The sequence below is a fragment of the Vicia villosa genome, unplaced genomic scaffold, assembly GCF_029867415.1.
Source record: "Vicia villosa cultivar HV-30 ecotype Madison, WI unplaced genomic scaffold, Vvil1.0 ctg.000809F_1_1_3, whole genome shotgun sequence".
In the NCBI taxonomy this organism is placed as follows: Eukaryota; Viridiplantae; Streptophyta; class Magnoliopsida; order Fabales; family Fabaceae; genus Vicia; species Vicia villosa.
In genome coordinates, this window is record NW_026705357.1 from 117,013 (window position 1) to 189,101 (window position 72,089).

Sequence of the window (72,089 nt, forward strand, 5' to 3'; positions counted from 1 at the left end):
TTAATATAATTTAGTTGAGCTTCAAAGTAAATGCAACTTCCAACAAACTTTCTGCCTTTGCTTTCTCCGAGCTTCTTTAAGGATAAACGACGACGACAAGGCATTATTTTGGAAAGAACAAGAAAATCTGAAACAACCCATTAAGGAAAATTCAGTCAATAAATAGAGCAATCTTCAATTTTAAAAGAGTTTATTTTGTTAGTTAAGTGATTTCTTTTGGACGTAAAGGTGTGTATTCAAGGGGATGAACATGAATGAAAATAGATTAATATTAGAATAAAAAAAAATATTTATTCTAATTTTTTTAAATCATGATAATTTAATTTAATTTTTTTAAAAATAAATATAATAATTACTATTATTATTAAAATAAAAAATAATCACAAATGAGGTGGAATATCAATTATGTCACATAACATATGTCACCTCATCAATTTAATTTTCATGTCATACAAAATGACACTTAATTAGGGTGGGGGACTCGAATTAAAGAAAAACACTTAAAAAAAAATTAAAATTCTAGATTTTAAAATATGGAAATCAAAACAAAAAAAGAAAAAAAGAAACCAAAGTTGTAATTAAGCCTATAAAAAAAGAAAATTTTATTGTAAATTTAGAGTGCAATAGAAGCAAACTCCAAAAACATGGAACAAAAGAATAGACCAACTTTTCTTTCAATAAGACTTGAAAAGGTGCACTGTTGAGTATGACAGGCTGAGTATGATATGTATGTGAAGGACAACGAAGACATTCATATGTTGATCATATGTCTATATGTAGATGATGTAACTGAAACATTGAAATTGAAATTTTGAAGGGAAAAATGAAAGTTGAGTTTAAAATGATAATGGTGTAACTCAAACATTGAAATTGAAATTTTGAAGGGATAAATGAAGGTTGAGTTTAAAATGAAAAAACCTAAAAAAATTCACCTATTTTATTGGAATCTAATTTCTTAAAATATTAAGAGGTTTAATCTTCTATCAAGTTGTAACACCCCATAAATTTCTTTATTTAATTTAATTAATTTTTTTAATTAAATATTAGAATTTATTGAATTATTTGAGAAATATGGATTGATGAGGCTAATGAGCCAGTGTCGCAAGTAGCACTTGGGGGGGGGGGAGTGTGTCAGTTGCAAAGCCTTTTACTAAACTAAGGTTATATTTTTCATAAAATAGAAAAGAGGAAATTTTGTGAAAAGAGAACCAAAAAGGAGAAGAGAAGATTGAACGTGAAATTGGGAGAACAGCAAGTGCGAAGAGCAAGAGCATCCAAGAATTCGACATCGAGGTAAGGGGGGATTCTTCTCATTAACCTCTATTATGGGTATTATGAATAATTCGATTGAATTCGTATGTTAGGATTCTGAATAGGATTATATGTCGGTGTTTGGGGTTTTGGGGTTTGTAGAACTTTGGGTTCAATTTATGATGTGTGATGCAATTGAGTTGTTGTGAATGATGTTTGATGTTGGTTACTGATGTTAATACCTGTTAGAAGTATGTATAAATGTGCATTTTCGTGCTGTGATGAGATTTTGGACGTTTTGGAATGATTGGGTTCGCACTTGGGATGAAAACAGTGCTGCAGAAAAGTGATTTTTCTGCTATATCAGTAACGTAACCGGTTACATGAGGGAGGTAATCGATTACATGGTCTCAAATAGGCGAAGAACTGCATTTCGCGATGATGTAACCGGTTACATCATTTAGGTAACCGGTTACCACTGGGCGAAATTGAAAAATAAAAGTTACTGTCAGTGATGTAACCGGTTACATCATTTAGGTAACCGGTTACCACTGAAGCTTTTTGGAAAAATATTTATTTTAAAAATCCGTAACTTCTAAACCGTTAATCCTTTTTGTACGCTGTTTCGAGGACCTGGTAGATGAATTAATTCCCTATTTTATGGTGTATATTAGGGGATTATAATTTAAAAAATCATTTTGTTGGTTTTGTGAATTGGTATTTGATAGTAGATTGAGTAATGGTACGAACATGCTATGCAGTGTTTAGCTAGTATGATTGCTGAGATGATAATATATTGTTGTGATTAAATGTATTATGTTGTGGTGAATATCTAATGGTTGTGATATTATTATGCTTGTATGTTGTGAAATAATGATTATGAATTGTTGGTGGATGTTGATGATGAGCATGTCGTGGTTGATGCATGCATTTCATAATCATGTTGTGGGCTGTATCCTTTATGGTGGTGGGACAGTGGTAGTTAATTCCCATTGTGTGGAATTAGTGAGAGAAGTAACCGAACTTTATGGTGGTGGATCGGTGATATGGGTTATCCCATGTTTGGTACCACATGCATTTAGTCGCATTGCATTAGGTTGTTGTGTATAATTGTAACATGAATGGAAGTTGTCCAATGTTACAATTTGTGTGTATTTTGGTATGAATGACTGTATTTGATAAATGTTGCTATGCTATCTGAATATAATTGATTTGGGCGAATAATGTATGGATGAAGTTGTATTTTTTATATTCCTATAACATTTGTTAATGCGAATGAAACTCACCCTTACTGTTGTTATTTTTCAGATTGAGGAGTAGCTTGTGTACTTGGTGAGGATTAGCTCGTCAAGTAATTCGTTAGAGTCAGTTGGGTCTGTATCATGCTCTTGTCGTGTAACACCGGGAACATTATTTTAGGATTGGCTGATAAACTTCTGTTTTGTTTATGGTTTATGGTTGAATTATGAGTCTCCGACTCCGAATGTTTGATTATTCAGTTGTTAAGAATTTTCCGCTGTGTTAACATGCTACCTGAATAATTTTTGGCTTATCGTTCCTTTTATGGCATGACATGAATATTTATTTATTTTATTGGAGTTGTAATACCCTTTTTCATGTTTTACTCTGATTAATGTTAATTTTCCGCGGGGTTTAGAAGGGTGTTACAATAGTGGTATCAGAGCATAGTCGGTCGTTTGAGTCAGAGTCTTAGTGTCGGTTAATCCTTCGTATACGATTAGTGTAAGGTTGACATTGTCGATACTTCTTGTTCTAATGAATATTGTTTGATATTTAGCAGAACAATGGTCAGAAGAGGAGGAAGAAATGACGACGCGATCGCTGAGGCTCTGGGCATGATTGCTGGTGTGTTGAGAGGGAATACCAATGGAGCTGGTATTGGCGCTGACAGGCAGCTGAACAGTTTTCAGAGGAACAATCCTCCGTTGTTCAAAGGCACGCACGATCCCGAAGGCGCTCAGAGGTGGCTGAAGGAAATTGAAAAGATCTTCAGAGTGATCGATTGTGCTGAAAACCTGAAAGTGAGGTATGGGACTCACATGTTGTCTGAAGAAGCTGATGATTGGTGGATGGCTAGTAGGGATGAGCTTGAATCTGTAGGTGTAGCGATTACTTGGGCTGTATTCAGGCGAGAATTCCTGAGGAGGTATTTTCCTGAGGATATTTGGGGCAAGAAAGAAGTTGAGTTTTTGGAGCTGACACAAGGTAACATGACGGTACCGGAATATGCTTCAAAGTTTGTTGAGCTGGCCAAGTACTATGTCCACTATAACAATGATGAAGCGAGCGAATTTTCGAAATGTGTCAAGTTCGAGAATGGTCTCCGTGATGAAATTAAGCAGGGAATCAGGTATCAAAGGATTCGTCGGTTTACTGATTTGGTAGATTGTAGTAGAATCTATGAAGAGGATAACCTCAAGCTGAAGTCATCTCACTCCCGCGAGTTAGTTGACAAGAAAGGGAAGAAGCCTATGGACCGTGGTAAACCATATGGTAGAGGTAATTATAAAGCTGGAAGTTGGAAGAATCCTAGTGGGGGAGACTCTAGTGCTCCTGTTAAGTGCTTTAAGTGTGGGGAACCGGGACATCGTGTTCACAAGTGCAAGAGTGAAGAGAAGAAGTGCTACAGGTGTGGTAAAGCAGGCCACATTGCTGTTGACTGCAAAGGAAGGACTGTGACTTGTTATAACTGTGGTGAAGAGCGCCATATTAGTCCATAGTGTCCTAAGCCAAAGAAGAATCAAGCTAGGGGTAAAGTTTTCGCTTTATCAGGTTCAGAGACTACTCTAGAGGATCGATTGATTAAAGGTACGTGTTTTATCCATGGCACTCCTTTAATTGCAATAATAGATACTGGAGCAACTCACTCGTTTATTTCGTTGGATTGTGCTAAACGTCTGAACTTGGAAATATCTGATATTCATGGAAGTATGATCATTGACACTCCTGCGTCGGGTTCAGTGACTACTTCGTTTGTCTGTTTGAACTGTCCAATTGATATTTTTGGTAGAGATTTCGGAATGGACTTAGTGTGCCTTCCTTTGGAACAACTTGATATTATTCTGGGCATGAATTGGTTGCAATTTAATCGGGTTCACATCAACTGTTTCTTGAAGACAGTTATTTTTCCTTAAGATGTCAGTGTCGAGAATTTAGCAATGATTGCTAGACAAGTGGATGAAGCAATGAAGGACGGGGCTGCCGTGTTTATGTTGATTGCATCCATGGAAGTGAAAAATAAAGCGGTAAGTAGTGACTTACCGGTAGTATGTGAATTCCCAGAAGTTTTCCCAGAGGATGTAAGAGAGTTACCGCCAGAGAGGGAGATAGAATTTGCTATTGTGTTAGTTCCTGGAACTAGTCCTGTGTCGATGGCGCCGTATCGTATGTCGACATCTGAATTAGCAAAGTTGAAGAGTCAGCTAGAAGAATTTCTAGAAAAAGAATTCATTCGTCCTAGTGTGTCGCCGTGGGGTGCGCCGGTGTTGTTGGTAAAGAAGAAAGAAGGCTCTATGAGATTGTGTGTGGATTATAGACAGCTGAATGAAGTTACTATCAAGAATCGGTATCCATTACCGAGGATTGATGATTTGATGGATCAACTGGTTGGTGCGAGTGTGTTCAGCAAAATTGACTTGAGGTCGGGATATCATCAGATTCGGGTGAAGACGGACGATATTCAGAAAACGGCATTTAGAACAAGGTATGGTCATTACGAGTATACAGTGATGCCATTTGGAGTGACTAATGCGCCGGGGGTTTTCATGGAGTATATGAATAGGATCTTCCATCCTTACCTGGATCAGTTCGTGGTGGTATTTATCGATGATATTCTAATATATTCGAAGAGTGAAAAAGAACATGTAGAGCATCTAAGGGTGGTATTAAAACTATTGAAAGAAAAGAAACTTTATGCAAAACTGTCAAAGTATGAGTTCTGGCTAAGTGAAGTAAGCTTTCTTGGGCATCTAATTTCTAAAGATGGTATTGTCGTTGACCCAACAAAAGTGGAAGCAGTGTCTCAATGGGAAGCTCCGAGGTCAGTTTCCGAAATTCGTAGTTTCCTTGGTCTTGCGGGTTACTATAGAAAGTTCATCGAAGGTTTTTCAAAGTTAGCGTTGCCATTAACTAAGTTGACTAGGAAGGGTCAAGCATTTATCTGGGATTCGAAGTGTGAAGAAGGATTCCAAGAATTGAAGAGGAGGTTGACTAGTGCGCCGATCTTGATTTTGCCGAATCCAGCGGAATCTTTTGTTGTATATTGTGATGCTTCATTGTTGGGATTAGGAGGTGTACTAATGCAGAATCAACAGGTAGACGCTTATGCGTCGAGACAACTCAAAGTGCACGAGAGAAACTATCCGACTCATGACTTAGAGTTGGCAGCAGTGGTATTTGTGTTGAAATTGTGGAGACATTATCTGTATGGTTCGAGGTTTGAAGTGTTTAGTGATCACAAGAGCCTGAAGTATCTCTTTGATCAAAAAGAGCTGAATATGTGGCAAAGGAGGTGGTTAGAGTTCCTCAAGGATTATGATTTTGGGCTGAATTACCATCCGGGTAAAGCAAACGTGGTTGCCGATGCTTTGAGTAGGAAGTCCTTGCATATGTCTATGCTTATGGCGAGAGAATTGGATTTAATTGAACAATTCAGAGATTTGAGTTTAGTATGCGAAGGCACTCCTGTCAGTGTTAAGTTGGGCATGCTGAAGCTGACTAGCGGTATTTTGGAAGAGATTCGAGAGGGTCAGAAAGCTGATGTAGAGTTGGTGGATAAGTTGACTCGGATTAACCAAGGCAAGGGAGGTGAATTCAGAATCGACGAGAATGGTATTATGAGGTTTGGTAATTGTGTTTGTGTTCCTAATGTTTCCGAATTGAGGAAGAGTATTCTCGAAGAAGGACATCGTAGTGGATTGAGTATACATCCTGGTGCTACCAAGATGTATCGTGATTTAAAGAAGCTGTTTTAGTGGCCAGGAATGAAAAAGGAAATAGCTGAATTTGTCTATGCTTATTTGACTTGTCAGAAGTCGAAGATTGAGCATCAGAAACCATATGGAGCTATGCAACCGTTATTTATTCCAGAATGGAAGTGGGATAGTATATCTATGGATTTTGTTTCTGGTTTACCGAAGACGGTGAAGAACTATGAAGCCATTTGGGTTATTGTAGATAGGTTGACAAAGTCTGCTCATTTCATACCAATGAGAATGGATTACCCAATGGAGAAACTAGCTCAATTGTACATTGAGAAGATAGTGAGTTTACATGGTATTCCTTCGAGTATCGTGTCAGATAGAGATCCAAGGTTTACATCCAAATTTTGGGAAGGTTTGCAGAAGGCTTTGGGTACTAAGCTGAGATTGAGTTCTGCTTATCATCCGCAGACGGATGGACAGACAGAAAGAACTATTCAATCGCTAGAAGATTTGTTGCGTGCTTGTGTGTTGGAAAAAGACGGTACTTGGGATAGTTACCTACCCTTGATCGAATTTACCTACAATAATAGTTTTCACTCGAGCATTGGTATGGCTCCGTTTGAAGCTTTGTATGGTCGGAGGTGTAGGGCGCCTTTATGATGGTATGAATCTGGCGAAGGTACGGTGATTGGACCAGAGATTGTTCAAGAAACGACGGAAAAGATTAAGATGATTCAGGAGAAGATGAAGGCCTCTCAAAGTCGTCAGAAGAGTTATCATGACAAGAGACGGAGAACACTTGAGTTTCAAGAAGGGGATCACGTGTTTATGAGAGTTACTCCTATGAATGGTATCAGACGAGCTCTAAAGTCAAGGAAGTTGACTCCGCGTTTTATTGGTCCGTTTCAGATTTCAGAAAGAGTAGGAGAGGTGGCGTATCGCATTGCATTGCCACCGACGCTTGCGAATCTGCATGATGTATTCCATGTGTCGCAGTTGAGGAAATACATTGCGGATCCGTCTCATGTGATCCAAGTGGATGATGTACAGGTAAAGGATAATCTGACAGTTGAAGCTTTGCCTATGAGGATTGAGGATCGGAAGGTGAAACAATTGCGTGGCAAGGAGATAGCGTTGGTCAGAGTAGCTTGGGGAGGACCAGCCGGTGGAAATGTTACATGGGAATTGGAGAGCCAGATGAAGGACTCCTACCCGGAACTCTTTGCCTAAGGTATGTTTTCGAGGACGAAAACATTTCTAGTGGGGGAGGGTTGTAACACCCCATAAATTTCTTTATTTAATTTAATTATTATTTTTAATTAAATATTAGAATTTATTGAATTATTTGAGAAATATGGATTGATGAGGCTAATGAGCCAGTGTCGCAAGTAGAAATTGGGGGGGGGGGGTGTCAGTTGCAAAGCCTTTTACTAAACTAAGGTTATATTTTTCATAAAATAGAAAAGAGGATATTTTGTGAAAAGAGAACCAAAAAGGAGAAGAGAAGATTGAACGTGAAATTGAGAGAAGAGCAAGTGCGAAGAGCAAGAGCATCCAAGAATTCGACATCGAGGTAAGGGGGGATTCTTCTCATTAACCTCTATTATGGGTATTATGAATAATTCGATTGAATTCGTATGTTAGGATTCTGAATTGGATTATATGTCGGTGTTTGGGGTTTTGGGGTTTGTAGAACTTTAGGTTCAATTTATGATGTGTGATGCAATTGAGTTGTTGTGAATGATGTTTGATGTTGGTTACTGATGTTAATACCTGTTAGAAGTATGTATAAATGTGCATTTTCGTGCTGTGATGAGATTTTGGACGTTTTTGAATGATTGGGTTCGCACTTGGGATGAAAACAGTGTTGCAGAAAAGTGATTTTTCTGCTATATCAGTAATGTAACCGGTTACATGAGGGAGGTAACCGATTACATGGTCTCAAATAGGCGAAGAACTGCATTTTGCAATGATGTAACCGGTTACATCATTTAGGTAACCGGTTACCACTGGGCGAAATTGAAAAATAAAAGTTACTGTCAGTGATGTAACCGGTTACATCATTTAGGTAACCGGTTACCACTGAAGCTTTTTGGAAAAATATTTATTTTAAAAATCCGTAACTTCTAAACCGTTAATCCTTTTTTTACGCCGTTCCGAGGACCTGGTAGATGAATTAATTCCCTATTTTATGGTGTATATTAGGGGATTATAATTTAAAAAATCATTTTGTTGGTTTTGTGAATTGGTATTTGATAGTAGATTGAGTAATGGTACGAACATGCTATGCGGTGTTTAGCTAGTATGATTGCTGAGATGATAATATATTGTTGTGATTAAATGTATTATGTTGTGGTGAATATCTAATGGTTGTGATATTATTATGCTTGTATGTTGTGAAATAATGATTATGAATTGTTGGTGGATGTTGATGATAAGCATGTCGTGGTTGATGCATGCATTTCATAATCATGTTGTGGGCTTTATCCTTTATGGTGGTGGGACAGCGGTAGCTAATTCCCATTGTGTGGAATTAGTGAGAGAAGTAGCCGAATCTTTATGGTGGTGGATCGGTGAGATGGGTTATCCCATGTTTGGTACCACATGCATTTAGTCGCATTGCATTAGGTTGTTGTGTATAATTGTAACATGAATGGAAGTTGTCCAATGTTACAATTTGTGTGTATTTTGGTATGAATGACTGTATTTGATAAATGTTGCTATGCTATCTGAATATAATTGATTTGGGTGAATAATGTATGGATGAAGTTGTATTGTTTATATTCCTATAACATTTGTTAATGCGAATGAAACTCACCCTTACTGTTGTTATTTTTCAGATTGAGGAGTAGCTTGTGTACTTGGTGAGGATTAGCTCGTCAAGTAATTCGTTAGAGTCAGTTGGGTCTGTGTCATGCTCTGGTCGTGTAACACCGGGAACGTTATTTTAGGATTGGCTGATAAACTTCTGTTTTGTTTATGGTTTATGGTTGAATTATGAGTCTCCGACTCCGAATGTTTGATTATTCAGTTGTTAAGAATTTTCCGCTGTGTTAACATGCTACCAGAATAATTTTTGGTTTATCGTTCCTTTTATGGCATGACATGAATATTTATTTATTTTATTGGAGTTGTAATACCCTTTTTCATGTTTTACTCTGATTAATGTTAATTTTCCGCGGGGTTTAGAAGGGTGTTACACAAGTCATATATACAATGAAGATCCTTATAATTTTTGAACTGCTTGATTGTAATTTTGCACTGACACCAACAAAAGCAATACCAAAACTCATTGAGTATATAGATCGTGAAGTTATGGATGCTATAATGTTTAGCCAACTAATTGACTCACTAAGGGACATATACCAACATAGATCCGATATTTTCTTTTATGTTGGAATGGTAGCATTAGACCTGACATCATGTCTAACAAGCTAGAAATAGAAGGCTTTTAGCATCTACACTTTTAAATAGGGGTGTACGTGGATCGTATTGGGATGAATTTAGCCAAAACCATAACCCAACCCGTTCATGGTACACTAGTTTGGATGAGGTAAAATAACCACCCACGATATCATTGGGTCAGATTGGATAAAACCAGAAATTTGTGGGTTGGATTGGGTTGAGTAGTGGATTACCCAATTTTCTTTCTTCCTTAGATAATTATTGATATGTCACATTTTTTCTTAATAAATAGTTTAACATATTGCCGGTATTTTTTTAAACATCAAATTTCTAAATGCATGATAAAATTCATCATAAACATATTTGCAAAAACCAAAGTTATATTACAGTAATACCTAGAATTGCATAAAATACTTGCAACTTACAAGAATTAGCATCAAAATATTCAAAGTGTGACATCCTAAATAAGTTAAAATCATTACTTACAAAATAAAAGATGTTCAAAAGGTTGAAATTGAAGTAAGCAAGATTAAAAACATCAAAGTCATTACTTATATAATTATAAAAAAGAGCAAAAAAATAGTCACTTAATAACCCATACATTTTGTGGGTTGGGTGTGGATTTACCCATAACCCAATTATTTTGACTAGGTTTTCATTTTTGAAAACCGTATTCACCTAATAACCAGACCCAACCCACTTTTTTTGGGTTAGTTTGGGTGAGTTTTTACTAGGTTTATTAGATTTACCCAAGTTATGTACACCCCTACTTTTAAATGGACTATAAGAAGAAATTGTTTTTGTAAAGAACAACTTAATTCTGATGTCAAATAAGTTAGAATTAGAAGGCTTTTCTGATGTTTATTGGTGTGGTGACCAAGGTAGTCAGACTCAAGTTCCTATGTAAGATCGGATTGGAGTAATAAGATCGTGAATCAAGGAATCGTAACACGGATCATAAGATCCTATCAAATTTTAAAATTCATATATATTGCATATAGATTAATAATATGCATATGACATAACATAATATAAAAAATTCAAATAACACTAAAATTACTTTTAAAAACTGAAATTTCATAGGATAATATTCATTGAAACTAACTCAATACAATTCCAAACAACACAAAACATTCAAATCAATAGCAAATAACAATTAGAACCTTCTAAAAAACTTAATGAAAATTCACTCAATTTCCAAATAATTCATGTTGGAGTTGGTCATAATCACTCAATGGATCATCATTGTCTTCTCCATTATCTCCTTCATCTTCAAAGTCATCCTCAAATTCATTTTTATCTCTTCGTCCATCATATTCACCTTCCAAATTATGAACAAGAATATCATCCTCTTCAATTTGTTATTGATTCACTTGAACAAAGTCTTCATCCGAAATTTTAATATCGCCATCTTCGTCCATAAGCCAATCATCATCAGATCTAAAGTCATCAAACTCTATCTCAAATATTTTTCTCTTTTTCTTTTTTTTAGACAATCTTGAATTAGCCATGAAAAGCACAACTTCATTCATCATTTTTTGCTTCAAGCGGTTTCCTTTTTTTTTTTGGATGGGCCTTAATTATAATAAGTGGAAAAAAATTAAGATAAACAAGATGAAAGCATTTAATAATTGATTATAAATTCTTAAAGTCTTACCATCTCAAAAGCACTCAAGTTTCGCTCACATCCTGATGAACTGCATGTCAAGCTGAGTATGCGGATAGCAACTCTTTGGAGCTCTATACACTCAAACCCAAGTGAATCCCACCAATACGCCAGAGTAGATTTCTTAAGTGTTAGTTTAGACAATTGTATGCCAAAATACCCTAATTTTTTCTGGAAGTCGTGCATTTGGAATTCAATCTTAGCTTGTTCTTCGGGATCATCCACCATCTTAGTTAAACAGTCCATTAAGCCTTTTCTAACCTCAATATCAACTTTGAATCTAGGACCGTGGTGCATTTGTGGGTTGAGATGATAGGTTGTAGCATGCAGTGACCTATGTAGTATTTTGTCCCATCTATCATCAATGATATTTTAAATAGGCTAGTAACTACAAGTTATAATAATTTGAGTTATTTTTAACATTTGATATCAAGAACAAACACAAATACTTCAATAAAATTAAATAAAACAAATATATCTTTTTTTACACCATGAAAATTCTTTTGAATTTCTTCCTTTGTTTGGTCCATTACCTCATAGATTAATCCTATGGCTGGTTTTTTATTTGAATCAACTAAATGAAGCACTTTAATGAGAGGTGTCACACCCCTCAAACAAATAATAATATTCTTCCAATTTTTTTTGTCCAAAACCACATTTTCAATGGCCTTCCCATCTCTTAACTTTGCACAATTGCTCAACTTCCACTCTTTGGAAGTGAACATTCTTATTAAAGCTTTCTTGTTCTCATACAAGCACCCAAAAGTAAGGTAAGATATGGCGAATCGAGTAGTACCTGGCCTCACCAAATCTTTGTTTTTTGTGTGATGCTGCAAAATAAAAATGAGAGAAGTTCTTGAATAAATAAAAGTTGTAATTTTTTACCCTTTGGAATTGTCTCTTCATGAACCAATATCTTCTTTTCCAAATCCTCAAGCATCAAATCAAGATAGTGTGCAACGCAAGGTGTCCAATATAATGTGTTCCTCTTTCGCATCAACATCTCACCGGGAGTGTTGTAGTTTTCCGCATTATTTGTCTGACCTGAATGGCGTTATCTACTCTAACCTCTTCGACAACAGCATAAATCATTTCAAAGATTTTGTCGACTGTTTTGCATATGTTGGATGCATCAACAAACTTAAAAAATACAGTACCCTTTGGACTATTAACCAAGAAATTCAAAATTGTCATTATCTTCCGATCAGTCCATCCATCGGTCATTATGGTGCAACCAACATTCCTTATTCCTTCCTATGTTCTTCCAAAGTTTCATTTGTCAACTTCACTTCTTGGTTTAACAACCTAATTCTCAAGTCATGATAAGATGGTGGTTTGAATCCATTACCATGTCTTGAAATCATCTCACACATAATAATAGTGAACTCCTCACTCCTTGCTACATTGAATGGTATGACATTATTGTTAAAAAAAAAAAAAAAGCTTGCAATTGCTTGACATGTATCATCTCTTAAACCCTTCTTTAGAAATTCATTGACGCTAGGTTCTGAGCTGAAACACCTTTTCTTAAATATGTTTCAAGAGTTGTTACTGGTCATTCTTTTTTAGCCCACATCTGACTTCTCCTCCTCCACCATTGCCTCTATTTTTTTATCAAATTTTCTTGCAATCTTGAACAAACTTGCAATATTTCTCTCTTGATTTAATGGAATTTCCTTACATCCTTCAACATCTTTTTGAGTTCCATCCAAGTGATGCTTTAGCCTGTAGGCACCTCTAGTTCCTTTTTTATATAATATTTGCATTGGATTTTCCTTGGATTATCAAGATCAACAATACCATGTTTTTATGCTATATCAGTTTTGTTACCGGAGAAAAGATATTCTTACATATAATTTAACACCTACACCGTATTAGTACAAGTCAAAGTTACTGGTTTTATTTTTTTATAATTTCTTTTACTTTGGTTTCCGTGACAAGAAATTATTGCTTTGCTATTGTAGCAGGTGTAGCATACGGTGTAGAGAAAAACTAGTGTAAAAATGACACACCTCTTTGTTACCGCCGGAAGCATTTTTGGGTAGTTTTTTCTGGCGTGGTGGTGGTGCAATTGCAGGGGGAGCAGTGAGAGCACCAACCACTAAAGTTCCAATAGCAGAACTTGAAGTCATTGGAGAAAGGTTGAAATTGTTTTTAACGTGAGAGGGAAAATAGAGAAGAAAAGGTTATTTTAATGTGAGAGAGAAGTTATAGAATGAAATATTGAGTGAGATAATAATTGTATTTCACGTGAGATATTTTTAACATGAGAGAATTGGAGTGAATAAATGTATTTTGGGAATTTACACTAATCATGGTGTATTATGGGAAGTTTAATAAATCCTTTATTATTGGGTGGGTGAGTTTTGATTATTCCTAGTTTTTAAGCAAAAACGGTTTAAAAGTCTAGGAGAAGAGAAACGTTGCAGGTTTTAATAAAAAAGAAACGTTTTTTAGGGTTTTCCTGAGTCGGGTCGCGAACTTGAATTTCTGGGGTTTTAAATAGAAACGGAGTTTTTAAGCAAAAACGGAGATTTTACCGTTTTCACATGAAATCAATGCGATTCTGGTTGCGCCTACCAAAAACCGACTCTGTTCATTCTTTGGCACGGTGGGGAGTTGCAAGGTCGTAAAATCGTTCGATCCTAAGAACATGATCGCGATTTTGAGTACCATAGTGATGACAAAGTGGATATAATGAGTACAAATGACTATCTATTTATATCTTAAGGATCACCAATTTTTTGGTGTCCTAAGAAACAGTATGTTATAACCTTATCAAGCCCTAAAAGCCCATTATGTGAAAGGATCTTTAGTGGCTTAGTAGACAAATTGGTTGCCATTCCTTATAAATGAATTGAAGATCAAAAACAACATTGCAATTAAGTTGAAGATAGGCAACAAGTCAACCATCAATCTAGTAAGAAATTTCATTTGTCATGAAAAAAGTAATCACATTCAGACAAGATTTCACCTTAAAAATCGAGGGAATAATGAGAAGTTAATAGTGAAGTACTGGCTTTCACAAGATCAATTGACTGATTTGTTTACCAAAACTATCAAAAGAGACCAATTTCTAAGGCTAAGTAAAGAAATTGGAGTTGTAACCTTTGATTAGTATTTTCAACACTATTAATTATTAATTATAGTTAATATATACTCAATTAAAAATTTTAATAAAGAAAAACATATTAATTGTAAAATTTAATAAATACTATATTAGTATTTTAAAATGATAATTATTTTGAGAGTTACAATTACAACTTTTTAGTTTATGAAAAATGCTCAAATATTTGAGAAATTACTTAATAATTAAACCAAAAAGCATAAGACTAATAAGCACATTTGAAATCATCATGCAAAAGTTTTAATTATGTATTTCATTTGTGGTGTAATACAAAAAAAATTCCCCACCATTTTTGAGTTTCTGTTAAGTGACCAAGTCACATCACAAACTCTCCAACATTTCTTATCCTCTCTCCAAATATAGCAAGTGTGAGTGAGAGAGAGAAATTATTACTAATTTTCCAAAGAAAGAAAAAGCAAAGAATGAAAGAAAATCAGTGGAAGGAAGCATGCACCGAAGTTTTCTCTTGAATCACATAATTGAAACACCTTGTTCATAATGCTTGTGCACCAAGCAACACCACATGCACGTGTTTCATAACTTGAAAGAAACCAAATATTGAGTTTAGCAAATATCTTTGTGAATTTTCAATCCATTTTTTTGGTTTTGTCAACCAAAATTCATGCATGATGTTGACTAAGAGCAAATTAGGCCTTTTGGTAACCACTTTTGTTGCAGTGTTAGCTCTTTCAGAAGTTGTCCATTGTGCAGAAAAGGGTGTGGCTTATGATGATAGGTCACTCATCATCAATGGTCAAAGGATGCTTCTTTTCTCTGGCTCCGTTCATTATCCGCGTAGTCCTCCCGAGGTATACATGCATTTTCGTCAACAACGTATTTGTGTTTATGTTTGAATAAACAACTTAATTAAACGCGTATGCTATAAGCACTTATCTATAAGTGTTTATTAACAATGTTGTATTATTTTATACATTGATCTCTTTTGGTTAGATGTGGCCAGACATTTTGAAGAAAGCCAAACAAGGAGGGCTCAATGTGATTCAAACTTATGTTTTTTGGAACATTCATGAACCTGTGCAAGGCCAAGTAATGTCTGCATAAATGTTTTAAGATCAAATTTAAGTATCACTATATAGCATATTGTAAACAACTATTGCTAACATATTTGTGTTTGTTATTATGTGCAGTTCAATTTTGAAGGAAATTATGATTTAGTAAAATTTATAAAGATGATTGGGGAGCATGGTCTGTATGTAACACTTAGAGTTGGACCATTCATTGAGGCAGAATGGAATTATGGGTAGGGCAGTATTTTTTTGTTGATTCAAATTTCTATCTAAATATTAGCGACGGTTGAGTCAATGTGGCGAATCGGGTTACATGCATGGATCTTTGCTAAATCTTGTTTTATTGGTTACTTTTCAGGGGATTCCCAATATGGCTAAAAGAAATTCCAAACATTATATTCAGATCAGATAGTCCACCTTTCATGGTGATTGTTCTACCTCATGATCACATATCAGTTTCACACTCTCTTTCTCAAAAAGCATTAGTGACATTTTGATGCTATTTGTATATATGTGCAGAACCATATGGAAAACTTCACCAAAATGATCATAAAGATGATGAAAGATGAGAAGCTTTTTTTGTCTCAAGGGGGTCCAATTATTCTGTCACAGGTTAACAATTGAAGATTAAAAAGCAGTTTATGAAAAGTATGTGAAGTTCATTTATATCTTTGTTGACTGCATTAGATTTACTTTTTCATCATTGTTGATTTGTCAGATTGAAAATGAATACACATCTGTTCAACAGGCATACAAAGAACACGGCACGCGGTATATTCAATGGGCAGGAAACATGGCTTTAGGGCTAGATACTGGAGTTCCATGGATCATGTGCAAGCAATTGAGTGCACCAGAAGGAGTGGTAGGTGGTTCATTCAATTTCTCTTGGACTTTTTTTTTCTTTCTTTTTCTTGTCAATGAAAATTGAAGAAAGAGCACAATAACTATGCAGATAAATACTTGCAATGGAAGGTACTGTGGAGATACTTTTACTGGCCCTAATAGTCCAAACAAACCTACTTTATGGACTGAGAATTGGACGGCACAGTAAGTGTTCTACTCTTTTCATCAAACCAAAATATGATTTTGGTTTGTCTGGTTACTTTGTATTAGAATTGATTTCGTCACCGGACCTCAGTTTAACTAGACGTGATAAGAAAATGTTTGAAATCGTGTTTGGTAAAATTCTCATCTAAACATACACTTACCACATTTCAGATACCGAACATTTGGAGACCCGCCATCTATAAGATCAGCTGAGGACATTGCATTCGCCGTTGCTCGTTTCTTCTCAAAGAAAGGCACACTTACTAACTATTACATGGTAAAAAGCATGGATTTCTAAGCTTTGGTGTTAAACTTTGTCCGATAAACCAAATTACATCACTCTAATGACATGATATATGTTTTGAAGTATTACGGTGGAACAAATTTCGGAAGAACGTCGTCTTCTTTTGTGACAACTCAGTACTATGATGAAGCTCCTATCGATGAATATGGTTAGGCACGTTGGACTTGACCCCTTTTGAAAATTATAGTACACCATTCAATTTTCTTGATGTCCAACCTTATACCCTTTTGTTTGTGACATTCATAGGACTGCCAAGGGATCCGAAGTATGGTCACCTTAGAGACTTGCATTCTGCTTTAAAACTTTGCCAGAAAGCTTTACTATGGGGAACTCCATCAGTGCAAAATTTGGGTAAAGATTTAGAGGTAGAGCAATAATAGTTTTACTGGTATTTATACCGGTAAATAAGCTCGAATAAGTCAATCCAAATTAGGATAGCGTTCCTATTCATACACTACGATGTCTTTGTTCGCAGGCTAGAATTTATGAAGGGAAAGGAAGTGTTGCATGTGCTGCTTTCTTATCCAACAACGACACCCGAGTGGCAGCACCTGTGGATTTCAGAGGGGCTAAATATCTCCTTCCTCCACGTTCTATTAGCATACTTCCTGACTGCAAAACAGTTGTATACAATACAAAAATGGTAGTTTAGAAATTCTCAATCTAATCTTTTTTCTTCTTTTCTCATTCAGTTCTGTGTCAAGAACTAATGTTTAGTTAGTTAATTTCATTGCAATGTTTCTTCAAATAGATTGTTTCACAATTCAGTGCAAGAAACTACAAAGAATCAAAGTTTGCTAATAAACTTGAATGGACAATGGTTAAAGAGGTGATTCCTACTCCTGATGCTTCTCAAATTAAAACAATGGAGCCTTCGGAGCACTTCAGCACTACTAAGGATAACAGTGACTATCTCTGGTTTATGACAAGGTAAAATAGCTCCTTAATCCTTACCATTACCACAGTATCAACATGTTTTCTTGTTAATAAGTCTACTGGTGTTGTCTTTTCCTCAGTATAAAAGTGGATCAAGATGACTTACCGTTGAAGAAAACTATAAGGCCGGTTCTCGAAGTAGCATCTCTCGGTCATCTTTTGCATGCATTTGTCAATGGTGAATATATAGGTAATGTAATATTTGTCAATGATGAACATATAAGGCGCTTCTAATCGTGTATTTGATTAATCTCTCAATTTTGCATAATCTTTTATAGGATCCGGAAATGGAAACAACATAGCAAAGAGTTTTAACTTCAAAAAAGCAATATCCTTGAAGCCAGGAGATAATTACATATCAATCTTGGGTGCAACTGTTGGATTCCCTGTAACGATATCAAAACTTATACTTAACTATTTCATTAGTCAGTCTATTGTCTCAGGCTGCATATTCATAAATGTGTTTCTTTCCAATCAATTTAGGATAGTGGATCTTACTTGGAGCACAGGCTTGCCGGGGTCCGTGCCGTGCGGATACATGGACTTAGCAGTGGTACCCGTGATCTGACATACAATGGATGGTGGCATAAGGTAAGACTAAAACATTGTTATCAATCGTGGATCGCAAAAAAACAAAAAAGAAGTTTATTTAAATTCCAACGATTATTTGACAATATTTTGTATTGAATAGTGTATTACGGAACAATAGCGATTTCTGTATGCTGTAACACTGTAGTCGCTATTTAACAGCACTGGTTGAGAGCATCACATATATAATGATTACCAAGTGGATGATTTTTAAGATATGTGTTTAACTTATGACTATGCTGCAGGTAGGTTTAGATGGTGAAAAGCTCAACGTTTTCACAGAGCAGGATTCCCACAAGTTTGAATGGGCCAAAGTTAACAAGGGACCAGCTCCTGCTCTAACATGGTACAAGGTACTTCTGTTTCTTAAAACATTTACACAACAAAAATGGCATGTGGGTTTTGAAAGTGTAAAGAACAAAATATCCGATACTTTCTTCCAATAATAATATATTTTCATCAATGACAGACTAACTTTGATGCTCCAGAAGGAAATAATCCTGTTGCCATTCAAATGGAAAGTATGTCCAAAGGAATGGTTTGGGTGAATGGGAAAAGTATTGGCCGGTACTGGTCAGCATTCATTTCTCCTCTAGGAAAGCCTTCTCAGCCAGTGTAAGTAGTTAAAACCGAGTTCGAATCTTGGTTTTGAATTATTTTTAGTCAGACTTTACTTACTTTTTCCATGAACTTCGGATTAATATAGGTGCCGGAAAACAGGAGGGTTAAGATAAGTAAAAAATTATCTAAAACCTTGCTTCTATGTTTTGTTTTGACAGGTATCACATTCCAAGGGCATTCTTGCAGCCGAAGATGAATCTTCTGGTTGTATTGGAGGAGATGGGTGGGAACTTAGATGGTATAAAGATCCTAACTGTCAATAGAGATACAATTTGCAGCACAATAGGGGAAGATTATCCTCCAAATGTAGAGATATGGAGCAGAGAAAAGGGTGTGATAAGGAGCAATGTGGACACTCCAAAACCAACAGCAAACTTGGTGTGTCCGGACAACAAAACAATTACTCAAGTGAATTTTGCAAGTTATGGTGATCCAGTGGGAAGCTGTGGAAATTTCATTCTTGGAAAATGCAATGCACCAAATAGCCAAAGCATTGTGGAACAGGTTAACACCGTTTTTATTTTGTTTTTGTTCTTACACATAGGTATGCTGCTATATTTCATGTCTGCATATTGCAACATGTAACCCTTTTATTCTCATTGAACAGTACTGCTTGGGAAAGACAAAGTGTATTGTGCCTGTAGACAAGAATATTTTTGATAAGCTTGGAAACACTTGTCCTGGAATTCCAAAGACTCTAGCCATTCAAGTGCACTGTGGTCATAAGAATGTGCAATCACATATGTCAACTTGACAGAGTCAAGTTCGAAAAATGAAGAAAGATGCCTGTGAATGTGATCAGACAGCATACCGTGGCTACTGCTGTCATTTAGACATTTCAGACTGTATTTTTGGCATTTTGTAGATGTTTATTAATATGAGTAGGCTTTTACTTGATTTGTTAATACCACATTTTGAAGTTTTTAACACGTAACTTTTTGTTTCATCAGGAATTAGATAAGATTTAGAATCACAGAAATCGTGTAGTTCTTCATGCCACCGAGTTCTCAAAACTGTTACTCGAGAACAAGAGATTGATTGTAAATCCTATCTACTAATTTAGGTTAATGACTTAACCATTATTGATCATGCCTCAAATTCTAATAAAAACAACTTTGTAATACTCTCTTGCCTATATAGTTGGGACCAGGGTGGCATCCCAAGTACACTGGAAAAATACAGGTGAGATTTTCACAACATACAAACATTCCCTATAAATTACAAAGAATTGCGTAAAGCTGCAATTGAAACATCGAGCCGAAAAGATCAAGATTTACAGAATGCATTAAGTGTGTCATCTAGAGCCTTTCTGTCATAATCCCCTGTGAAAACGCAACTTCCTAGAGAACCCTTTAGAAGGATAAGTCTCAGCAGTCCATCTGCTACCTTCTTATCAACCTGATATACCAATATAAATGAAGTTTTAATCACAGGAAAAGAAAATTAAGCATTAGTAAGAGTATTGAAACTGAAGTATCATCCCTTACCGCCATTACAGATTTAAACATGTCCACAGTCACAGTTTCAGGAGGCACAATAGGTAACTTAGCCTGTTTCAAAATGTCATTGACTCGCTTCACAATAGAATCGTCAATCCATCCTAGGCGATATGACATGTCAACAGCCATTACCTGTATACATTGGCAAACAGTTTCACTCAGAATTGAAACAAATATCAGTATAGTTCGTGGTTTTATTGTAAAAAATATATATTTATACCGTGCCAGCAGCAACAGCCTCTCCATGAAGCCACTTCCCATAGCCAACGCTAGTTTCTATTGCCTAAAAAGGGTGCCATGAGAAAGAACATTAAAATCAGAAAAGGAAATTTACTGATAAGGATATTGCAGAAACAAATTTTTGTTATTATTTTGATGAAAATAACTTGCACAGCAAACAAACACGTATTCTTCGATTTTTAATCATTATATTTTTAAAACCTATAATATGTAAGTGGTCTGAGAAATTATGGGATCGGAAAGATTCACGAAGTCTTTAGAATAAGTCAAAGCAATATAACATGAAATGGGGCTTGAGTGATTAATTAATCAAAATAGTAATAAATAACTAAAATATCATTCATAACATTCTCTTTGTCCAATCCTCTGTAGAAACTTAAATTCTACGTTCGGTTAAATTGACTTGTTGATCTCAATCGGGCTAAAATAAGATTGTACACAAAGTACTAAAGTTTTCTCAAACAATTCATATCTTCCCCATATACACAAATTCTTTTTCATTATATTGACAATTTTTCTACTTGATAATAAAGACATATAAATTTAAAATTGAAGTTATAAAGATTTCATATGCCAAGAAAGCCAAGGATGGTCTTCACAGCAAAGATTTCAAAAGTTTGCATCCAAAAATAATACAGTAAACAGTAAAAGATACTCACATGACCAAATGTATGACCCAAGTTCAATGTTGCCCTGATTCCACCTTCTCTCTCATCCAAGGATACAACCTCAGCCTTGTTTTCACACGATCGCTTTATAGCATATGCCAGGGCATTAGGATCTCTGCAGTCGATGACAATAATTTGTAAAAACTGGAAGAGTAGAAGAGCATTAAAAAAGAAACTGCACAACATTGAGATGAAAAATGACAGAAGAACGCAAAATGTAACACTAATTTGCAATGATGTCCAGATTCTACAAAAATGGTACTCCCTCCGGTCTCAATTATAAGCAAATATTTAATTTTTAGATTCATTCAACAATCAATGTATTTAATCTAATAATAGACTAAATACATTGATTGTTGAATGAATCTAAAAATTAAATTTTTGCTTATAAATGAGACCAGAGGGAGTATTGCGTTTGCAACTTTGCCTCCGATACTAGATAATACACCTATATTTATATTTTTAATGCATCTTATTTTTTTGGATATCCGTCACCCTCAAAGCAATATTGGCAATCGCCGATAGCAAACTGCTAAAATTCTGCTACAGGACAGTGCTATAGCGCCACTATGGCAGCTATTTAACATCATTTTGAACTAAATAGCGTATCACAGAAAAATAGCAGTTTGTCCAAATTCAGCTATGCTATAGAGGTATAACTCCGCTATTGCTGCTATTTAACAGTACTGCCTCAAAGTACTTCTCAACCTTAATTATTACATAGAAATCAAGCTATGACATATATAAATACCTAGATAATTTATATAGGGACTAGAGAGAGGGAGCACGCATGGACTTGAGACAGTACGATGATATCTAGATAATTTTAATTCTAACATATCTAAATATGTAAATTTTATTTAATATATTTAGTCATGCTCATACCCCTATTTTAATTTTATTTTAAAAAATATACAAGTGGTATATAGCATCGATTTGGATACTCATATCTGTACATGCAACATAGTTAACAAGTAATGAGAAGTCAAAAAGTTCAAGCTAGAGATGCGTTTTTCCCAGCCAAAGGTACATTTCCTAGAAGACCTTCTTTTGGACTAAGAACCGTTACACCAATTATTACAAACTTCAGAAAGGAAGTGGAAGAAGTTAGTAGCAGGAATGAAAGCCTATTACACTACTAATTAAGGTTTTACCTAGCCATCAAAGCCTGCATATTTTTCTCTTGCCACTCAAAAAATTCTGCATCCCTAATGAGCCCATACTTTATAACCTCTGCAAACCCAGATGCTAGTTCCCTCTCTGGTAATGTATTTAATGTGTCTGTGTCTATAAGCACACATTGAGGTTGGTAAAAAGCACCAATCAGGTTCTTCCCAAGGGGATGATTTATCCCAGTTTTGCCGCCAACTGAAGAATCAACCTAAGAACATAATACACAATTCAATGAATATGGAAAAGAGATAATGCAGGTAGCATAAATTAGAACCATCGTCATAACACAATATAAAAAGAGCAGCAAAAGACCTGTGCCATAACAGTGGTTGGAATCTGAATAAAATTAACACCACGCAAAAACGCAGCGGCAGCAAAGCCACACATGTCGCCAATCACACCACCTCCAAGAGCAACAAAAGTACACCGCCGGTCCAATCTAGACTCAATGGCCTTGTCAAACACTTTCATAAGAGTATCCTATCAATCAAACAAGCAATCAATTTTCATAACCAAAAGTGTCAACAAATACAAAAATCAATTCAAACACTAAAAAACACCCACCATGTCCTTGTACTGCTCGCCATCAGGTAAAATTACACTCTCAACAGAAACATTTGGGTTTCCATTTGTTAAAGCCTCAACAACCTTGTCTAGATACAAAGGTGCAACCGTAGTGTTAGTGACAATAAGGACCTTCTTTCCATGAACATGCCTATTATCATAAAACAGCAAAATTAAGTTTTTTACTAACCACAAAATTAGGTTGAAACTGCAAAATTAAAATTTGGTAATAACTGTAAAAATTTGATTTTTATTAGCCCCATTTCATTAGAATTGGTATTACCTTTGGAGAAGCTCGGGTTTGTTGAGCAACCCGGATCCGATATAAATGGGGTAGCTCCGATCACCCAAATCAACGTTGACAGTGGTGGGAATTCCGGGTTGGGTTTTTGCTGAAAAGGGGTCCATGAGTTGAGATGAACTAGCGCATATTGGTGACCTAAGAGAACTAGGTTGTGTAGAAAGTGATGAAATTTTTGGGAAATGGTTGGTGGGGTGGGAGAATAAGGAGTGGGGGTGAAGAAAGTTAGGATTTTGAAGAGAGGAGAGGTGAATGGGTTGTTTGAGGGATGGGGATAGAGATAAATTGGTGGATGTGGAAGCCATTGGAGTTGGAGTTGGAGTTGGAATTGGAATTGGATGGAAATGGGGGGAATGAAGGGGAGGGTGAATTTTGATGGTTGGTGAGTGGAGAATGTAATAGCAATAACATGGTTGTTTTTGTTGAACAAGTAGGTGATGAATGTGGTGACTAGGATCTGGAGTTAGGTGAAGATTTTTGTTTTTTTAATATAGTAAATTATTTTAAGATTTCTTTGATTAATTGAATGTGGTGTGGAATGATGATGGGGTATTATGTGGAATATTGATAATATTCTATGTTTAGATTGTTTAAAATTGGATGAAACATAAAATTGAGTGGATTTATTTTAGAGTGAAGATCCATTTTGGTCCCTCATAAAAAAAGGACTCGATTTAATCTCTTACAAAATTTAACCGGACCATATTAGTCCTTATGTTAATATTTTTATCAAATCGGTTTTTTCATACTTTTAAACCGTGACTGGACTGCCACGTTAGCTTTTATTTTTTATTTTTCATTTTTTAAAATACTAAATTAATTTTTAATTATAATTTCATTTTTGAACAATTCTGAATTAATAATATCAAAAAAGCCAAAAAAAAAAAAATTATATGAAATTGAACCTATGACCTTTAATCAATATCTTAAGTCCTTACCACTAGTCCAATGTATATCCATGACAAATAATTCTTATAATTTTTAGAAATATTAAATAATGTAGAATTTAAAACAAAACAAAAAAGTTAAAATTTGTATCAACTGGGTCTCAAATTCAAATCCGTTCAAGTTAAATAATAGTCACTTTACAACTATACAAGTCAATTTATATTGTTAATATTATTAATAATGAATACTTAAGTTAATAATTCAGAACAAATATTTACTTATTTCAAATAAAAAATAAATAAATATTTACTAATTTTAAATAATACAAAAATTTAAAAATAAAACTAATAAAATATAAATCCTAAATAAAATTAATCAAATAAAAATAAATTAATTAATATTTAATTGAATTACTATTAAATTAATTGATTACTATTTAGTTTGTATTAACTAAACAATTTTAAAAATTAATTGATTATTTAATTTAAATTTATTAAATATTTTAATAATTAGTTGGATTAATATTAAACTAATTAATTATTATTCAATTTGAATTAATTTGAAATAAATAAATATTTATTTGTGTGTTATTTAATTTCAATTACATATGATTTAATTTATTTCTAATTGATTAAATATATTGAGGTTTTATATTTAATAAATTTTATTTTTAAATTGGTGTATTATTTGAAATCAGTAAATCAAAGAGGTTCGAAAACCCCATTGATATAAATTTTATAATTTTTGTTTTAAATTCATAATTATAATATTATTAAAAATCTTGGAAATTATTTTTTATGAATGCATATTGGCCTAGTGGTAAAGACTTAAGATATTGTTTAATAGTATTGAGTTCGATTCCTTATAAGAAATAATTTTGTCTTTTTGATATTATTAAATCAGAATTGTTTAAAAATTAATTTATAATTTAAAATTAATTTAATATTTAAAAAATGAAAATAAAAAATAAAAGCCAACGTGGCAGTCCAGTCACGGTTTAAAAATATAAAAAACCGATTTGATAAAAATATTAACAAAAGGACTAATATGGTTCGGTTAAATTTTGTAAGGGATTAAATCGAGTCCTTTTTTTTGTGAGGGACTAATTTGGGCTGTGTGATTTTTGTGAGGGACCAAAATGGATCTTCACTCTTTATTTTATTTTGGAAGTCAAAGGTAATGCAATCATTAAATATGGATTCATGAATCATGTCACATAATTTTAAAAAAAAAAAATAGTTTGACTTGGCAAAATATATAATCGTAATTGATATTATAAAATTATTTTACATTCTCACCGCATTTTTTTTTCTTTATTTTGATTCCTTAGTTATTGATAAATTTCTCCTCTTTTATTTAGTTTGAACAAGAAAATTGATATTATTTACTTAAATTCGCATTTGATAAAATTATTTGTTTCAAAATAATTGTCGTTTTTAGTTTTAAATGCAATTCTAATTTTTATATTCCAATTCTACCATCTAATTAATATTCTCAATTTATTATTCTCTGAGGAAAATTAATTAAATTATTTAATTAAATTTATTATTCTCAATTTATTATTAGACTTGGTTGATGCACGGAAAATTAATTAAATTATTTAATAATTAATTAATATAAATTATAATAAAAGATAATTAATTAATATAAATTATAATAAAAGATATATTAAATTAATTTATATTATAGTTTTAAGAACAACAAAATACATATAAAATTAACATCTTACATGTATAATTTATCTATCTCAAGTACTTAATTTTCTTTGTAAATTATATTATATTATAAATTTTGTTGAATATATGTCATTTATTATCGTATTTAAGTATTTTTATCCTAACACACAAAGTAACATGTAAAACAACAAATACATAATTTAATATATATATATATATATATATATATATTAACTTTTAAAAAAATTGATATTAATTTTTATTTATAATCATCGCAAATAAAATAATAATTAAAAAATATTTAGATTTAAATATTGTAATTGATTTTTTTAACTATAATTATTGAGTTCATGTTAAGTTGAAACTTAATCGTCTATTGTTTTCCGTCATTGACGGCTAGAGAAAAAACTGTAGTGATAGTGCAAAAACATGAGAAATAATAAATGTAGGATATATATAGCATTGGGAATGGGAAATCCTAACGTCAACATAATTTGTATTGTATTGATATTGTTGTATAGTTGAGATTTTTGTAAGTTATGTTTATGTTATGGTAACGTGATGCTAATTTTCATATACTGCTATGTAAAATTAAGTTAAAGTTTCAACGTAATTCAGTTTAACATAAGATAGTCGAAACAACCCAAAATAATGAATTAAGATTATTAGTAACATCTCCATCAGATTACAAAAAAAAAAATTATGATTTTGTCATCTCTTGCTTTTCTACTCACTAAACCAAAAAAAAAAAAATTAAAAAAGAAAATTTCTTTCCCTACCTCCTTCTTTTCTAGATCACCTCCGATGAAAAACCCAAAATATCCTCACTTCGGAAATGCATTTCCGAAACTTTTTTTTTTTTTTTTTCAAAATTTGTCTTATTTCGGAAATGAACTTCCGAAAACACGAAAAAAAGGTATTTTCGGAGATGCATTTCCGAAAACACCTTTTTTTTGGGAGGGGGTGTGTTCGGAGATGCATATCCGAAATATTCCAAGACCAAATTGGTCTTGGAATGTTTCGGATATATACTTCCGAAAGAATTCAATAATTATTAAAAAATTAAAATCAAGGTGAATCAATACAATTAATAGGTATAAATCAAGGTGAATCAATAAAATGAAGGTTAATCAATAAAATCAAGGTGAATCAAAATTTTCTAAACAATTTTAAAGTTAAAAATAATTTATAACTTATATAAATATATAATATATAAATATATAATAATTAATATATAAATATATAAATATATAAATATATAATAATTATTATAAATTAAAACACTTATTTTTTTTAATTTTTATAATTATTATATAAATATATAAATATATTTATAATTAATATATAATAATTATTATATAAATATATAAATATATAATAATTTTATAAATATATAATAATTATTATAATTATTATATAAATATATAAATTAAAACACTCATTTTTTTTATAAATATATAATAATTATTATAAATATATAAATAAAAAATTATAACCTATTTTGTAAGTGAAATTATTTTAATTTTTTTAATTAAAATTATTTTAAATTTTAAAATATGAATCAGGATAGAAATATATAATAGCTATTATTCATAACTCATAAATTATATCAAAATATATAATTATTATTATTCATTACTCATAAATTATATCAAATTTATGATATGTGAATTAATTAATATCCTAAAATTAATTTTTGAGATTTTTTTAGATTTTTTTTGTTGTTTCGGAGATGCATCTCCGAATTAGTCAAAATCCCAATTTTTGGGATTTTTCGGAAATGCACTTCCGAAGTCTGGAAAAATTTAGAAAAAAAATATTTCGGAAATGCATTTCCGAAGCAGGGTAAAATGGGGTTTTCGCTGGGGGTGACCCCCATAGGGAGGTGGATAAAGAAAAAATCTTAAAAAACTCCATTATCACATTGATTTTTAAAACATCCAGCCACACTCCTAATGCCTAAAATTTCACCTTTATATTTGACGTGCATGCCAACTAAACTTGCTTATGGGGACGGAATATGACTAATATTTAATGGCAATTTTTTAATCCATTTCTTAATACTCTTAAGTATTTAGTGCAATTTCAGTTATGCCCCCTACTCTGGAGATACATATTAGGAAACAAATTTTTTTTCAAGAATTTAGTTTTTTCCGGAGCTACATATATGGAAGCATTTTAAACTAGTAACATTGGGGAAAACTTCATAATAATTCAGTTCAGCGAATCTTCCAGAACTACATCTACGAAACGTCTTAACACCAGAATATTCTGTGGATACAACTCCGAAACTTTCTGCTATATTTTGAACCAGCATGATCACTCTCCATTGTTGTTTTTCTTCTTCAACACTTACCTTCACCAACCTAAAAAATCCTACATCATCAATATCACTTTTCACTCCAAAGCTTCAACTTTTTGGTGCAGCAAATCAAAGGGAGTAAGAAAAGACTGAATTTCAGGTAAAGATTCATCTTTGTCCATTACATTGCTCACATTAATCATGAAGTTTTTTTTTTAAAAAAAGTAACGTTGCTTCCGTAGGTACAGCTCCGAAACGTGTTGAAGATGAACATGTTTTGTAGGTATATCTCCGGAACATGTATGTGCTGTTTTTTTACAGTAGTTTTATAATTTTTTTGTTATTTTTGTTGTGTTTACAAATAGTTATGATGCTCCCCGATAATATCTCAAAAGAATTAGTTTCTACAGACGATGTTTCTCTGAATGTTCAAGGGGTTATCGTAAAGACGGTAGATATCGGTGGTGACTTTAATAACAAGCAAGAGTTTGATGATCGTGATAGCATGCTCACATGGATTCGTAGGGCTGTAACTAGACTCGGTTTTTGTGTGGTAATATGAAGATCAGATAATGGTTTCGAAAGAAGAAACACTTTTGTAACAATGTTGTGCGAAAGAAGCGGGAAATACCATACTCCTCTACGGAAGTTTAAAAGAGACGACACGGGTAGTAGAAAATGTGAATGTCTTTTTAAAATTCGTGGTTACATGTTGGCTAGCAAGAAGTGAAAATTTAGTGTTATTTGTGGTTTGCACAACCATGAATTGTGCTCAAATTTACAAGGTAATCCTATTATATGTCGGCTCAAACTGGAAGAGAAGACATGTATTAGTGACATGACCTTGAATCTTGTCCAACCGAAAAATAACTCACCACATTGAAACGGAAGGAACCCGACAATGTATCAAATATAAGACAAGTGTATAACATTCGATACCGGACTAACAAGGAGATTAGGGGAGATAGAAGTGAGATGCAACAACTATTGAAATTGTTGGATGATAACAATTACGTGTCCCGGTACAGAACTTGCAACGATGGAGTTATGGTCCGAGATATTTTTTGGACTCATCCAGATTCGATAAAGTTGTTCAACATATTCTCAACTGTGCTCATTCTCGATTCTACATACAAGACCAGCAAGTATAGACTTCTATTATTTGAGATGGTTGGTGTTACATCTACCGAGAAGACATATGCCATTGGTTTTGCTTTTTTTGGAGTGTGAAAAAGAGGATAATTTTACATAGGCATTAGAGGTGTGTCGGTCACTCTTAAAGGACCAAGTTGAGATGCCTAACATGATTGTTACAGACCGCGATACCGTGTTGATGAATGCGGTGGCAAAGATATTTCCTTCTTCTAATGCATTACTTTGTCGATATCACATAACAACGAATGTAAGAAGTCGGGTTAAACCCACGGTTGGGACGAAACAAGTAGAGTCCGAAGGTGGAAAATTGATGAAGCCCGATGTGATTGTTGAAAAAATAATGGATGCATGGAATCGTATACTAAATTCATCCACAAAAGAATTGTATGCTGATTTCGTCATTCAATTAGGAAAATATGTGAAAAGTATCATGCTTTATTGAAATATGTTGAAAGCACCATTCTTGGTCAGGTGAAGGAGAATATTGTATGTGTGTGGACTGATAATGTCCGACACCTTGGGAATACAACCACCAACAGAGTCAAGTCGGCTCGTGCTAGTTTGAAAATTGGTTGTGTAATAGCAGGGGGACTTGTATCGATAATAGGACTCAGTAAATCTCATGATTAAAAACTAACATAATGAGATACAAACCACATTTGGTCGGAGCATAACGGTGTTGGAACATCGATTTAAGGACAACATTCTTTATTCTTAATTGATCGGCAATATATCTCGGTCCGGGTTGAACAATATTTTTACGAGGCCAAACGAGGTGAAATTGTAGGTTCCGATGGTGCAAAGTATGGTTACACTATTTCTAAAACATATGGTCTCCGTGTGCTTGTGTTATTGCTAAAAAGATGAAACTAGGTGAGTCGATAAGAATGGACAAAGTTTGCCCTCATTGGAAAAGACTTAGTTTTGATGATGATGGTTGCATGGAAGGAGGTAAACCGAATATCTCTATTTCTACCGAATCGGAAGCAATACAAGAGAGATTTTTGAAGGCCAATGACAACATGAAACTCCACATCAAAGAACAATTGAGAAAGATTGGATATCCCGAAACAATCATATGAAACCGCCTTCTCAACCGGTAAAGACAAAGGGTGCTCCGAAGAAAATGAAGCCTACACCGAATGACAACTCGACTACACAATCTCCTTCTTATTGTGAACACGTTGATAAACAATTTCCCGACTCACCGACTCCTAAATCTCAAAAAAGTGCCATGACAGGAGCTCGCATAAGCAAACCGCCTCCGACCTCGATTTCACCTATAATTCCACTCATCGACAAGATGCCGGTTTTTATGCAATACATTGAGTGGATCGTCAAAGTTGAGTGGGACGATAATTACGGTTATCGGGCCGTTTCAGGTTTGCTTGGTAAGTGAGAGGATAATCATGCGCTTGTCGGTCATTAACTTACCCAAGAGTTGAAGACGCATAAAGAATCGTACACGCGGTTATATGGAGAAAAAGATAAATTTGAAGCGGTTTACAAATCTCTTGTTCCTTGCTTGAGCGGTCACGCACCGGTGTCAAAATGGATGAGATTCTTGAAAATGGGGCATCTTATTGCATGTACATATGATAGGGTTTGCATTGACTTGACGCGATACGGGTTTTTGGAAACCTTTTTTTCCGCTCCGCACCGCACCACCTAGAAATCCAAATGATCGCATCATGTGTTGGGTGGCTTGCAAAATCAAGTCATTTTGTACAAGTTTAGTTGAAACCGGGATGCCCCATATCACCTACATCATCGGAATGGATGACTCATCATACCGCAAATGTCGAGACGTGGCCGAATCTTTTCGTCAAAAGGATGCACAAATTCAAAAGATTGAACAACATCGAAAAGGAATCGCATACGGAAAAGTCCAAGATGAAACCACCAATAGATTTAGCCGGCGACACTTGTTTTGATTTGTTTTGAATTTTGGAAGTGTGATATACTCACACTTTTTAACATTGCAATATAACCAATTACTAACATTGCAATATACTCACTTTCCTTATTATTCTGTTATACTGAAAAAAATGTAACAGCAAAAGTTCCGAATATGTATCTACGAAAGTTTCTTAAGTTGCAGTACCAGGTTATTTTCCGTAGATCTACATACAATACCAATATATCTGGATTCTTTTTATGGATATAGCTACGGAAAGTTGTGTGACAGAAAATGGGTGGTCGATACTCACCTAGGGTTTTCTATAAATTTAGGGTTTCTTATGTTTTCTTTCACACAAACACAAAAATGTCTCAATATGATATCAACATTCGTTGGTATGTCGCAAGTGTCACCTACTCCGACGACAAATCTACTCCGACGGCAAAACATCTGGGAGGACGTTCAAACTCAACGATTACACCTCGCTCGACGATATCATTGACGAAATCCATTATCGCCTACCTTCGGAGACAAGCGAAAGGTTGTGAAGCTCGAGTATCGTTCACCTTCAGTTGACAACGAAGGGAACGTCGTTTACCGCAACGTGGAGCTCAAGAACCGAGAGAATGTTTTGGAGAAATGACGAACGTATTTCGGTTTCGAAGAGAAAATCCCGCTCGAGCTATTGAAATGTAATATTTAATTTTCTGTTGAAATCATCAATATAATGCCAATTTTATTTTATGAATGTTGATTTTATCGTTGCAATGTTTATTTTCTGGTATTCTACTTCTGGGTTTCTTCCGTAAATGTGCATACAGACAAATTCCATAGATGTAGCTCCAGAACATGTTGACGTTGAGTAAAAAAATGTGCGTTCAGAAATACATCTCCGGAAGCAGAGAGATATTTTTGAAAGCGCACAAGGTGCCTAAGAACCCCAAAAGGTGGAATAAAAAATTCTCTATTATTTAATTTGAAGATAAATGCACTATTATTCCAAGTATTGGACTTAGAAAGATTTCATTTGGTCATGCACTAACTAATAAATAATTTGCAAGCATATAAAGTTGATTATTGTTGTGTCAAACCTTCACTCTTATAATCCAAAACTTTTCCAACGTACTACGTATTGATTAGTATTTTAGCGTGTTGTAACTAAGGGTTCCAATCACAGGTCCCATTCAGAAAATTCTCTCGAGCACGTATATGCTCATAGAAGATAATTTTGTTTTACAGAAACTCGAATTTGTTTTGCCTATATTATAAATACCACAATACATTTGAGTGCAACCGCAACACACTTTCTCACATTTAACTGCTAACTATAATCAACTTCAAAGCAGTTATTTGTTCTTATTATTCATACACTTCACTAGCTACAATGGCAGCCAATAATCATCTATACCATATTTCATTGGCACTGCTTTTTTGCTTTGGATTATTGGCTATTCAAGTCACTTCTCGCACTCTCCAAGATGACTCCATGTATGAGAGGCATGGTCAATGGATGAGTCACTATAACAAAGTCTATAAGGATCGTCAAGAAAGGGAGAAACGTCTCGAGACATTCACAAAAAACGTGAATTACATTGAAGCTTTCAACAATGCCGATAATACATACAAACTAGGCATTAATGAATTTGCAGACCTCACTAATGAGGAGTTCATAGCATCTAGGAACAAATTTAAGGGACACGTGTGCTCCTCAATCACAAGGACAACTACTTTTAAGTACGAAAATGTAAGTGCAATCCCTTCTACAGTGGATTGGAGGAAGAAAGGAGCAGTAACACCTGTGAAGAACCAAGGACAATGTGGTAAATATCTATCTTAATGAGTAATGCATTTAATTCTACATGTAATCATAAACTTAATTGTCATCTAACTCTAGATAGTTTTAATTTACCTTTTGTAGGATGTTGTTGGGCGTTTTCTGCTGTTGCGGCAACCGAAGGAATTCATCAGTTGAGTACTGGAAAATTGATTTCTTTATCAGAACAAGAACTTGTTGATTGTGACACAAAAGGTGAGGACCAAGGTTGTGAGGGTGGTCTCATGGATAATGCTTTCAAATTCATCATTCAAAATCATGGACTGGACACTGAAGCCGAATACCCCTATCAAGGTGTTGACGGAACATGCAATGCAAACAAAGCATCCGTCTATGCAGCTACTATTACCGGCTATGAAGATGTCCCTGCCAACAATGAGCAGGCACTGCAAAAAGCTGTGGCAAATCAACCAATTTCTGTAGCCATTGATGCTAGTGGATCAGACTTTCAATTTTACAAAAGTGGTGTTTTTACTGGATCATGTGGAACTGAGTTGGATCATGGTGTCACTGCCGTGGGTTATGGTGTCAGTAATGATGGAACTAAATATTGGTTGGTTAAGAACTCATGGGGAACTGATTGGGGTGAAGAAGGATACATTATGATGCAAAGGGGAGTCGAAGCTGCCGAAGGCCTCTGTGGCATTGCAATGCAAGCATCTTACCCTACTGCATAAATACAAAACTCAATACTTATGTTACCTAAAGTGTAATTCGGCCTAAACTGTGATTGTTTGTGTGCTTATCAGCTACATTCATCATGGTTTCTACAACTAGTTGTGTATATTCCATACATCTACTATTTATACTTGTGCATTTATCAATACAATGAAGATAGATATTAAGAACAAAATTTATCATTCACTCTTCTTTTTCTTTAGTTAGTAGTTTTTTTATTTGTTTTTCTAATTTTAAAATCTCACAGATCTTCTTTATAACTTACAAATGGCTCTTAGAAATATTTTTTGTTTCTCTCTTACAACTCCTGGCTTTTAGAGAACCCATAAAATGTCATCAAAGCGGCATTAGTTTAGGTTTGAGACATATAATGCAAGTCAAACATATATAAGAGGAATGCTAAATTAATGAAAATCAAGAGAAAAATTATAGGCATGGGTTATTGTTTATAAATATATTCAAAATATGATTCAAAACGTATACAGACTCTTTTAAACATCACCTTAATTAAGACTCTTCCAGCATCTCTATGGAGAATAGTGACTACCAAACTCATGATACTTGTTGCCTATGTATCATACTGGTAGATTGTAGAGCTCCAAATCTCCCCAGCTAATGAAGAGATTGCTGAAATATGCTGAAAACTGAAACACTCATCCAGTTTGATATCACAATTCCAAACAAATTTGCCATGTTACAGTGTTTTGAGATATATCACTCAGACACAAACAAGCTTGCACAAAACAAATAAGTATTGCCTCTCTGCTTTCATGTATTGTAACTCACTAAACAAGTTTCAAGTATGCATTTCGTCAACTTATAGACTAAAAATAGATGACAACATCAATCAGCACTTTTTGATAAAAATGAAGATTGTTTTAGGAAACTGTAGGACTGATCAATTCATTCAACTCAAGTTTAAGTGCATGTTTGGTGACAGATTGCTTCTATTATTAGTATGGTTGCATGTCAAATTGTCCATTCAATCAAACAATATCTTTTAACATCAAAACTTAAGGAACTATCATGATATTGACGAGATTGCTAGTGAATAACTCAACATTAACGGATCAGATTGGCCAAAATGATATCCTTTCATATATTTTTCCACCTATCTACTGGAATGCAACAGCACATCTGCGGTGCAACCATGGTAAACGTTTATTCTTTTTGAGAGACAAAAATATCTCCCTTGCATTAGGTTTGTTGAAAATATCTAGAGCAGCAAAATATATCCTTTGATCAACACCTTGCATTAAATCTAATTCCTTAATACAGTCAGCAATGCTGTATTTAGAGTTACGTTTCTCTATCGCAGCTGCCCTCATCTTTGAAGCAGAAGCCATCTCCAATATAGCGTCAGCAATAGCATCATCAACTCCTTTACGCCTTCTTTTGCGACTACTGCCAGTTGCTGTAGGTGTAGTAGGTTGAACTGTTGGAAGGTAATTTGAATCTTCCTCGTCATCGGATTCAGATGAAGACTCCTCTTGGTGTGTGCTCAAGAACTCTGGACAAGGAGCTCTAGGAGTATGTTCACCCTCAGGCGTAGCTAAAAATTCATGCTTTCCGTTCACTGTTGGCTCAGAGAATATTGTACATAGCTCCTTAAAGATTGGACAGCCACCACTTTTTAAGGGCTCAGCATCGGGATGATTCTGTAATTTTTCAAGAGTTACGTCAAGTATTTAAAAAAAAAAAAAGAACAGAAAACAGATTGTGCCTAAGTGCAATAAAACTCCGTTACCAAAACAGTGATACTGCAGAAATGATTTGACTCCTCTAAAGTAAGGAAAATTTGAGGATAACATACCTTTATGTATTCAGCCCAAATTTCATCATCGGCCCTTATATACCCCGTTGCTTCATCCCAAATAAAGTCACCTTGATCAAGAATGGACTTCACGATAGCATACTGCCTCCTCAATACTGAATGTCTGTTTTTGAGTTGTTCCCTATCCCATTTCAAACCTGTTTTGTTGTAAAATCCATCACATATACATTTCCATGCTTTCTTATTGAATGAATTGTTTTGTTTATTCCCTTTATGTACTTGGTCAACCATCAGATCAGCCAGTATCTTAGTGAGTGATGTTGTCCACTTCGCCCTCGACTGTTCCAGCTGCTGAGTTTCAAGCCTTCTTGACCTAGTCATGTGGCCTGCCATCTATGTTTTAACTAACATTAGTGCTCGACAAAGACGATTATAAGCACATGCAGTTAGACATAAAAACACAAAAACACATACTCCACACAGGAACATGGAACTCTACATGCATATAGTGATGAATCAAAAGATTCAAAATCACATAATTCAGGAAAAAAATTCCAATAAGAGTATGATACACTGTATACCAGTAAGCATAGAAAATGGCAAAGAAATAAACTTTATATGATTCAGAATCATGGTAATCAGATGCATCTTAACTCAAGCATTATTCTACACCAGTGGAATCATTACATTGAATAAATTGATTGAATATACTGTAATACTCTAATAAAGACAATTACTGCATATTTTTTGAGGTTTTTCAAAACCCTAATAAAGCAGAGAGAAGAAAGAAAAATTACCTGAGAGAAACACCAATTTCTCCGATTACAATTGATCCTTCGATGAGGTTATAGCAGAGAAGTAGAAGGGGAAACCTTGCAAACAAACCTCGTTTGCCAATAACAAAATAAAAGGTTTAAATGAGTTTTGTACTTAAATTTAAATTTTTTATTTTTCCTTCCATTAATAAAAATAGCATATTTTAATACATTTATGACTATTTAGATTGATTATTGGGAAATTAATATATACCAACTTATACACTAACTTCCCTTAAATTGACATATACTAACCAAAGTTTCTAGTAGTAGTACATTTTTATCTATCAAATTCAAAAAGTTGGATATTTCAATGTGAAATGTTCAAATACTATTTAATAAATAATTAAATATATTAATATTAAAGGGTATCATGTGATCAATTGAAGACACACTTCAACTTTTTGTGAAAGATAAATAAGTTGTCTTCATAAAAAAAAAGTATGTAAATGTGATTTATACTTGTAAATTTTGTCATCTTCTGTTGGTCGGTACCTATTCTTTGGCTATTAAGGAGTATACCGTTAGTATCCTAATTCAAGACCAGAGATAACCTGATTATGAATGTTATCTGATAATGATGAACCAAGTACAAGGCATAAAGAGTTTTAAGGAAGAAGACAATTTTAATCGGTGCAAATATGTTTCTCTGATTATGAATGTTATCTGATAATGATGAACCAAGTGCAAGGCATAAAGAGTTTTAAGGAAGAAGACAATTTTAATCGGTGCAAATATGTTTCTTTTCATTCATAATTCCATAGTGGCTAAATATGTTTCTTTTCATTCACAATTCCATAGTGGCTAAATATGTTTCTTTTCATTCATAATTCCATAGTGGCTAAATAGAGCAAGTGGTTATTTGCCAACCAATCATATTTAATAAAATCTAACAAACTTGATACCTCATCCTTCTAGAAAGCTTAAAAGGACATATTAAAGAAAACAACAAAATAAGGAAAATGAACAACAAGTTATTATTCCACCATACTAGAGTTCGAACCAATATTTCACAATAAATATCAATAACATTAAATCCTTTAACATCTTCAGTAAAGGTTAACACATCTTGGTCATTATTCAATAGCCTAAATCCTCAAGCAAAAAGAAAACTTTGGGTTCTGATACCACTGACACTTTGTATTAGAGAATTATACATGCCACCCCCCCATTTTTTATTCCATTTTTATCCCTAAAGAGATACAAAGAATTTCGGGTACACCTTACAAAATTTTCGGTAGAAGTAAATTACCGGTATTGTATTTGAAATTTCCGGGCAGTACCGAAAATTTCATTATAACTGAAATTTCCGATATATTCTAATATTAGGTTTTTTTAATGGTTGAAATTTTACCGACACTTTTGGAGGGTCCTTATTGCATCGACGCGTATGTGTGGTCTAGAATGCATCATCATTTGTATAAATAGGGGTGTTAGGGTTATTGGATAACATATCTCAACAAAATGTCTCTTCCTCAGTATTTGATTAATGTAGAAGTGTACTTCAATGGCTACAACCCTACTGTTGAAACCAAGATTCCAGATGGGACCGAATTCTTTGCCACATTGAAAGAAACGAATAATATGCTTCCTGATTTCGATAACAGAAGGGTGACAACGATCGAGTTTCGGGAGGACTGGATTGATACAATTGGAAGGGTGAAATACAACCTAACCGAGTTGAAGAATGATGAAGATGTGAAGGCCGTGTGGAAATCATTTCACCGTAGGATAACTAAAGGTCTGATCGAGCTGGATGCGTAGATCCGAAGATCCGTGGATGATATAATGAAGTGTCTGAAATGTCCAGAGTCATTCGTTAGTGCCTAGGTTTTCGTGTTTCGGAGTACTGTTTATGTTTGTTGTTTGTCATCTGATGTTTGTTAACTATGTTTGTTTGTTATTGATGTTATTTTATTTTCTTTACCTAATCGAAACATGTACTAGCAAAAAAAGATGATGCAATAAAAAAGATGTGTGTCTAAAATATACAAATAATACAAACATAAAAAAATAAATCTACATAGGCCCTCCACGGGCAACATCGGTCAACCTAGCTAAAGTAGTATGAACCTCACCATCATGGTTCACCAAACCCATGAGACTATCTAAGTAAACAGCGATGAACTGTAGGCGGCTGTCTTGGTCACCTACGAGAGGTGGAGGTGGTGGTAGTAGATCGGACGAATCCCTGGTAGTTGAAGGCTCTGGAACATCAGATGTTGTGGCAGGTGGTATGACCCTAGGGTGTGACACATTGTGGAGCCACTCCAGGTATCCATCCTCGCACTGCCCAAGCTCCTGAATTGCAACGGTTGTATTAATGATCTCACATGGGAGCTGATGATGTGACTCTGAAACCATTGATCAATGCCACCAGCTGGAGCCTCTGTGACCGGACGTGGGATGCCCTGTATATAACCATACTGGCGTAGACACCTCTCAGGCAAGTGTTTAGCCACATGGCTCTCCCATCTGTCATACCTTGAATATAAAGTAGATACCTCCGAAGGACGATAAGGGCGGTGAGCTGTATACGGTATCCAGATGATATCATCCAATGTCAGAGCATCCAGCTTCCGCCTGTACTCCATCAACCCTCTTGGAATGACTTGTTTGGCCTTCCACCTCTTCGCACATGGCTCAAAAGCCACAGCACGCTAGATCTTCCGGTCAGAGATGTGAGGGAAATGCTCGTAGATCCAACATTGCATAAAAAATCATAAAATAAATACACCCAAATAATTAAACACAAAACCATCTAATAAATTATAATATACCTGTAACAATCTCAGGTAACTAGCAAGTTGTCTGGTATCAGAACGAGATGCAACATCACACTCCGTGTACAACATCGTCCATGCCACCACTCCATAAGCCCAAGATGGGGTGTCAAGGGCGCTGAATAGAGAAAGGTATCGAACATCTATATAAACTCCAAACTTGTCTGCAAAGAGAGTACATGCCACTAGATGTAGCATGTACGCCCTAGAGGCAGCCTGATACCTCTCTGCATCCATAAGCTCCTGATAAGTAGTCTTCAACCAAGAGATCCTAATGTGAAAGCCCTGAGTCTCACCAAACTCATGTAGCACATTCACCTCATCAACCTCCAAAGCATTCATAACTATGCGCACTTCCGTCTCCTGGTCCCTATAAACTGGTGCAAAAAACGTACTAGCAATCGAAATGTGAAAGAGGGCATCCACATCATCTAAAGTCACAGTCATCTCCCCAAATAGAATATGGAAGGATGATGTCTCCGGATGCCACCTCTCAACAAAAGCTGATAACAAGGAGGCGTCAAACATCGTCAAGGAGCATCCAACAAAATCCATCCGATGGAAATCCTCAACTATCCTCCTCACCTGCTCAGGCATCCGAATCTCGGGGAAATTCTTCAACTTCGACTCGTGAGAAGCGACCTTCAACACGACGCTCGTGTAACAAAATAATACAATTAAGCATTTAAACAAGACCAATATTACAGTAAGTATAAATCAAATTGCGTAATAAACATAAAAATCTAGCATTTAGACAAGACTAGTATTACAATTAGTATAATTCAAATTGCGTAATAAATATAAAAATTAAGCATTTAAACAAGACCAGTATTACATACCTCGCTCTGTCATATCCTATAAGTGACATGGTTAGCGTATCTCGTCAACACGGACATGTAAAAAGGTCCTCCGGGGAAACCTCCATCAGTGTGTACTGATGGCTCCGTAGATGCACAAGTGGTGGTGTCTGTATCTTGAACAACCCGCTTGTGAACCACCTGATCTTGAACCACCGTCTCTTAGACCTCCTTAACCACCACCTCAACAACCACCTAAACCACCAACTCAACAACCACCTGCTCCTCAGCGACCAGCTCCTGAACTGTCTGCACCTGAACCACCGGCTCCTGCACTGCAGTGGATGCTCTACCAGTCTGTCGGCGAGTTGCGCGGAACCCCACCATTGCCTGCTGCTCAGTCCTCCGTTTCCGGTTAGAACCGGTCGGAGGAAGGCATTCAATACGTAGCTCTGAGGCCAGCACCTCATCAACAGTTCGAGCAACCATACCTGCTCTGTCGGTGGTCCATCCCGCACTAGAACCGTCTCTGCCTCTGGTTCTCACTGCAAAATTTAACAATATAAGGAAAAGAGCTTTTTTTTTTAAAAAATTGAAATACCGGAAATTTCGAAATTTCCGGTATCATAATATGTACCGGAAATTTCAAATTTTCCGATAATATTGGCAAATGATAATAGTACCAGAAATTTTGAAATTTCCGGTAAAAATACCGGAATTTTTCAAATATCCGGTATAAAATACCGTAAATTTCAAAATATCCGGTAGAAAATATTGTAAATCTTACTTGTTTTCGTCAAATTTCCGGTGTATGCCTTCTAAATTTCCGGTATCTTCTAAAAATTTGAAAAATTCGATCTCTCACGTAAATTTCTGAAAAATGTGGTAATGGAAATTGGTTGGACAATTTAACCTTTTTCATAGGTGTGGGTGGTGTCATGTACAATTTGTGGGGTGACAAGACAAATTCTCCTTGGATTACCATAACCTTCATTTTTTATCACACTTTCAATCTGGATATAGGACATTAAGTCCACATCACATTTCCAATCCATTTTATACAATGCTTCACGAAGATACCACTTCACTTGACGATATACCAATTGTCCCATATGATATATTCTAAATCTGGAAGTTTGTTTTTCTGTTGGCCTACACAAAATAAGTGATAAAATAATCATTATAGACCTTGGAGACCACAACTTAATAATAAAATAACAATTAAAGAAATTAGGGATTACAACTTTATAATAAACTAACAACAAGCATTCCAAACATTTGGGGATCATAAGAATCAAAATATGCAAGAAAGAACCACAATACAAGTTATAGACATTAGGGTCCGTAATACAGACGAGACAAAACATATGCAAAACGATTAGATTCAAATGAAAATATGCAAAAATAATACAAGACAAAACCACTTACTTCGAGTCATAGGACGAGTTTGAAATTTTTAAACTCAAACGAACGAACACATAATCGAGGACGAACGCACGAACATATAGTAGAAGACGCACGAACGAACATACGCATTCATACAATTTTAAAAAGAGGATGATGGTAATTGTTTAGGATTTCTGCATTTCAAAAAGAAGAAACACAAATTAGTAATTTAAAGTTCTTAGTTGATATATGTTAATTTTAATTTAATAATACTAAGTTAATGCTATGGATATTATAATTATAATATATTAAATATTATTAACATAATGATAAATTAAAAAAAACATCTTTAAGAAAATGGCGTACATTTGATAATGACATGTCATCTTTAGTATTGTCCTAATTATTAAAAATTGGTCCCATATTTGAAGGGACTAAACTCCTAAAAAAATTGAAATGAAGAAACCAAAAATTCAATTAAAATTGAGATCAAAACCGAAGAAAAAAATAATATAATTATGGCGGGATTAATAGGTCAGAAAAGCATAAAAATATATACGTGATGGATTTTACAACAAACAGGTTTGGAATAGGACAGGGAACAACTCAAAAACCGAGATTCAGTGTTGAGGAAACCGTATGCTATCGTGAAGTCCATTCTTGATCAAGGTGACTTTATTTGGGTTGAATACATCAAGGTATGTTATCCATCATGTGGTTTGTCGTTATGGATTGAACACCTGTAAATGGTTCCTTCTGTTAGCCTTAGGACTCACCCCTCTTCTAAACTATAGCCATTACCTGAAAAGTCATCAGTTCAGATTATTATAATATGCAATGCACATTCATGCTACCATACTAATAATAGAAGCAATTTGTCACCAAACATGCACTTAAACTTGAGTTGATTGAATTGATCAGTCTCACAGTTTCTTAAAACAAGACTCATTTTTATCAGAAAGTGCAGATTGATGTTATCATCTATTTTTCAATCTAAAAGTTGACGAAATGCATGTTTGAAACTTGTTTAGTGAGTTACAAAACATGAAAACAGAGAAGCACTACTTGTTTGTTTTGTGCAAGCTTGCTTGTGTCTAGGTGATAAATCTCCAAACACTGTAACATGGCAAATTTGTTTGGAATTGTGATGTCAAAGTTGATGGATTTTTCAGTTCTCGGCAGATTTCAGCTATCTCTTGGAAGCTCAACAATCGACCAAATCCATAGGCAACAAGTATCATGATGAGTTTGGTAGTCACTATTCTCCATGGAGATGCTGGAATAGTCTTGATTAAGCTGATGTTTCAATGAGTTTGTATATTTTTTGCATCAGTTTTTGAATATATTTATAAACATTAACCCATGCTTATAATTTTCTTTATCTGTTTGACATGCATTATATGTCTAAGACAAGTTTTGGGTTTTCCAAAAGCCAGGAGTTGCAAGACAGAACTAAAAAACACATTGTGAGAGCCATCTGTTAGTTATAAAGAAGATTTGTGAGATTTTAAAATTAGAAAAACAATAAAAAGACTCTAACTAAAGAAAAAGAAGAGTGAGTGATAGGATTTGTTCTTAATATCTTCATTGTATTGATAAATGCACAAGTATAAATAGTAGATGTATGGAATATACACAACTAGTTGTAGAAACCATGATGAATGTAGCTGATAAGCATACACGCAATAACAGTTTAGACTGGATTACAGTTTAGGTATCATAAGTATTAAGTTTGGTATTTATGCAGTAGGGTAAGATGCTTGCATTGCAATGCCACAGAGGCCTTCGGCAGCTTCTACTCCCCTTTGCATCATAATGTATCCTTCTTCACCCCAATCGGTTCCCCACGAGTTCTTAACCAACCAATACTTGGTTCCATCATTACTCACACCATAACCCACGGCTGTGACACCGTGATCCAACTCAGTTCCACATGAACCGGTAAAAACACCGCTTTTGTAAAATTGAAAGTCAGATCCACTAGCATCAATGGCTACAGAAATTGGTTGATTGGCCACAGCTTTTTGCAGTGCTTGCTCATTGTTGGCAGGGACATCCTCATACCCGGTAATAGTAGCTGCATATATGGATGCTTTGTTTGCATTGCATGTTCCGTCAACACCTTGATAGGGGTACTCGGCTTCAGTGTCGAGTCCATGATTCTGAATGATGAATTTGAAAGCATCATCCATAAGACCACCTTCGCAACCTTGATCCACACCTTTTATGTCACAATCAACAAGTTCTTGTTCAGACAAAGAGATCAACTTTCCGGTACTCAACTTATGAATTCCTTCTGTTGCCGCAACAGCAGAAAACGCCCAACAACATCCTGCAGAAAGTAAATTAAAATTAGGTAGAGCTAGATGACAATTAAATATTTGATCACATATAGAATTAAATGCATTACTCATTAAAATAGATACTTACCACATTGTCCTTGGTTCTTCACGGGTGTCACCGCTCCCTTCTTCCTCCAATCCACTGTGGATGGGATTGCAGTTACATTTTCATACTTAAAAGTAGGTGTCCTTGTGATTGAGGAGCACATGTGTCCCTTAAATTTGTTCCTAGATGCTATGAACTCCTCGTTAGTGAGGTCTGCAAATTCATTGATGCCTAGTTTGTATGTATTATCGGCATTGTTGAACGCTTCAATGTAATTCACGTTTTCAGTGAATGTCTTGAAACGTTTCTCCCTTTCTTGATGATCATTATAGACTTTGTTATAGTGAGTCATCCATTGGTCGTGCCTCTCATACATGGAACCATCTTGGAGAGTACGAGAATTGACTTGAATAGCCCACAAACCAAAGCAAAAAAGCAATGCCAATGAAATATGATATAGTTGATTATTTGCAGCCATGGTAGCTAGTGAACTGCTTTAAGGTTGATTAGTTAGCAGATAAATGTAAGAAAGATGTGTAGTGCTTGTACTAAAGAATGTTGTGGTATTTATAATAGGCAAAATCAAATCCAATTTCATGTAGTTTACATCCTGAAGTTTAAATTAAATTTCTTGCAATAACTACGTGCTTTGGAGAATTTTCTGAATGAGACCCTTAGTTACAACAAGCTAAAATAGGTGTCATTGTTTTATTAAAATATTCATTAGAGGTTATTTTTGAATTTCGAAACGTCAATACTCAAAATAGATAAACTAAACCAATCGTTAGTTGGTTCAGTGGTGATTGGCGCTGGACTTGGTAGGGAGAACCACGGTTCGATCCCCCACAACTGCGATCGGGAGGGGGCTTGACCCACTTGATGCCAGAGCTGTTCCCCCGAACCGGACTAAACCGGTGGTTATAAACCAAAAAAAAAAATAGATAAACTAAATATATCACCTTATTTTTCTATGTTTATAATAAAAATAGATAGGAAAAAGAAACAGAAAATTAGGGCCTGTTTGAAAGGCTTTTTAAAAACTCTATTTTAGTTTTTGAAAATTTAAAAACTAAAAACTTGTTTGATTATAATATTTTACAAATGTGTTTTTAAAAACTCTTCACAATTTTTCAGTTTTTAAAAGCAAAAAACTGAAATGGCTAAATTGTGTTTTGATTTTTACTTTTCAGTTTTTAAAAACTAAAAACAAAAACTATTTCAAACAGACCCTTACTCTTTCCGTATCTTTGTTAGTTTTAAAATTTTACACGTAAATTAAAAAATTATTACTCAATTATCTTAATATACCAAAATGTTTTTAACTAGATCATTATTTATTTTATAACTCTTCATTTAGACTGCTTCTTTGTCTCAATAAATATAATATTTATTAAGATATTATTACTAAGATTTATTGAAATGCAATTAGTGTAAACCTATTATAAATGACATGATTATGGATGTCAATCAATTAGGAGATTTTTTTTTGATTTTTTTTATTACATATGTTCTATAAATAGGATGTAGATTGTATTTGAATAATGAGAATAACACAATATTATTTCTATCCTTCCTCTCAAGTCTTCTATCATATTGTTTCTTATTAATTTCATAACACGTTATTAGCATAAAACTCTATTAAACTTAAAAAAGAAAATAAATTGAAGCCGTAACTATTAGAGGTAATGTTATTTTATTATTATATTCTTTTCTATTATCCGTGTTGAATTTTAATATTTTATGTTATTAAATTATCAAATAATCCCGGAAGGATTACAAAACAATGTGTTTGTTATATAGTTCCTGAAGAACTTAACAAATATCGCTGAAGAATAGTAATGAATTTGTTATATAGTTTTTGAAGAACTTATCAAATATCTCTGAAGGATAATATTGAGTTTATTATATAGTTCCTGAAGAACTTATCGACCATTTCATCTCCATTAAATGTTGGACTCCTTCATCCAAATGTTAGGTTAATTCACTACACTATGAGCCACATTTTGTTCTCAAAGAAGGAAAATTATAGCACCGTTCAAAAATCGGAAATCTCAATTGTCTGGTTCTTAGAAATCCAAGTCCCGAAAAAATGGACAGATGTAGTACTCCCCCACATGCAAGAAAGCAAAAGAAAAAACAACACCCTACACTATGTCGAACTTATCACAAAAATCCTACATTGCACCAGCTATCATTTTGTAGAAGAAGATTCCATATATGTACACACAAAGATAGGACAAAGTGATATAAGGAAAATGAGATTGTAATTCAAGATGGAGAAGTTATCACTCAACAACCAAGTGTTAGAACAAGATTTGTTCTGATCAATTATCTTAGTTTTGATGATAACAATAATATGAATTTTGCTTAAGATAATATGGTACTCTAATCCAATGCAATTTCCTTTTCAGGAAATATATAAAGAGTATGCATAATTCAGCGCTCAGAAGCTTTGTCTAAAAGGGTTCAGCATGCAACATCAGAACATGGTCTGGCAAGACATCAGAAGATGGTCGAAGCAGAATCAGAACATGGGTCTATGGAAGCATCAGAAGAACATGAGATCAGAAGCACTAAAGTTCTGATGGTATCACGCTCAGAAGCACTTCAAGGTCAGAAGATCAGAAGATGCTTTGCACCAAGCTGTTTGACTCTGATGATATTCAAACGTTGTATTCACAAACATCAGATCAGAAGGAAGTACATGTGGCAGGCTACGCTGACTGACAAAAGGAACGTTAGAAGCTATTAAAGGCAACGTCAGTAGACACAGCGTGAACAAGGCTCGAGGTAGTTGACAAAAGCGTATAACATTAAATGCGATGCTGTACGGAACATGCAAAGCATTAAATGCACTCAACGGTCATCTTCTCCAACGCCTATATATATGAAGTTCTGATGAGAAGCAAGGTTAACGATTCTGAACAAAACAACTCATATTAACTTGCTGAAACTCTGTTCTATTCAAAGCTCAGAATCTTCATCTTCATCAAAGCTCACTACATTGCTGTTGTAATATATTAGTGAGATTAAGCTTAAACGTTAAGAGAAATATCACAGTTTGTGATTATAGCTTTTAAGAAGCAATTGTAATACTCTTAGAATTGATTACATTAAGTTGTAAGGAACTAGAGTGATCGTGTGGATCAGAATACTCTAGGAAGTCTTAGAGGTTATCTAAGCAGGTTGTAACTAGAGTGATCGTGTGGATCAGAATACTCTAGAAAGTCTTAGAGGGTATCTAAGCAGTTGTTCCTGGAGTGATCAGTGTGTGATCAGAAGACTCTGGAAGACTTAGTTGCTGACTAAGTGGAGAACCATTGTAATCCGTGCGATTAGTGGATTAAATCCTCAGTTGAGGTAAATCATCTCTGCGGGGGTGGACTGGAGTAGTTTAGTTAACAACGAACCAGGATAAAAATAACTGTGAAATTTATTTTTATCGCTCAAGTTTTTAAAGCTACACTTATTCAAACCCCCCCTTTCTAAGTGTTTTTCTATCCTTCACCAAGAAGATCAAGAGAGCGTAGAAACATTCCTCCATCCAACTCCTAAAATGAAATTCATGGTGAACAAAGGAAGATGAATGCAAAAATCAACATGCTCATTGAAAAAATGGCAAGGGAAAAATCTTATCTCCCTAACATTTTCTAGTGAGGATGATGACGAGATGAATTAAGTGTTTCTTAGATGTTTTCATTTTTGTTATGCATATTTTTCTTGTATATTCAATTTAAGCAAATTTCCCTTTCTATAATTTGAATTTCTAATAATATGACTGTGATGTTTTCCTTTTCTCTAAATGTATTAATTGCCCTTGCTTGCATATTTATTTATCGCAATGCATCTTTACTCGTCTTTTTGATTTTGACAAACAGGGAGAAGTATACTCTCAAGGGGAGTACGGTATACTCTTTATCTAAATCAGGGGTTTAATCACTCCAAATATATCTATGTTGCTTCTTTTACCACCTCCCCTGAGAGATGTGTTGTCATCATCAAAAAGGGGGAGAATGTGGAACCTTATTTTGCAGGTGATATGCTTTTAAGAAGGACATCTACTTTTGATGATGACAAACTGTGATAAGTCAATTGAACAATTAAACGGATAAAGAGGCAAACCTTATCATTAGGGTTTGATGAACTTGACTATCCGATGACGGAAAACAGATAAATGCAACTAAAGTCTCATCTCAAGCTACTCAAGCATGTGTCAATGAAAAGAGAAGTATCTGACAAAGACTTGAAGTACTTAGGTTCCTCCTAGATTTAGCAATGAGTGAACAATTGTTAAACAAAAGGGATTTATCGTAAAAGTACAAGGATAAAGTATACACACACACACACACACACTAAATTGAACTGGATGCAAACGAGCCTCAAAAGAAAGGTAAGTCTATTGCATTAAAATCCAATATCAAGAAATGCACTAACGCTTTTCAGGCTAGAGAAGAAGATCCTGAAGAATCAGAATCCGAAGAAGAAGATGAACTGTCCTTGATCTCCAGAAGGCTAAATCAACTCTGGAAGAACAAGCAAAGGAAGTTCAGAGGCGTCAGAAGTTCAAAGAAATTTGAACATGGAGAATCTTCTGATGACAGAAGATTTGACAAGAAGAAGGTCATGTGCTATGAATGCAATGAGCCTGGACACTTCAAGAATGAATGTCCAAAACTTCTGAAAGAAAATCCCAAGAAGAAGTTTCATAAGAAGAAAGGTCTTATGGCAACCTGGGATGAGTCAGAAGATGATTCAGACTCTGAAGATGAGCAGGCCAACTGTGCGCTGATGGCGACAGAAGATGACGATCAGAATCTACATCAGAATCAGATTCTGAAGAGGTATTTTCTGAACTTACTAGAGATGAGTTAGTTTCCAGTCTAACAGAACTTCTGGAATTCAAGTCTCAGATTAGTCTCAAATACAAAAAGCTGAAAAAGCTATTTGAATTTGAAACAAAGAAGCTTGAGTTGGAGAATTCTGAATTAAAAGAAAAACTGTTAAAATTATCCAATAATGTTGGATCTCCTTCTGATTCAGAAAAATCCACTCCTAGTCTAAAGCATATTCTGAAAGAACATGATTTAAGTTTCAGGAAGTTCTTATCTAGAAGTATTGGCAGAAGTCAGCTAGCTTCTATGATATATGCTGTGTCTGGAAACAAAAGAGTCGGCATTGGTTTTGAGGGTGAAACCCCATACAAACTTGAACCTGTTGATAAAATGAAAATCACATACAAGCCATTGTATGATCAGTTCAAGTATGGCCACTCACATGATATTAGGCACACTTCACATGCTCAAAGTTTTCACATTACACACACTAAAAAGCATGTGACACAACCTAGGAAATATCATGAAACTCACATTAAGAATTATCATGCTGTTCCTCCTATTGCTTACAATGTTAAACCCAAGTTCAATCAGAACTTGAGGAAAACTAACAAGAAAGGACCCAAGAAGATGTGGGTACCAAAGAAAAAGACTATTTCTTTTGCAGATTCTCTTGGCGACAAAGAAGATAAAAGTCAACATGTCATGTCACCTGGACTCAAGTTGGTCTCAACACTTGAAGGGAAGAAGGACTGTCTTCCAAGTTCTGGTACTTAAATCTGTTGAAGAAACTATGTTTGTAGGAGATCAGAAAAGAAAGTTTATTAGTCTTGGAACCATCTGTTTTGTTTGTTTCTAAAGCAATGGTGTTTCGTTCTTGATTATTCTGAATGTTCTAAATGCTACAGAATATACAATATTGAAACATTGATTGTGGACGAATCAATAAATATCTGGTTTGATGATAAACTTGTTTCTGATGAAACAAAGCAGCTTAAGAATTTCTGCAGATACAGTTTTGTCCTATCAGAAGCTGCAGAACAAAGAAGTGAATCTCCAGAAGCTGTGTATATCAGAAGGAATGGATCAGAAGATCATTCAGATTTACATCAGCACACTTCAGAAGGAGTGTTTCCAGAAGAGAAACTTGATCAATTCAGAAGCAGTGATCGAAATCAGAAGGCGTAAAGCCTATTGAATATTTCACACCTGTCATCCATTATCTGATGATGAACACGTGTCTCTACGGTCAGTACGAAGCGTGCAGTTGAAAAGACGCCGACCTAGGTAACTGTATTAAATCATTTCATTTACCATGCTATCTCTCCTAATGTCATTTCTCATTTAATGCAAAATGATTTAATTATTTTCAAATCTTTTAAATAGCCCGCTTCAACTTCATTCTTTTCTCCTTCTCTCTATTTTGTTCTACATTTTTTTTCGCTGCATCTGTTTTTTTTCAAACCCTAGTCTTTGTTCTGATCTTACGGCATAATCATCATGAACTCTTCCTCTTGTTCATCTTCCTCAAAAGAAAAACTTACTTCTTCACAAATCCTTCTACAAAATTATGAATATGCTCCTTTGAAAACTTGCTTGATACCCACGAAGGACTTGGAGGTTTTATGTGAAACTGCTGTGGACTTAAACAATCTTAAAGCGAATGGCTTTAAGTGTGATGCAAGAATCCTTGAGAAAGGATGGTCCAAGTACCTTAATAGATTGGTTGGTCCAATTTATCCTGATCTTGTGAAGGATTTCTGGGTACATGCAACGGTTACCCCAACGACCATCATTTCATTCGTGCTAGGGCATGAAGTGGTTATCTCTGAAAAACTGATCAGGAAGCTATACAATCTGAATGATGAAGAAGGTTGGTCTGGTTTTCGACATGCATCTGTTGATTGGTCGATAGTTGAAAAACAAATCTCTCAGTCTTCTGGGATTGACTCGAATAACACAGGCACCTTGAGGCCATTTTATAGAGTATGGGCTGAGATTATTCTGGGTTCTCTTCACCACAGAAAAAGGATGCTCTCCTCTTCTTACATCAGTCCAGATCACAAGCACACTCTTTTCTGCATTGGCAAAAAGACTGAGATCAACATTTCTCATATTCTGTTTGAGAATCTGAAGACTTCAATCTTTGAGTCAAGAGAAGAGGAAAGGGCGAAGTACCCTCATCTTTCAAGAACGACTATTCCGTTTGGAAGAATGATTTCAGACATTCTTATTGAAAGCAAAGTGCTGGACTCCATCAGAAAACTCAATGCATCCCATTTGCTTGGAGTAGTTCAAGGTCCCATTTTCAATGGTGTGGATTTGTTCAGATTAGAACTCATTCAAAATGTACCTTCTGTGTGCTCAAGCTTTCCTGACATTCTCTCAAGAAGAGTTGCTGTTGAAGGTTTTGCCCCCTTGTTTCAAGAAGAACTGCATCAGGTTGTCAAGTCTTACCTGGAAGAGTGTGTTAGGAAGCAATCAGATATTAATCCTGCTTGGATCCGTGGCAGAGTACTTCCGTCCAAGGCTGACTTTTTGAAGAAGGATCAGAAGGAACAAAAGGCTAGGTTTAAAAGAAAAGCCCGAGAAGATGAGGCTAAGGAAGCCAATAAGTTGAGAGTCACCTTTGATCCTGACAAGGTGGACTCTGAAGAACGAAGGGAGAAAAGGATTAGAGATTCCTTTCGCAGAACCAGATCTTCTTCTTCTGTGCAAATCTCCAGGCAGGTTTTTACTCCACCTCCCTCTGTCCCTAAACCATCCTTCCAATCACCTCCATCTGAACCAAAAATAAACTTCACCTTACCAAATCCTTCTCCATCAACCTCCTCCTCTCCCATTCTAAATCCCACTCCTCTAAATATTCTTCCCCCAACTCCTTCTGATAGGACTTTCTCACCAATTCCCTTTTCAAATAATCCATCCTCATCAATCATTTGTTAGAACAAGATTTGTTCTTATCAATTATCTTAGTTTTGATGATAACAATAATATGAATTTTGCTTAAGATAATATGGTACTCTAATCCAATGCAATTTCCCTTTCAGGAAATATATATAAAGAGTACGCATAATTCAGCGCTCAGAAGTTGTATCTCAAATGGTTCAGCATGCAACATCAGAACATGGTCTGGCAAGACATCAGAAGATGGTCGAAGCAGAATCAGAACATGGGTCTATGAAAGCATCAGAAGAACAAGAGATCAGAAGCACTGAAGATCAGAAGATGGTATCACGCTCAGAAGCACTTCAAGGTCAGAAGATCAGAAGATGCTATGCACCAAGCTGTTTTGACTCTGATGATATTCAAACGTCGTATTCACAAACATCAGATCAGAAGGAAGTACAGGTGGCAGACTACGCTGACTGACAAAAGGAACGTTAAAAGCTACTAAAGGCTACGTCAGTAGACACAGCGTGAACAAGGCTCGAGGTAGTTGACAAAAGCGTATAACATTAAGTGCAATGCTGTACGGAACACGCAAAGCATTAAATGCATTCAACGGTCATCTTCTCAACGCCTATAAATATGAAGTTCTGATGAGAAGCAAGGTTAACGATTCTGCACCAAAACAACTTATATCAAACTTGCTGAAACGCTGTTCAAATCAAAGCTCAGAATCTTCATCAACTCACTACATTGCTGTTGTAATATATTAGTGAGATTAAGCTTAAACGTTAAGAGAAATATCACAGTTGTGATTATCGCTTTTAAGAAGCATTTGTAATACTCTTAGAATTACATTAAGTTGTAAGGAACTAGAGTGATCAGTGTGATCAGTATACTCTAGGAAGTCTTAGCAGTTGGCTGAGCAGTTTGTAACTAGAGTGATCGTGTTGATCAGAATACTCTAGGGAAGTCTTAGGAGTGAACTAAGCCTAGAGTGATCGTGTTGATCAGTAGACTCTAGAAAAGTCTTAGAGGGTATCTAAGCAGTTGTTCCTGGAGTGATCAGTGTGTGATCAGAAGACTCTGGAAGACTTAGTTGCGGACTAAGTGGAAAACCATTGTAATCCGTGCGATTAGTGGATTAAATCCTCAGTTGAGGTAAATCATCTCTGCGGGGGTGGACTGGAGTAGTTTAGTTAACAACGAACCAGGATAAAAATAACTGTGCAATTTATTTTTATCTGTCAAGTTTTTAAAGCTACACTTATTCAAACCCCCCCTTTCTAAGTGTTTTTCTATCCTTCAATTGGCATCAGAGCGCCGGTTCTAAGGTGCAAGCACTTAACCGTGTTTAGAAAAGATTCAGGAAGAGAAAAACGCTTCATTTAAAAGATGGTTGATGAAAGTGAAAAGTCTACATCTACACCTGCATCTACATCTGGCTCTGCTGAGCAATACAATGGTAACAATGGTTATACTAGACCGCCGGTATTTGATGGTGAAAACTTTGAATACTGGAAAGATAAACTGGAAAGTTACTTTCTGGGTCTAGATGGTGATCTATGGGATCTTCTAATGGATGGTTACAAACATCCAGTAAATGCCAGTGGCGTGAAGCTGTCAAGGCAAGAAATGAATGATGATCAAAAGAAGCTTTTCAGGAATCATCATAAATGTAGAACTGTTTTGCTGAATGCTATCTCTCATGCTGAGTATGAGAAGATATCTAACAGGGAAACGGCCTATGACATATATGAGTCCTTGAAAATGACTCATGAAGGAAATGCTCAAGTCAAGGAGACTAAAGCTCTAGCCTTAATCCAGAAGTATGAAGCCTTCAAGATGGAGGATGATGAAGACATTGAAAAGATGTTTTCGAGATTTCAAACTCTGACTGCTGGATTGAGAGTTCTTGACAAAGGATACACCAAGGCTGATCATGTGAAGAAGATCATCAGAAGCTTACCCAGAAGATGGGGTCCTATGGTGACTGCATTCAAGATTGCAAAGAATCTGAATGAAGTTTCTCTGGAAGAGCTGATCAGTGCCTTGAGAAGCCATGAAATTGAGCTGGATGCAAATGAGCCTCAAAAGAAAGGTAAGTCTATTGCATTAAAATCTAATATCAAGAAATGCACTAACGCTTTTCAGGCCAAAGAAGAAGATCCTGAAGAATCAGAATCTGAAGAAGAAGATGAATTGTCCCTGATCTCCAGAAGGCTAAATCAACTCTGGAAGACCAAGCAAAGGAAGTTCAGAGGCTTCAGAAGTTCAAGGAAATTTGAACGTGGAGAATCTTCTGATGAAAGAAGATTTGACAAGAAGAAGGTCATGTGCTATGAATGCAATGAGCCTGGACACTACAAGAATGAATGTCCAAATCTTCAGAAGGAAAGTCCCAAGAAAAAGTTTCATAAGAAGAAAGGTCTTATGGCAACCTGGGATGAGTCAGAAGATGATTCAGAAGATGAGCAGGCCAACTGTGCGCTGATGGCGACAGAAGATGACGGATCAGAATCTACATCAGAATCAGATTCTGAAGAGGTATTTTCTGAACTTACTAGAGATGGGTTAGTTTCCGGTCTAACTGAACTTCTGGAACTCAAGTCTCAGATTAGTCTCAAATACAAAAAGCTGAAAAAGCAATTTGAATTTGAAACAAAGAAGCTTGAGTTGGAGAATTCTGAATTAAAAGAAAAACTTTTAAAATTATCCAATAATGTTGGATCTCCTTCTGATTCAGAAAAATCCACTCCTAGTCTAAACCATATTCTGAAAGAATATGATTTAAGTTTCAGGAAGTTCTTATCTAGAAGTATTGGCAGAAGTCAGCTAGCTTCTATGATATATGCTGTATCTGGAAACAAAAGAGTTGGCATTGGTTATGAGGGTGAAACCCCATACAAACTTGAACCTGTTGATGAAATGAAAATTACATACAAGCCATTGTATGATCAGTTCAAGTATGGCCACTCCAATGATATTAGGCACACTTCACATGCTCAAAGTTTTCACACAACACACACCAAAAAGCATGTGACACAACCTAGGAAATATCATGAAACTCACATTAAGAATTATCATGCTGTTCCTCCTATTGCTTACAATGCTAAACCCAAGTTCAATCAGAACTTGAGAAAATCTAACAAGAAAGGACCCAAGAAAATGTGGGTACCTAAGGACAAGATTATTCCTATTGCAGATATCCTTGGCTGCAAGAAGGACAAAGCACAACATGTCATGGTACCTGGACTCTGGATGCTCACGACACATGACAGGAAGAAGGTCTATGTTCCAAGACCTGGTGCTTAAGTCTGGAGGAGAAGTCAAGTTTGGAGGAGATCAGAAGGGCAAGATAATTGGCTCTGGAACTATAAAGTCTGGTAACTCTCCTTCCATTTCTAATGTACTTCTTGTAGAAGGATTAACTCATAACCTCTTATCTATCAGTCAATTGAGTGACAATGGTTATGATATAATCTTTAATCAAAAGTCTTGCAAGGCTGTAAATCAGAAGGATGGCTCAATCCTATTTACAGGCAAGAGGAAGAACAACATTTATAAGACAGATCTGCAAGATCTTATGAGTCAGAAGGTGACCTGTCTTATGTCTGTTTCTGAAGAGCAGTGGGTCTGGCACAGAAGATTAGGTCATGCTAGTTTGAGAAAGATTTCTCAGATTAACAAACTGAATCTGGTCAGAGGACTTCCTAATCTGAAGTTCAAATCAGATGCTCTTTGTGAAGCATGTCAGAAGGGCAAGTTCTCCAAACCTGCATTCAAGTCTAAGAATGTTGTTTCTACCTCAAGGCCATTAGAACTCTTGCACATTGATCTGTTTGGACCAGTCAAAACAGCATCTGTCAGAGGAAAGAAATATGGATTAGTCATTGTAGATGATTATAGCCGCTGGACTTGGGTGAAATTCTTAAAACACAAGGATGAGACTCATTCAGTGTTCTTTGATTTCTGCATTCAGATTCAATCTGAAAAAGAGTGTAAAATCATAAAGGTCAGAAGTGATCATGGTGGTGAATTTGAGAACGGATCCTTTGAAGAATTCTTCAAAGAGAATGGTATTGCCCATGATTTCTCTTGTCCTAGAACTCCACAGCAAAATGGGGTTGTAGAACGAAAGAATAGGACTCTGCAAGAAATGGCCAGAACCATGATCAATGAAACCAATATGGCTAAGCATTTCTGGGCGGAAGCAATAAACACTGCATGCTATATTCAGAATAGAATCTCTATCAGACCTATTCTAAATAAGACTCCTTATGAATTGTGGAAGAATAGAAAGCCCAACATTTCATATTTCCATCCTTTTGGATGTGTATGCTTTATTCTGAACACTAAAGATCATCTTGGTAAGTTTGATTCCAAAGCTCAAAAGTGTTTCCTTCTTGGATATTCTGAACGCTCAAAAGGCTACAGAGTATACAATACTGAAACATTGGTTGTAGAAGAATCAATCAATATCAGGTTTGATGATAAGCTTGGTTCTGAAAAACCAAAGCAGTCTGATAATTTTGCAGATTGTGATATTGATATATCAGAAGTTGTTGAGCCAAGAAGCAACGCATCAGAAGCAGAGCTCCTCAGAAGCAAAGAACCAGAAGATCAAGTATCAGCTTCTCTGGAGGATCTAAGTATTTCTGAAGAACCATCTGTCAGAAGATCATCCAGACTCATCTCTGGTCATTCAGAAGATGTCATTCTTGGAAAGAAGGATGATCCAATCAGAACAAGAGCATTCCTTAAGAACAATGCAGACTGTCAATTAGGTCTTGTATCTTTGATCGAGCCAACTTCTGTTGATCATGCTCTAGAAGATCCAGACTGGATAATTGCTATGCAAGAAGAACTGAATCAGTTTACAAGGAATGATGTTTGGGATCTTGTTCCTAGACCAGATGGATTCAATATAATTGGTACAAAATGGGTCTTCAGAAACAAGCTCAGTGAGAAAGGTGAAGTGGTAAGAAACAAAGCCAGACTGGTGGCTCAGGGTTATAGTCAGCAAGAAGGGATTGATTATACAGAAACCTTTGCACCAGTGGCCAGGTTAGAATCTATTCGTCTATTAATTTCTTTTGCCACTCAACATAACATCACTATCTATCAAATGGATGTTAAGAGTGCCTTCTTAAATGGTTATATAGATGAAGAAGTTTATGTCCATCAACCTCCTGGTTTTGAAGACTCTATGTCTCCGAATCATGTGTTTAAACTAAAGAAATCACTATATGGATTGAAGCAAGCTCCCAAAGCTTGGTATGAACGCTTAAGTTCTTTCCTTCTAGATAATGGTTTCACTAGAGGAAAAGTGGACACTACTCTCTTTTGTAAAACCTTTGAAAAGGATATTTTAATTTGTCAAATATATGTAGATGATATTATTTTTGGAACATCTAATGCTACACTTGGAAAGGAGTTTGCTGAGTCTATGCAGGCTGAGTTTGAAATGAGCATGATGGGAGAACTCAAGTATTTCCTTGGAATACAAATAAATCAAACATCAGAAGGAACATATGTTCACCAAACCAAGTATGTGAAGGAACTTCTGAAGAAGTTTAATCTTCTGGACTGCAAAGAAGCCAAAACTCCTATGCATCCAACATGCATCCTAGGTAAGGATGAGGTAAGTAAGAAGGTAGATCAGAAGTTATACAGAGGTATGATTGGATCTCTTCTATATCTAACTGCTTCTAGACCTGACATTCTGTTCAGTGTTTGTTTGTGTGCTAGATTCCAATCAGATCCTAGAGAATCTCATTTAACTGCTGTTAAGAGAATTCTAAGGTATCTGAAAGGTACTACTAATGTTGGCTTAGTTTACAGAAAATCTAAAGAATACAACTTAGTAGGATTCTGCGATGCTGATTATGCTGGAGATAGAATTGAAAGAAAAAGTACTTCAGGAAGTTGCCAATTTCTTGGAAGTCATTTGATCTCCTGGTACAGCAAGAAGCAAGCAACTATTGCTCTATCAACCACAAAAGCAGAATATGTAGCTGCTGCTGGTTGTAGTACACAGATGCTCTGGATGAAGAGTCAGTTAGAAGATTATCAGATATCTGAGAGTAACATTCCTATATTCTGTGATAATACTTCTGCTATATGTTTATCTAAGAATCCTATTCTTCATTCAAAAGCTAAACATATTGAGATTAAACATCATTTCATAAGGGACTATGTTCAGAAGGGTGTCATATCTTTAAACTTTGTTGATACAGACCATCAATGGGCTGATATCTTTACAAAACCCCTGGCTGAAGATAGGTTTAAGTTCATTCTGAAGAACATCAGTATGGATTTATGCCCAAAATGAGAAAATGAGAAGTTCTCATGTATGAGTATCTTCTGAAATGAATGTGGAACATTTTTTTTTGTCAGAAGTTCTGATTGAAATCTTTTAGAAATTATGATTCGGTTATTACTAACGTTTCAGTGTCTAAGTTGATTCAGAACCTCTTTTAAAGCAAAACAGCTGTTACGTTTTATCTCGGGATGGTAAACCTGTCGTTACTATTCATGGATAAGCGCGCGTGCAGTTGAAGGGACGCCGTCCATAGGTAACTGTGCTAGTCACCTCATTTGTCTTTATTATCTCTCCTCACGTCACGTAACATTAAAATGCTATTCATCATTCGTTTCATTTTATTTTTTTTTAAATACTCCTCAAACTCTTCTCTTTCCCTCTCATCTATCTCTATCTCCTTGCATTCCTCATCAAGTTTTTCTCTCTCTCTCTTCCATATCAAACCCTACCTGTTCATTTTTCTGCAAACCCATCATGAACTCTTCATCAAGCCCAGGAAATAATGAAAATGATCAAAACAACAAAAGAAAAGCTGTTGAAACATCACCTTCCAAACCCAAAAAGATCAAAATCACCTATGATCCTCTCAAGGTGAATCCATTCGAAGCAATGTTGTCTGGAAACTATTCTAGACGTGTGTTTCATCCTCCTGGTGAAAGCCCTCCATCATCTCCATCTTCTTCCTCATCTTTCGACCTTCAAGACTCAGCTTCCTCTTCATCTAACCCTTCCTCTCCCTTGATCGATTCCGAAGAAATCTCTTCATCTTCACCTGCTGGGAATTCTGTCTCTGGTAAAGATGGTGGAAGATCTGCATCAGAACCAAGTCTCCCTGAAAGCCCGAGAAGCAGTCAATGAGGCGTTTCACTCCTTCATGGCATGTTGGCACAGACTTTGTCTTAGCTAGGGTCTTAGGATTTGGCCTCTGTAGTTTCCTTTTCTTGTTGCATCTGTTCCTGTCTTGTAATATCTTTTGATTATCAATGAAAAGTGTCTTTGTGTTTTACATTCCAGTAAATGTTTTATTTGTCGTTTTATGCATCTGAATTTTTTAAAATATTCTTTTTGATGTTATGACAAAAAGGGGGAGAAGATAAATGATAAATGATTTGATTAATCTATCAGTTGCTGGGTAAAGGCTCCCACACATTCACTAACAAGAACTGCAAGTTCTACATGGTTTAAGTGTTTTGCAGGAACAGAGAAGTGAAGTGAATCTTCAGAAGCAAACACTAGAAGCAAAACCATGGAAACTGAAGCAAGCTGAGTGCTGTCAAGCTTCAGAAATCAGAAGCAAGAATGAATCAGAAGCACTGATAATAGAATTTGAATATCATTGTCTATCCTGTTCTGACAAAATTCTATTTGCTCTGATACATATAATGTTATGGCTCTGATACATTATTTGCTCTGATACATTATTTCAGCCTATATGGCTCTGATACGTATAATGTGTTCAAACATACATTTTATGTTCTAACTCGTTCATGCTGACTTTTGTCGTTTAGTTTTTGTTCTGTAACATTTCAGGATGTAGAGATGCTCTGATGATGCTCTGGTACATTCAACAATGTTCTGATACAAATCTAGCATGAAGTGATGTTGGCAGACATTCAAAGTTCTGAAGCTATCCGAGGGAAGCAGAAATCAGAAGATGTGAATGTTCTAAAAGATCCAGAAAATTCAAGTTCTGAAGCTGTCCTGAATGGAAGCAGAAGTCAGAAGCTGTGAATGTTCTGAAGATCAAAGAAATTCAAGTTCTGAAGCTGTCCACGATGGAAGCAGGAATCAGAAGCTGTGAGTGTTCTAAGGATCTAAAGAAATTCAAGTTCTGAAGCTGTCCAATGGAAGCAGAAGTCAGAAGCTATGAATTCTCTGAAGGCAGAAGCTTATATGATCGTCTCTACCGAAATAATCAGGGAAGTCTTTTATCAAAGTTCTTCGAGTATTTATTTCAGGGGGAGATTATTTATCTCAGGGGGAGATTGTTAATCTCAGGGGGAGACATATTCATATGCTTATGCTATAGCTGTGTAATTTGTCTTTTGCCGTCTACTCTTTCTGATCGCAAATTCATATCATTTATATATGTTTTTGTCATCATCAAAAAGGGGGAGATTGTTAGAACAAGATTTGTTCTTATCAATTATCTTAGTTTTGATGATAACAATAATATGAATTTTGCTTAAGATAATATGGTACTCTAATCCAATGCAATTTCCCTTTCAGGAAATATATATAAAGAGTACGCATAATTCAGCGCTCAGAAGTTGTATCTCAAATGGTTCAGCATGCAACATCAGAACATGGTCTGGCAAGACATCAGAAGATGGTCGAAGCAGAATCAGAACATGGGTCTATGAAAGCATCAGAAGAACAAGAGATCAGAAGCACTGAAGATCAGAAGATGGTATCACGCTCAGAAGCACTTCAAGGTCAGAAGATCAGAAGATGCTATGCACCAAGCTGTTTTGACTCTGATGATATTCAAACGTCGTATTCACAAACATCAGATCAGAAGGAAGTACAGGTGGCAGACTACGCTGACTGACAAAAGGAACGTTAAAAGCTACTAAAGGCTACGTCAGTAGACACAGCGTGAACAAGGCTCGAGGTAGTTGACAAAAGCGTATAACATTAAGTGCAATGCTGTACGGAACACGCAAAGCATTAAATGCATTCAACGGTCATCTTCTCAACGCCTATAAATATGAAGTTCTGATGAGAAGCAAGGTTAACGATTCTGCACCAAAACAACTTATATCAAACTTGCTGAAACGCTGTTCAAATCAAAGCTCAGAATCTTCATCAACTCACTACATTGCTGTTGTAATATATTAGTGAGATTAAGCTTAAACGTTAAGAGAAATATCACAGTTGTGATTATCGCTTTTAAGAAGCATTTGTAATACTCTTAGAATTACATTAAGTTGTAAGGAACTAGAGTGATCAGTGTGATCAGTATACTCTAGGAAGTCTTAGCAGTTGGCTGAGCAGTTTGTAACTAGAGTGATCGTGTTGATCAGAATACTCTAGGGAAGTCTTAGGAGTGAACTAAGCCTAGAGTGATCGTGTTGATCAGTAGACTCTAGAAAAGTCTTAGAGGGTATCTAAGCAGTTGTTCCTGGAGTGATCAGTGTGTGATCAGAAGACTCTGGAAGACTTAGTTGCGGACTAAGTGGAAAACCATTGTAATCCGTGCGATTAGTGGATTAAATCCTCAGTTGAGGTAAATCATCTCTGCGGGGGTGGACTGGAGTAGTTTAGTTAACAACGAACCAGGATAAAAATAACTGTGCAATTTATTTTTATCTGTCAAGTTTTTAAAGCTACACTTATTCAAACCCCCCCTTTCTAAGTGTTTTTCTATCCTTCATCATTCTCTCAGTTATTCCCTCCTCCTCATCCACCGCACCTCCACTTTCTGTATCCCATCCCTTACCTACCAGAAAATCAAAACCTTTTTGTCCTCTCTACCCGGACTACAAATTCACCCTCAATCCGCCTGAACCTGAACTCTCTACCTACCTGGAACTTTTCAGATATGAGGTAATCAATGGCTTAGACCTTCTGAAGGAAGCCTTCCTAAATGGTCTGAATAATGTTTCTACAAGAAATATCTGGAAAAGATTTCGCAAGGTGTTTCAAGAAGAAGCAATGGGAGTACAGAAAAGACTAGTGGCTGCTGCCCCACGGCCTCGTGGAATTCTGAGGAATTATGAAGACTTCTGGTTTGCTAGTCTCAAAGGAAGACATCTGTTGGAAGAGAAGCCCTTCTTGGATGAGATGGAACAATTAAGACTAGCTGCTGAAATGGAAGCAAATCCCTGCAGGGATATTGTTATCTTTATTCCTAATTATCCTGTTCTGCTCGGAGACTTCAAGACTCTCTTTAACTATCTGAGGGAAAACCCTTCTGAGAAAGACCCAAGCTTGGTCATTCCAGAAGTTGTTGACCCACCAGAAGTTGAAGGTCCTTCTGCTCCCAGGAATCTAGCTGCCATTCTTCAGGCACTTGAGAATGGAGACTCGAAAATTCCTGCTGCAGAATATGGAGATGCTTCTATGCAAGAAGCAGATGTTGAAGATCATGTTGCTGAATCAGATCCTGTTGAGGAAATCCCTGCAAATGATCTATCCATGGAAGCTACAGATCAAGTTGCTATTCCTGTGGTTGAAAGCGGTGAAGCTTCTTCTGATAAATCTTCTCGTCTTGCAAGGACTCTGGAAGAAATTCAGAAGAGACAGGATGAGCAAAGCTCACTCAATGCTGAGTTTAGAACTTTCATGGTGAGGCAAGATGGACACAACAATGAGGTTCAAGAGATGCTGGCCAAGATCCTGTCAAGGCTAGGGCCATCTTAGATTGAGTCTGTGTTGTTTCTTTATTTTCGTTGCATCTGTTTTTGTGCATCTGATCTTACTTATCTTCATGTACTTCTGTACCTGATGTTGAACTTCAATGAAATCATCTTCTTCCTCCGTGTGTTTCTTTTTGTTTGTCTCTGAATCTTTTCTGTTTTTTGATGATATGACAAAAAGGGGGAGAAATATGTGATAAATGATTTGATTTAATCAGTTGCTTTTACTAACAAGAACTGCAAGTTCTATATGGTTTAAGTGTTTTGCAGGTATAAAGAAGTGAAGAAAATCTTCAAAGCAAACACAAGAAGCAAAACAATAAGAAGCGTTATTCTGTAAAAAGAATAAGCTTATGGAAACTGAAGCAAGCTGAGTGCTGTCAAGCTTCAGAAATCAGAAGCAAGAAAGAAGAATGATCAGAATTTCTGATAATAGAATTTGATCCAAAATTTGTCTATTTGCTCTGACAAAATTCTATTTGCTCTGATACATTATTTTAGCCTATATGGCTCTGATACATATCATGTGTTCTAATATACATTTTATGTTCTGACTCGTTCATGCTGACTTTTGTCGTTTAGTTTTTGTTCTGTAACATTTCAGGATGTAGAGATGCTCTGATGATGCTCTGGTACATTCAACAATGTTCTGATACAAATCTAGCATGAAGTGATGTTGGTAGAAATTCAAAGCTCTGAAGCTATCCGAGGGAAGCAGAAATCAGAAGCTGTGAATGTTCTAAAGATCCAGAAAACTCAAGTTCTGAAGCTGTCCTAAATGGAAGCAGAAATCAGAAGCTGTGAATGTTCTGAAGATCAAAGAAATTCAAGTTCTGAAGCTGTCCTAAATGGAAGCAGAAATCAGAAGCTGTGAATGTTCTGAAGATCAAAGAAATTCAAGTTCTGAAGCTGTCCTAAATGGAAGCAGGAATCAGAAGCTATGAGTGCTCTAGGGATCTAAAGAAATTCAAGTTCTGAAGCTGTCCAATGGAAGCAGAAGTCAGAAGCTATGAATTCTCTGAAGACAGAAGCTTATGTGATCGTCTCTACCGAAATAATCAGGGAAGTCTTTTATTAAAGTTCTTCGAGTATTTATTTCAGGGGGAGATTATTTATCTCAGGGGGAGATTGTTAATCTCAGGGGGAGACATATTCACATGCTTATGCTATAGCTGTGTAATTTGTCTTTTGCCGTCTGCTCTTTCTGATCGCAAATTCATATCATTTATATATGTTTTTGTCATCATCAAAAAGGGGGAGATTGTTAGAACAAGATTTGTTCTGATCAATTATCTTAGTTTTGATGATAACAATAATATGAATTTTGCTTAAGATAATATGGTACTCTAATCCAATGCAATTTCCTTTTCAGGAAATATATAAAGAGTATGCATAATTCAGCGCTCAGAAGCTTTGTCTCAAAGGGTTCAGCATGCAACATCAGAACATGGTCTGGCAAGACATCAGAAGATGGTCGAAGCAGAATCAGAACATGGGTCTATGGAAGCATCAGAAGAACATGAGATCAGAAGCACTGAAGTTCTGATGGTATCACGCTCAGAAGCACTTCAAGGTCAGAAGATCAGAAGATGCTTTGCACCAAGCTGTTTGACTCTGATGATATTCAAACGTTGTATTCACAAACATCAGATCAGAAGGAAGTACATGTGGCAGGCTACGCTGACTGACAAAAGGAACGTTAGAAGCTATTAAAGGCAACGTCAGTAGACACAGCGTGAACAAGGCTCGAGGTAGTTGAGAAAAGCGTATAACATTAAATGCGATGCTGTACGGAACACGCAAAGCATTAAATGCACTCAACGGTCATCTTCTCCAACGCCTATATATATGAAGTTCTGATGAGAAGCAAGGTTAACGATTCTGAACAAAACAACTCATATTAACTTGCTGAAACTCTGTTCTATTCAAAGCTCAGAATCTTCATCTTCATCAAAGCTCACTACATTGCTGTTGTAATATATTAGTGAGATTAAGCTTAAACGTTAAGAGAAATATCACAGTTTGTGATTATAGCTTTTAAGAAGCAATTGTAATACTCTTAGAATTGATTACATTAAGTTGTAAGGAACTAGAGTGATCGTGTGGATCAGAATACTCTAGGAAGTCTTAGAGGTTATCTAAGCAGGTTGTAACTAGAGTGATCGTGTGGATCAGAATACTCTAGAAAGTCTTAGAGGGTATCTAAGCAGTTGTTCCTAGAGTGATCAGTGTGTGATCAGAAGACTCTGGAAGACTTAGTTGCTGACTAAGTGGAGAACCATTGTAATCCGTGCGATTAGTGGATTAAATCCTCAGTTGAGGTAAATCATCTCTGCGGGGGTGGACTGGAGTAGTTTAGTTAACAACGAACCAGGATAAAAATAACTGTGAAATTTATTTTTATCGGTCAAGTTTTTAAAGCTACACTTATTCAAACCCCCCCTTTCTAAGTGTTTTTCTATCCTTCACCAAGAAGATCAAGAGAGCGTAGAAACATTCCTCCATCCAACTCCTAAAATGAAATTCATGGTGAACAAAGGAAGATGAATGCAAAAATCAACATGCTCATTGAAAAAATGGCAAGGGAAAAATCTTATCTCCCTAACATTTTCTAGTGAGGATGATGACGAGATGAATTAAGTGTTTCTTAGATGTTTTCATTTTTGTTATGCATATTTTTCTTGTATATTCAATTTAAGCAAATTTCCCTTTCTATAATTTGAATTTCTAATAATATGACTGTGATGTTTTCCTTTTCTCTAAATGTATTAATTGCCCTTGCTTGCATATTTATTTATCTCAATGCATCTTTACTCGTCTTTTTGATTTTGACAAACAGGGAGAAGTATACTCTCAAGGGGAGTACGGTATACTCTTTATCTAAATCAGGGGTTTAATCACTCCAAATATATCTATGTTGCTTCTTTTACCACCTCCCCTGAGAGATGTGTTGTCATCATCAAAAAGGGGGAGAATGTGGAACCTTATTTTGCAGGTGATATGCTTTTAAGAAGGACATCTACTTTTGATGATGACAAACTGTGATAAGTCAATTGAACAATTAAACGGATAAAGAGGCAAACCTTATCATTAGGGTTTGATGAACTGGACTATCCGATGACGGAAAACAGATAAAATGCAACTAAAGTCTCATCTCAAGCTACTCAAGCATGTGTCAATGAAAAGAGAAGTATCTGACAAAGACTTGAAGTACTTAGGTTCCTCCTAGATTTAGCAATGAGTGAACAATTGTTAAACAAAAGGGATTTATCGTAAAAGTACAAGGATAAAGTATACACACACACACACACTAAAACATTTTTCAAATTGCTTTATCAAAGAAAACATCTTAAAAAATGGATTAAAGTTGTGTCAGATGACTTAGGAACTGTCATAATAGCTAGAGGGGAAATTTTGGCCTATCTAATCGATTAGATCCCTCTTATAATCGATTAGCTCAGTTCAAACTTACGCCCCAAGCAATCGGGACTGCACCTTAACGATGTGCAACGGCTAGATATATTTTATTTCCTTTTTGAGAACTTATAAACGATTATTTTAACTATCTAATCGATTATGAATATGCTCTAATCGATTAGATAACGGCAAAAACTATTAATTTCAAATTCCTTTTTGAGCCAACCTCGGGCCTATAAATAGAGATTCCATTTCTCATTCCAAATCATCCAGAATCGTGTTTTGACACCTTCATCTCTCACTCTAAACTTGTTTTCAACTTTCTCTCACTAATGTTTTATCCTTAGTGCTTTTGTGCGAAATGTCCTTTTGTGAGTGAGATATTTTTGAAACTCTAGAAAGGGTAGAATTGTAAATTCACCAAGTGAATCTTTTGTATACACCTTTGTTGAATATTATCCATTTAGGGGTTTATTTGGGTTAGAAGTTAAACTTGTAAAAAAATTGTATTTGAGATTGTGTGATTCAGTCTAGTTTAGTTAGCAGATCAACCCGTGTTAAAATTTCCAAGGTTCTTGGTCAGCCATGTATAAAAACCAATATAAGTTAAAGCTCAGTCTGGTATTAAAATCTTCATAGGTTTGAGATCAGTCTGGTGTTAAAATCTCACAGGTTTTTGGTTAGCCCGTTCAAAACCAAGGTTTAAGGTTCGTGAACTCAGCTTGTTTAAAAGCTTGCAAAGTTTTAGAACTAGAAGACTAACCGCTTCAAGGTCCGTGTTTATGGAAAGAAGAAGAACCGCTTAAATCCATCATTGAGAGCGAAGATTGGCCGTTTCACTCAAGATTATTTTGAAGAAAAGACGCAAACACTTACATCTATCGTCTTGTAATATTTGGTTGAAGATCAATCATCATTTTCTTGTATAAGAGGATTCGTGAGTCGTTTTTGACATAATCTATATAATTCTTGGTGTTCTTCTTTTTCCTTAACTCTTTTAAATTCCCTTAATTTTTTTCTGCATTTGATTTTCGCCGCAAAGTTTTCAAAATGTTTTTAAACTCTAATTTTATTTCATACATTTTTTCAAAACCACATTTTTCCAAACCACACAATTCACCCCCTCTTGTGTGAAGTCTCAAGTCCAATACTTATTAGTTTACCACTTCTTGTAGCAAATAAAAAATAAAGAATCATAAAAGTTTAGAAAGGTGAAATATTAAGGAGTATTTTTTGACATTGGAGGACGCTCATGCCTGCTGCGTCTTGCGATCAAGGGGAAGATTGTTAGATCAGTACAAAATTATCATATATTAGGCATTGGAGATGATGGTGACTTATCTAGGAGTTGACTTAGTGAATGCCCTGAAGAAGATAGAAGACACCTGAAGGTGTCATGCTAGGTTTCGATTCTTTAAGACGTTGTATGAACAGCAAATGGTAGCAGCAAAGTAGGTCGCTGGTGAAGATGATCATGTTATATTGCATAGAGCATATGCATTTAGAGCATACATGTTATACTTGGTTGACACGTCCATATTTGTGGACAAGACTGCATACTAGATGAATATGGTTTACCTCAAATACTTCGCTGACTTGGAGCAAATTCATGAGTATAACTAGGGGTTCGCTTGTTTGGTCTACTTGTACTCCAAGTTAATTGAAGGTTGTATGTGAAAAACTAAACATATGACAGCTAGTTACACACTATTGACGGTAATATGTTTGTATCATTTATTGTTTGTATAAAACTTTTATAACTCTTGTACTACGTCATTGCTAATAATTCATATATACCATTTCAGACATGGATCCTCCCGCCCTTCCCACACATATCTGACTTGTCATATGTCGAGACCTACTCTAAGGATATGTCATGTTCTTTTGCATTGATCCTGCTCAGAGGGAATCAGACGACTGAGCCCTTTAGAGTGTATTATGACCATACAATAGCAGATGATATAAAGTTATAGGCGTACGAACATCACCGTCAGATGCGTCCCTTGGATGACATAGTCTTTTATTCTTGATGGTTGGCTTGTGGGACATGTCTGATTTATCTACATTTACCTAAGTGTGTCATGTGCATGTGCTAATTCGGCTATATGCATTTTGTTCCAAGAGACCCTTCTGAATCATTTTCTCCCGCTATATCAAATAGAGATGTAGATGTCATGTATGTTGATTTCCTTACTCATCTTGTACCAGCTGAAGCACGAAGTACAGTAGCTCCTAGCGATTGGAGTTGTGCATTCGATTCCGTCTAGTGGTATTTCAGAGTGTCACATCCTTATGACACAGTATTTTCTGGGAGATCCACCTAGGTCAGCTCATAAGAAGATATTAGAGAAGGAGCTGGCTAGGGTAGATATATTGTTGATGTGTAGTCTAAATGTCGACGTATTGTGGATCTTGCGCAAACGGGTATAGACAAATGAGTCTTTCTAGAAGGCTCTCATGGAAGGGACATTGTAGATGTCATTTTTACTGAGGCACAATCGATAATGAAGTACAAGAGGCATAGTAGGAACACCGTCATAAGTAGTAGTATAGTATTTGTATTAGGAACACTATTATTGTTTGTAATTTATTTTGACTTTATCATGGGTTACAGATATATATATATATATATATATATATATATATGACAGTTTCATCTTATTTGATAAGTGTATGGTTTAATTTATATAAAAAATTATTATGATAGTATAGCTATAATATGTTAGAGATTTGGTATGATAATCCTGGATATCTTCAAGAATCGTGTTCGTTCACTTTCTGAACAAAGTATTTCGACCCTATTCTTGTCTGGGTTCACGAAATCTTTGCGGGGATAATTCTTGAAGAACAATCTGTTTCTGACAATGGAGAACAGATCAGAATGTAGAGAGGAAGTATGTAATTTCGTATTCCAAATCGAAACCAAAAGACTCCTTATATAGGAGACCAATAATAGAAACGAACAGACACACCTTTTCGGAAAACAATCATGTTTGTTGGAACGGGTGCAACTATTCAAACGAATCGTTATGTCCGTTGGGAACGGGTGCAACTATTCAAACGAATCGTTATGTCCGTTGGGAACGGGTGCAACTATTCAAATGAAACGTTATGCCCGTTTCTATTATTCATATTCAATTACGCGTTTGGCTCGACGAGCGTGCACTCCGCACTATCCTAACTCGTTTCAAACTTAACGTATAATTGCATTGGCCTATAGTAAATCACATTACTACCAAAATGCATTGATGATACTAAAATCACCAACAAACTCCCCCCATTTTAGTATAATCCTTGATTTACTTTACAGGTATAACGATCAAACAAATGCATAGAAGAAAATGTCTTACGATTGAATTTTCATCTTAGTACAAATACACATTCCAAATATTCGAAAATCAGGGTGTCATAATGATTGAACCCGTCAATCCATTTGAATATCTAAAGATATAGTACACATATGTTTCTTACAATACTCTACTATTCATACTTGACACTTTACAAGTCATGTGTCCTTATCCATTAATAAGCATATAGGAAGCCAAGTCCAAGCTTCTTGAAGAGGCAAAACTTCATGCTCACATAGGTGATCCTTTTAATCTTGCACCTGCATTAGCAATTTTTCAAAAAAACCATTAAGAAGATATACTTCAACCTAGCCATCACTTGCAGGTCTGAGCACATACCTTGGGAAGATAAACACAATTGCTCCAATCTTTAACTATGATCTTTCCACATTGAATTCTGCTTCTAACATTGTATTAGAAGGGAATTGGGTATACCATAGTTAATAGATTTAAATGGACTTTAATCCCATCCCAATTACCGACTTCTTCACTAAGTCTCTAGCTAACCCCTTCGTCAAGTGGTCAGCTAAGTTTTGTTGCGACCGAACAAACTCAATAGATATCACCCCATTCATGATTAATTCCCTAATCATACTATGTCTAATACCCAAATGTCTAGACTTTCCATTGTATATTTGACTATATGATTTAGCCAGTGTGGCACTACTATCACAACGGATAGAAATTTGGTGATATCGGTTTAGGTCATATCGGAATCTCATATACCAAGTTCCTTAGCCATTCTGCTTCTTTACCAGCAGCACCTAATGCTACAAACTCAGATTCCATTGTGGAACTAGTTATACATGTTTGCTTCTTGGAAGCCCATGAGATGGCACCTCCCCCAAGCAAGAACACCCATCCACTTGTAGAGGATGAATCTTCAACATTATTTATCCAACTAGCATCCGAATAACCCTCTAACACCGAAGGAAATCCCATATATGACAATCCATAATTCATAGTACCCTTCAAGTACTTGAATACCCTAGTTATCGCATGCCAATGATGTCTTCTAGGATTACTAGTAAATCTACTCAACTTTCCAACCGCATACGCAATATCCGGTCTAGTGCTAATCATAGCATACATCAAAGAGCCTATAGCTCTTGAGTATTCGAGTTGATCCACAGGTTTACTTGTATTTGGCATAAGCTTTTCTCCTAGATCCATGGGAGTACTTACTGGAGAACAATTTTCATAATTGAACTTCATGAGTATTTTCTCAACGTAATGAGATTGCGTAATTACAATCCCCTTATTCTCCCGTTTAATCTTAATACCAAGAATAACGTCCGCTTCTCCCATATCTTTCATGGAGAACTTTGATGACAAGAAATTCTTTGTTTTATCAACTTGATTTTGGTCGGTGCCAAAGATCAACATGTTATCAACATATAGACAAATGAAAACTCCTTTACCGGATGTATCAAATTTGCTATATACACATTTGTCAGCTTGGTTTAGAATGAGACCATTAGACAAAACAACCTCATCAAACTTTTGATGCCACTGCTTCGGAGTTTGTTTCAGCCCATACAACGACTTAACTAGCTTACACACTTTATGCTCATTACCAGGCATTACAAAACCTTCAGGTTGCTTCATATACACTTCTTCTTCCAAATCACCATTCAGAAATGATGTTTTGACATCCATTTGATGAATCACTAGATTATGAATAGCCGCCAAGGCAATCAACAATCTAATAGTAGTGATACGGGCAACTGGAGCATAGGTATCGAAATAATCAATCCCTTCTTTTTGTCTGAAGCCTTTGGTTACTAATCAATTCTTGTAGATGTTTAATGTATCATCACTATGATACTTCCTTTTAAATATATATCCAAAATATATTTAATGCATAGTAATCGTTGACGAACTTTTGATTTGTGTTTTCAACAATCCTTGGAGAACTTTCCTCACAAGGTTTTTAACTTGTGAGAATCTCGAATTCTTTATCCTCCGCAATAAGGTTCTCAAAATTCTATATAAAGGGATTTAATAAGACTCCAAATTCATAGAAGTCATGAACCATCTTTAAATGATCTTCATGTGTCTTATAATAAAAAGTCTCATTGAACATAAACATGTTAGTCACATAGAATACAAATCAAAATTCATTTACATAATTTAGAATTATAAACTTTAATAGATCCAATCACTTTAGTGATTTATAAATTTCCATATATTTATAATAATAATAATATTAGTTAAAAAGATGCAGATAAGTTGATTAACTTTACAAAGACAGATATGATTTTGCGCCTTTATAGATTATTATGTGCAACACATAAAAAGTAAAAACACTATTCCAAGTGCAAATAAATCCACTCATAAAGTTTATATATGTTGTTCTTCAGTGAAAGTAACGTCTTTCTTTCTCAGTATGTATATATTGAAAGTTAAGTTTCATAATACACAATTAATGCACAGTGTCTTGTAGTAATATCCTTTCCGAATACGTACACCAGCCATGAAAATAATATTATTGCAGCCCCATCAAATAAATTTAAATTTACACAGCCATGTCAATTGCAACGGAAACTTTGAAACGATTTTTAAAAAAAATGTATTACAGTGATATATATATATAACAAAATTTCCAGTCGGCATCATATAATTTGTTTTAACTTTCATAATTATTTTCATCCATACATATCAATCACAATTTTCTACTAGAAAAATTAAAATAGGAATTATCTCTATACTATATATATTTTATATAATACAATCTTCTGTCAAACCACGCATATATTGCCAAACACCATGTATACGTAGTGCTTCGTTTCAATTACGTATATACTTTTTCAAAATTTCCTCAAACACAATAATACGAATAACAAAACCGCATGTTCATTTCAGAAACGCATAGCAAAATGAATGATCCAAAATAAAAAAAATTCAATTTAGGATCTTAATATCATAAACACATACCCGAATACTTGATGTAAATTTTTCGTGTGTTCACCATATGTAAATTGTCTTTGAAACTTGTCCAATTTTTCGAAACTTTTAGTCATCTCCTTAACGGTGCTTCCTCCTCCAGCCATGATTATCAGAAAAAAATACTTTGTTCGTTTGTTAGAGATTTGGTATGATAATCCTGGATATCTTCAAGAATTGTGTTCGTTCACTTTCCGAACAAAGTATTTCGACCCTATTCTTGTCTGGGTTCACG

General features: G+C 35.3%; 5 protein-coding genes and 1 pseudogene across 6 annotated transcripts; 2 read left to right on the plus strand and 4 right to left on the minus strand.

The window, feature by feature from the left end:
* Window positions 1-10,789: 10,789 nt before the first annotated feature.
* LOC131631319 (uncharacterized) lies at window positions 10,790-13,397 on the minus strand (annotated as a pseudogene).
* Window positions 13,398-14,950: 1,553 nt separating this feature from the next.
* Window positions 14,951-19,860, plus strand: LOC131631316 (beta-galactosidase 13-like). Its single transcript, XM_058902110.1, has 19 exons — window positions 14,951-15,201; window positions 15,344-15,439; window positions 15,541-15,653; window positions 15,779-15,845; window positions 15,940-16,032; window positions 16,139-16,282; window positions 16,373-16,467; window positions 16,639-16,744; window positions 16,835-16,919; window positions 17,018-17,136; window positions 17,247-17,414; window positions 17,523-17,701; window positions 17,788-17,897; window positions 17,986-18,095; window positions 18,191-18,298; window positions 18,541-18,648; window positions 18,765-18,910; window positions 19,075-19,420; window positions 19,524-19,860. Exons 1-19 carry the CDS (start codon window positions 15,019-15,021, stop codon window positions 19,668-19,670), a joined length of 2,523 nt encoding a protein of 840 aa, XP_058758093.1. The 5' UTR covers window positions 14,951-15,018; the 3' UTR covers window positions 19,671-19,860.
* A 90-nt stretch (window positions 19,861-19,950) lies between these two features.
* LOC131631320 (3-dehydroquinate synthase, chloroplastic) lies at window positions 19,951-23,802 on the minus strand. Its single transcript, XM_058902112.1, has 8 exons — window positions 23,344-23,802; window positions 23,061-23,211; window positions 22,809-22,976; window positions 22,478-22,704; window positions 21,315-21,438; window positions 20,636-20,698; window positions 20,404-20,547; window positions 19,951-20,314 (listed from the first exon to the last, which is right to left on the minus strand). The coding sequence occupies exons 1-8, from the start codon at window positions 23,664-23,666 to the stop codon at window positions 20,183-20,185; spliced, it is 1,332 nt and encodes a 443-aa protein (XP_058758095.1). The 5' UTR covers window positions 23,667-23,802; the 3' UTR covers window positions 19,951-20,182.
* Window positions 23,803-32,659: 8,857 nt separating this feature from the next.
* Window positions 32,660-33,945, plus strand: LOC131631322 (senescence-specific cysteine protease SAG39-like). Its single transcript, XM_058902114.1, has 2 exons — window positions 32,660-33,102; window positions 33,201-33,945. The coding sequence occupies exons 1-2, from the start codon at window positions 32,667-32,669 to the stop codon at window positions 33,791-33,793; spliced, it is 1,029 nt and encodes a 342-aa protein (XP_058758097.1). The 5' UTR covers window positions 32,660-32,666; the 3' UTR covers window positions 33,794-33,945.
* A 722-nt stretch (window positions 33,946-34,667) lies between these two features.
* Window positions 34,668-36,501, minus strand: LOC131631323 (L10-interacting MYB domain-containing protein-like). Of its 2 annotated transcripts, XR_009292655.1 has the most exons (4): window positions 36,366-36,501; window positions 35,608-35,961; window positions 34,856-35,452; window positions 34,668-34,825 (listed from the first exon to the last, which is right to left on the minus strand). XR_009292655.1 is itself a non-coding variant. In XM_058902115.1 (3 exons), exons 2-3 carry the CDS (start codon window positions 35,959-35,961, stop codon window positions 34,910-34,912), a joined length of 897 nt encoding a protein of 298 aa, XP_058758098.1. In that variant the 5' UTR covers window positions 36,366-36,501; the 3' UTR covers window positions 34,668-34,909. The 2 variants fall into 2 exon arrangements, 1 of the variants encoding a protein (XP_058758098.1); XM_058902115.1 differs by having other exon boundaries at window positions 34,668-35,452.
* A 6,427-nt stretch (window positions 36,502-42,928) lies between these two features.
* LOC131631321 (senescence-specific cysteine protease SAG39-like) lies at window positions 42,929-44,259 on the minus strand. Its single transcript, XM_058902113.1, has 2 exons — window positions 43,780-44,259; window positions 42,929-43,681 (listed from the first exon to the last, which is right to left on the minus strand). The coding sequence occupies exons 1-2, from the start codon at window positions 44,213-44,215 to the stop codon at window positions 43,089-43,091; spliced, it is 1,029 nt and encodes a 342-aa protein (XP_058758096.1). The 5' UTR covers window positions 44,216-44,259; the 3' UTR covers window positions 42,929-43,088.
* Window positions 44,260-72,089: the final 27,830 nt, after the last annotated feature.

Excerpts from the sequence above, each read along its gene's own strand:
- LOC131631316 (XM_058902110.1), top strand. The coding sequence starts at position 15,019 with ATGATGTTGACTAAGAGCAAATTAGGCCTTTTGGTAACCACTTTTGTT. Across the intron at positions 17,137-17,246 it reads ATTTGGGTAAAGATTTAGAG|GCTAGAATTTATGAAGGGAA; the intron begins GTAGAGCAATAA and ends CTTTGTTCGCAG. Across the intron at positions 18,299-18,540 it reads ACAATGGATGGTGGCATAAG|GTAGGTTTAGATGGTGAAAA; the intron begins GTAAGACTAAAA and ends ACTATGCTGCAG.
- LOC131631320 (XM_058902112.1), bottom strand. The coding sequence starts at position 23,666 with ATGGCTTCCACATCCACCAATTTATCTCTATCCCCATCCCTCAAACAA. Across the intron at positions 21,439-22,477 it reads ATGCAGGCTTTGATGGCTAG|AGATCCTAATGCCCTGGCAT; the intron begins GTAAAACCTTAA and ends CATCGACTGCAG. Across the intron at positions 20,548-20,635 it reads AGGCTGTTGCTGCTGGCACG|GTAATGGCTGTTGACATGTC; the intron begins GTATAAATATAT and ends CAATGTATACAG.
- LOC131631322 (XM_058902114.1), top strand. The coding sequence starts at position 32,667 with ATGGCAGCCAATAATCATCTATACCATATTTCATTGGCACTGCTTTTT. Across the intron at positions 33,103-33,200 it reads GAAGAACCAAGGACAATGTG|GATGTTGTTGGGCGTTTTCT; the intron begins GTAAATATCTAT and ends TACCTTTTGTAG.
- LOC131631323 (XM_058902115.1), bottom strand. The coding sequence starts at position 35,961 with ATGGCAGGCCACATGACTAGGTCAAGAAGGCTTGAAACTCAGCAGCTG. Across the intron at positions 35,453-35,607 it reads TTTGGGCTGAATACATAAAG|AATCATCCCGATGCTGAGCC; the intron begins GTATGTTATCCT and ends GAAAAATTACAG.
- LOC131631321 (XM_058902113.1), bottom strand. The coding sequence starts at position 44,215 with ATGGCTGCAAATAATCAACTATATCATATTTCATTGGCATTGCTTTTT. Across the intron at positions 43,682-43,779 it reads GAAGAACCAAGGACAATGTG|GATGTTGTTGGGCGTTTTCT; the intron begins GTAAGTATCTAT and ends TACTTTCTGCAG.